The sequence below is a fragment of the Cibotium barometz genome, chromosome 11 (assembly GCF_041138505.1).
Source record: "Cibotium barometz isolate CiBa-2024 chromosome 11, ASM4113850v1, whole genome shotgun sequence".
NCBI classification, from domain to species: domain Eukaryota; kingdom Viridiplantae; phylum Streptophyta; class Polypodiopsida; order Cyatheales; family Cibotiaceae; genus Cibotium; species Cibotium barometz.
The window spans coordinates 45,379,763-45,451,851 of NC_141056.1; the positions used below are offsets into that span (position 1 = coordinate 45,379,763).

Here is a 72,089-nt window from a genome sequence, read left to right on the forward strand (position 1 = left end):
ATGAGTGAACACTTCACTCTTCTCCTTCATAAAGTACACCCACACTTTCCTCGTGTGGTCAATGAATGTTACATAGTACCTGCAACCACCCATAGACATAGTTTTTGCAAGACCCCAAACATTTGAATGCACAACATCTAGTACATTCCTACTCACATTTTTGTCATGTGGAAATACATGTTTTGTTTACTTTCCAAATTGACATGCTTCACAAAATTTATGCATACCTTCAACTTTAAACTTAGACAGCCCTGTCACAATTTTTTTAGTCTGCATAGACTTCATTCTTTGCACATTGACATGCCCAATTCTCTTGTGCCAAATGTCTGTATCTTCAACAACTCTTGAACCATTTGCAAACATTGAAACACTCACTTCACGCATATTTACATTCAATGTAAACATTCTGCCCACTCTGTTGCCTTTTGCAACCAACCTGCATTTATCTTTAAAGTCTTCTACATAACAGCCACCATAAGGGTTCAACTGAACATGCAAACCCTGCTCAATCATCTGGCCAACATAATCCAGATTCTTTGTAATGTTCAGAACATGAAGTACATCTGCAAAGTACTTTACCTTACCATCCTGCATAGACAATGGCACGTCCCCAACATGGGCAATTGGATGAGCAGTGTCATCTCCAGTTTCAACAAAACCTAGTCTTTCAAGACTCTTCATTTTCTTCAACCACTCACCATGACTTGTCATGTGGTTTGAAGCACCTAAATCAACATACCACACATCATCCTTACATGATGCTACATCATTTCCGAACACACCATTAACCACATGTTGCATAACAAAAAACCTCTCATTATCATTATTTCTTCTAGAGGATGCATAGTTGTTTTGCTGCACTTTCCCATTTCGTATATCACTCTTTTTCTTATATCAATCTATTTGCACATGCCTAGACTTACCACAATAAAAATAGCCTCGTGTAGCATTATGCTCCCTTTGCCAATTACCACGACCTTGTTGACTCCTCCTGTCTCTAAAGTGGCCTCTTCCACCTGTATGTTGTTGTTGTCAATCCTGGGAATGTTGCTGCTGCTGCTGCTGACCATAATTTTGATTACCTGTTTGGCCACCACCTTGGCCACATCCACGACCTCTACCTCATCCTCTACCTGCACTTATGTAGAAGTCCTGTTGCTCTGAACTGTTTCTGCTTTGTGAAGACTGTTGATCTTCACCGAGGTTCTTCTCTTTAATGATCAGCATTGACACCAAATCTGTGAAGTTGGGAATGTTTTCCCGAGTCTAAATAGATATCTTGAACGCCTTGTATTGTGGCCCGAGACCATGGAGACACACTTTCACCTTATCATCATCATCAACAGAAACACCAATTGATGCAAGGGATTCCACAATTCCCTTGATCTACAAAGCATAATCATTCATAGACATATTCTTCTTTTCCACAGTATGAAACTCATTCTTCTATTGAATTTTTCGTGCCTTGGTGTTGGTTTCATACAGCTTCACCAAGATGTCCCATGCCTCCCTAGATGACTTGGCATCCTGTATATGCCCAATCATAGTGTCCTGTATACTGATAGAAAGATAATACATGACTTTCCTTGCTCCTTGATTCCAATCCTTGAACACTTTTATATCTACACAGTAGTTAGATTAATCTCCACTATCTTTGGTGCCTCTTCATGTTCACCTTCAATGTAGTCCTAGTAACCTTTTCCCATTATGAAATTTATCAATCTAAACCTCTAAGCATGGAATTTGTTCTTGTTAAGCTTCTCTGCTACAATCTGGTTTATTCCATCATTTGACATGTTTTCTGTAACACGAATTTACCAACAACAACACTCGTGCTTGACCTGCACAAATTATTATATTCTTACAGCGGTACTATACTGCACCCAAACTGTCACAACCAGTGACCTTACTTTGCATACATACACACAATGGCAACTTTGAGACCTCTTTGCAACATACAACACAGTGTCTGCATAATCAATTCCCCTTCCTATAGTTCCAAAAACAAAGTTCTATAGAGAATCGAAACTTATCCGCAATACTTGTGAATGTCTGCGAATTGAAAAATGGAGGTCCAAAATCACCCAAAATGCGTTTTTGGCTAGGAAAAAATTATCCAAAGGACAAAAGGACAATATAGTTGCCCTGCAGCTCTCCTCTCTACAAAGAAAGCTCCTCAATTGGAATGCATTTGTCGGGCTCCCGAAGAGCTCCCGACAACAAGGGTGTAGTAGCCAGCACAAAGAGGAAAGAGTAGATGAAGCTCTTACCCTTGTACCTCTTCCTGTGCTTCTCTTGCTTTGCTACTCAGCCCTTAGCATGAACCAAGCTCTGATACAATGAAAAGATGTAGGGGAGAAGAGAGCTTGAGCTCTTGCAAGCACACACACACTCACAAAAACCCTAGAAGAGAACACACAAGTTGAGAGGCTAAAAATCCTTCTTCTTCTTCACACAACAAAAGAGGTGTACAAAGAAGATAAAGTGACTAACACACATAATAGAGTATATACAAGTGGTCCATAATGTGAACACGCTAAGAGGAGTGGGTAGATGTGGACTAGTCAGTGTAGTCCAGTTGTAGAATCTCTGACAAAGATATGTCAGTGCCAGCTACCAAACCTGCCAGTGATATAAATGTCGAACGGTCATGCAGACGCCTCATGAGTGTGAGCTCATGTTGAGCTTAACATCTCAACATGGAGTAAGTGAGACGATTGGTTGGGGGATAGTAGGTGTTGATCTGCATATGTGCATGGATATGGTTATGTAGGTGGATATGCAAGTTAGGAGCAAGATCATATGAACATGTGACATGCAACAAATATAATTTTAAAAAAATGAATAAGACCAGAGGGCTTACCTCTAAGATTAGTTGTCAAAGTTCATGCATCACAAAAACATAAAACCCAAATTAATCAGCTACATTTTAAAAGCACAAAATCAAAATAATACGAAGAGATAAAGGAGAGAAAAAGGGGCTTACCTCTGAGAGATTAGGGATAGATAGTAGAGATATACAACCTACAAAAAGAAAGCTTAAAAAAAAGATTAGAACACTATGCAAGTGTAAGAAAACATGAAAGCAAGAAAGATGGTGGTGTAGGAGAGTGCAGAGATGTAGGAGAGAGAGAGAGAGAGAGAGAGAGGACAACCAAAAGGTCATCGAGAGGAAGGGGGGTTTAAGATATGAAACCTCCAAAAAAAAACCCAAAAAAAAGAGTTCGGACATTAAATCTGTAAGAAATCGTGAAGGAACCAAGATGCTAGTGTAAGAGAGTGTAGGGATGTAGGAGAGAGACAGAGAGAAGACATGCAAATAGGGGGGGTGGGAGATTAACTTATCGTGCACAAAAGAAGAGAACCGAAAATGAGAAAAATAGAGTTCGTGTTCGGCTACGTAATTTTTTCCACTGTTGTCAGAATATAAGTCAGTGTGATCGTCAATAAAAGCATCCCTAAAAACGTTTATACAATTGTCGGTATATTAGTCCGAACGTGTGTCCAGAATATTATCGACACCCTTAAAAATGTTAGTTATGATGAGTTTTACGACATACTTTCCAACAACAAAAGATATTATATTATAAAAATGTATACAAGCTTTGAAATTTCCCGCCTCGACACCTTTCCCATTAGAATTCAAACTTTGGCCGACGAGACTATGGCCTAATATATAAAGATCCATTCCTCCCTTCGCAAAAAACATAAATTCACAATCATGGATGGTGTGAACACTACAAACACGTCAGGACACCCGAATGTAGAGGGGAAATGCTTGTGCCGTTGCAATCTGTGCATTGCAATCTGTGCAAGTACCAAATCTCTTGATGATGAAGAATTTGCAATGACCATGTAAAGAAAAATGGTATATTTCCAGTTGAGCACCTAAATGAATTACTTGGTGTTGTGAAAGTGTTTCCTTAAAATGAGCAATAGATTGATTACTTGGACCTTAAACCCGAGCAGAGTACTAGACAGATAACGACACAAGTAAGTACTAGTCATCCTTATGTTGAAGAAGAAACTATGGTGGACTCTCTGATATATTCGGAGCAAGACATGGATGACATGATAGACGCCCTATATGACACAAGGGATATTGAGCGAGAAATAACACAGGAGATGGGAGGTGTCCATCGAAGTATGGATTAGGCCTCCAACAGAAGAGAAAGAGTTGTGTAGGCTGGCTCGTATGCCTCTGTATCATGGTGCATGTATATCTATTTTGCGTACATGCCTCGCAATTCTAAACTTGCAATGAATCTTTGGATGGTCGGATACTAGTATATCAAAACTTTTTGCGTAAGTACGTATCACCGTTTCCATTTTAAATCTCTTTCTTTTACCTTTTTTAAATCAATATGACAGGTCATTGAGAGATCAAATATTGTCAGAAGGCAACCAGATGCCTCTGGACTTTACGTGTGCAAAATCCATATTACAATCCATTAGTGTGGGCTACAATTCCTACCACGCTTGTCCAAATGATTGTGTTCTTTATCAGCACAAGCATGCATGCATTGCCCAATGTCCACAGTGTGGAGAATCCAGATATAGGAAAGATGTCCAAGGAGAAAGGGTTCCTGCAAAAGTACTCAGGCATTTCCCTATCATTCCATGGATTCAAACCATGTTCAAGTGTAAATTCTATGATGTCTTGGCATCAAAACACTAGATCCACGTACAATGTTATGCGTGTGCTAGGCTGATTACCCTGCATAGAGACAAATTGAAGAGAAGTGGCCAGACTTTAATGAGGAACCTCATAATATTCGTCTCGGGCTAGCTATGGATGGTGTGAATCCATTTGGTCTTAAAATTTCAACATGGAGCACATGGCCAGTTTGTCTTGTGAACTGCAATCTTCCAGTGTGATTAGCAATAAAGAAGTGACATCTTTTTCTCTCATTAATAGTCCCTAGGAAGTACAAGGTAGCCAACATGGATGTGTACTTAGCCTCATTAATAGAGGAGCTACAAAGTTTTTGGGAAGGAATTGATGTTCATGACATGTCACAGAGGTTTGAACAAAGGGAGTTCTCATATTACGAAGAATACTAATGTGGACTATGCATGATTGGCCAAGCTACGGACTATTGATATATGTGTGGATAGTTGTGTAATATTATTTGTTTTAATAGAGGACTATCAATCTCTGGATACAATGCATGCCTTTTGTGTGGACTTAGACTAGATTATCCTCATTCAAGAGGCTTGAGAAAGATGGTGTATGAGGGTCACAAGAAGTATCTACCAGAGAACCATGAGCTACGTGAGGGCTATTTGGTGTAGCCTCCTCCTACACTAAAGGCAAGCGATTGGAAGAGAGCATGGGAGGACAACAAATGGTCTCCACCCCCTAGAATGAAGCGACTATCCATATTTTACTGACTACCATATTGGGAAGGTCTTCTAATTAACCATTTTCTTGACCCAATGTATATTTTTATAAATATAGCCATAGCGCTTTGGAAGACTATTAATGGGGTCACAGAGAGCGAGGGCCAAAGGGAGGATTTACAAATAAGTGATCATATGCGACACACATGGCCACAAACCAAAGGTGATGGTAAGTTGCTATTACCTAAAGCTCCTCGGTATTGACAAAAGAAGATAAAGATCAAGTCAAGAAGTGCACTTTGGAGTTTCATACTTTGATCGGATGTATGCACTGCCTAAAGGGGGCGTTTACAAAGGATAACAAGCTCTCTGACTTAAAATCACATGATTGGCACAAGTTCTTGCAATTTGTCTTGCCTGTGGTCATAAAAGGTTGTCTCACCGACAACATAAGGGATACAATATACAAGATTGGCACTGTGGTGCGTTGGATTTCATTGAAGGAGATAAGAAAAGACACTTTGGAATTAGCCCGCTTAAATGCCATAGAATCAATTGCATTGGTGGAGAAGTTTCTCCCAACCAGCATCTTAACCATAAAAATGCATATCCTAGTTCATGTTGTGGTGGATGAAGTGGGTGTGGCAGGGGTCGTCCATTCACGTTGGATGTTCTTTTTGTAGAGGTTCATAAAGATTCTAAAAGGGCTTGTTCGTCAAAAGAGCTCACCTAGAGGGAAGTATGGCAATGGGATGGCTTGTACAAGAATCCCTCATATACATCACAGAGTTTCTTAGTACCATAGACCTTGAAATGCCTAAACTATGGTCAACGGAAGAGGATGATAGGGGAGTTGGAGAACAGCCACAAGGATAAGGGATTGAGAGAAGCATGGATGTGGCCTTACGAGATAAGATCAATAAATTTTACATCTTAAATTCAAAGAGTATGCAAAAGTGGATCGAGCAGCATGGAGAGGCCAAGAACGAAAGGAATCAAGCTCATCAAGCTTTTCAAAGGAGTCGAACTACAACTCGCCAACCATACCCTTCATTGCTTGCTATACTTCTAGACTTTCCATCAAGTAGATGGCTCCAACAAACCTTACAAGACACAAAACTTTGTGATAAAGTTATTATGGAGGATGAGGAAGTTGCATACGGTTGTGACTACTCGCTGCGTGTAGGTGATTTCATTCATTCAAAGTCTTGATATGTTCACATGTTTTCCAAATATTATTTACAGCTTCTCCTTAATCTAACGATGTGTTATTTTCTTTTATTACCAAAAATTTGCAACACTGTGGTCACATGGATGCCATTTTCGAGTGCAGTGGATCGATAAGAAGAGAACAACATTCAATTGTGGTATTAAAGCAAATTTCTGCAGGAAAGAAGGACTAGTGCAAGTGATTCAAATACAGATGTGAACATGCTCGATTACTTTGGAACCATCCTAGATATCATCAAGGTTGGCTTTAGAAAGTTTCATATGTTTATCTTTGATGTTACGTGGTTCAAGGTAGTCACAACAAGAGCTCATGCAACCATATGAAGAGACAGATTTCCAGATTAGTTCAAGTGGACTCCACAAAGATATGGAAAGACCAAAAAGATAGATTTTTACTGCCAGAGAATTGTGAGCAAATAATATTTAAGGAGGACCCAAGAGATCTAAGATGGTGGTTTGTAATCCAAGTGGCACCACATAGTATACAAATATATGAAGACATGGAAATAGATGGAGATGAAGTAGATATTGGTGTGGGCTAACAAGATAAAGTTCCACTACATGTTGAAGTACAACAAGAGAAAGGGTTAGAAGAAGATACTATAGAGATCAAACAATTAGACACATGAGATGTTTCAGACACAGTAGACGGTGATCTTGACGAAGAGCCAACAACAAATGAGGAACCAGAGCTAGAGCTAGAAGATTTAGAGGCCTACATAGATGCATCATCTATTCTCACACGATTTTAAGATGGAGGGATTTTCCTTGCAATAGATCTCTTTGGGGCTAATGATCTTTCTCAAGATGAGAGAGTTGATAATAATCAATTATGATTTTGTAAACATGCAAATATTCTCACATGTTATGATTTGATGGAAATGTATTTATTGGTTTCATTTAGTTTTACAAGTATTTTTAAATACAAAGAGTGAAAAAGAAACATATATATTTGTAAGGATATAAATAAGGTTTTAAAAAAACAATTTTTGACTTTCATTGTGCCACATTTTTTAAGACGACAATTTCTTACGGACATTTTTACTGATGCTAATATAGAAAGCATTATAGACATATATTTGGATGCCACGACAATCATCAAAACATAGGCATCGTGTAGTAGTGAATCTCCCAAGGGCTGCAATTCTAAAGCCATGATGATTGCCTGTATGGTGGAGCACAACATTTTTGGCCTTAAATCGTTTAGGAGGAATAGTTATAAGGATTGGTTGTCTTGTATGGTGGGGTTAGGGGGGGTGTCTATAGTGGGGTGAGATGACCATTCTTTAAAAAAATCTTAAACCTTGTATAGTTTCAAATCACCCTAATGGTACGGTTCATGTAGTTTAGATCCATATTGGGGGTGAGAGGCTATGGGTGGTGAATGTGTATGGAGCTCACAACTATAAAGTAAGGTGTGGAACGTGGGAATGGATCTCCAACCTAGATATTCACGGCCCTTGCATCCTGATGGGGGACTTCAACATGGTTGAAAGGCATTCAAAGAGTTGTGGGGGAAACACTATACTGATGGGTCAATAAAAAAGGAACTGGGAAGAGTTGAGGGGAAAAATGGAGCTTGCTAATGGGTGGAGCATGGGCAACTAGGGATTTGACCCTGGCCACTGACCCTGGCAACACTTATTTCAGTCTATAATATTATGCCTCTTTCTCCAGAATTGAAAGAGTATTCTTTAGCCAGCAAGCTGTATGGGTTCCTCACACCCTAAAGGTTGAAATTGACCCTTGCACTACCTTATCTAACCACATGCCCTTAAAGTGGGAATGGTATGTGAAATACTAGGAGGAGGAGAAGCTGAACCAATTTCCTAAAAGGAAATTAAGGGTCAACAATCTTGTGCTCAAGGATGATTTGTTTACAGCCTACATTGAAGAATCCATTAGTAGATTAAGAGAGAGAGGGAACAAGGAAGGTTCATGTGGAGATCCTTTGCCAATGATATGCGGGAAACTATCAGAAGGGTTGGGAAATTGAGAGTCAATGAGAGAAGGTAGGAAAAGAGAAGATGGAGTGAACAACTAGAGGCTCTTCAAAGGAAAAGTCAGGTTGGGAAATTGATTGAGGAAGAGATAAGCCTTTATACTAGATCTCAAGAATGCTTTAAAAATGAAGATGACAAGCTTGCCAATGACGGCCTTGGAGGATAAAGAGGGAGAACGTGCAACACTAGGAAAAAACTTGATAGATACTTATTTAGACTAGTAGAAGTTAAAGGAAATATGTAACTGGTGGGACAGATCAGGGATGAAAAAGGGCGAAACTTGGGGGAGATTGACTAGGTAGCAAAGAGATGGGTGGAGTTCCTAGGTTTTACTTTAAGCTTGAAAGAAGATTGTTAAAAAAAAAGGTTCTAAGCTAAGAACAAACTTTTAGGATTGATCAACCAGAGGGTGGATGCAAAAAAGGCTAGATGGCTAGACAGAGAGGTGGAACTACATGATTGCTGGCTAGCCCTACTTAAGCTAGGGACAGTGAAGTCCCTAGGTTGGGATGGGCTATCTGTGGAATCCTTCATTGCCTTTTGGCCTTCATTAAAGGAATTGGTATGGAACATATGTAGAGAGGCATTCAATATTCGTATCCTAGATAAAGATCTAAAAGAGGGAGTGGTGAAACTTATCCCCAAACAGGCTCCAAGCAATAGGTTTAACCATTAGAGACCCATAACTTTAGTAACTATGATTTGCAAAATTCTTACCAAAGTCATTACCTTGAGGATCTCTCCTATTCTCCAAGAGATTGTGTCTACGAAACAATAAGGTTTCATTATGGGTAGATACATATATGATAACATATTTGCAGCTATGTTAGGGAGGGATGTGGCTCACAAGACTAATTAGAAATGCATTCTGCTTGAGCTTGGTTTGGAGAAATCATATGATTGGATCCATCGGTCTTTTGTGGTGGAAAGGGTAATGAAGAAAATGGTCTTTGGATTTAAGATGGTTTACTGTATTTATGCACTCACCCTTGGGGGACACTCTAAACTGCTTTTAAATAGAAGACTTATGTGAGGGTTTAAGGTCAGGAGGTCTGTGAGATGGGGATGCCCTCTTTCCCCCTTGTGCTGCTGTTTGCTATTACCTCTCATCCCCTCATTGTGGCCCTTGAAGATGCCTATGAAAAAGGGAGGGTGACTAGACTAAAGTTGCAAAGTGGTGAGCAACAGGTAATTCAATGTTTTGCTCATGAATCATTGCTCTTCCTGAGAGCAGAGTGATAATTTGAGGAAGCACTATCCATTATATAGGAATTTGCTGAAGGTTTTGGGTCTAGATGCAACATTCATAAATCCAAGATCATAAGTCTGACGGAAGACTGTTAACCCATGGCGGACATTGAGACGTACTATGTTTTACGTCATTAATTTAAATATTCTGAGTCATGGGCCGGGCTTGTCGGCACCATATGTTAAGGATAAAGGGATTGGGTGATCGCCGATGAGAGGCGCACCTTGGATATCAGTAGGATAAGGGTTAAGGTCGGCCGGCCATGTATGGGCGCCCAAGTGTGAACGGCCAAGTCACCTATATGAGTCGAATGTAACCCTAAAATCCTCATTCTCATGTGTTGTGAATAGAAGAGTGCTCTTGCCTTATCTCTTTGGTTTCCTTCTCCTGCGTGTGTGTGTGAGAGAGAGAGAGAGAGCGTGAGAGAGCGATCGAGCGCACTGTGTAGCGGCACGGCGGCGGCGGTGAGGCGGTAGAGCGGCGACGGCGGCTCCTCCTTCACGGTTGCGACGCGGGAATCCTTCAAGGCAGCGGTTGAGCGGTGAGTGACACACCCTTTGGCATTCTGTTAGAGCTTCCTTCCCTGGTTGTATGCTTGCAGCCATTCGTGGCTCGCATACGGTGTCCGGCAAGTCCCCAGCTACGACCTGTGCGGCAAAAGCGCACATTTTTGGCGCCGCTGCCGAGGAGTTGCCCTGCACCAAGCTCTAGTTTGCAGCTCGGCTACTGCGTGAAGTTTAATCTACACTGTAGGAAAGCAACTGTGTGTTTGTTGTTAAGGTGTTTCTGTGTTTTGCAATCTGTTTCTGCAATTTGTCTGTTGCATTTCTTTTTCTTTTGTTATATGTTCGCTCCGCGTGTGGGCGTGCATCTGTTATCTGGTTTCTGCGTGTGAGAGGGATTTCTGAATCCCCAGATCTGTGCTGTGTGTGCGAACTGCGCCGCGGCCAAGGTTGAACCCTAAGAAAACCCCTGTCTCAGGAATTCTGCACACTCCGGTTGCTTATGACAAGGGAACCATAATTCAAAGCTTTTTGGTTATGCCTGCTGGTACCATGGAAGGGACTGTAATCTTAGGGCGCAAATGGATGATGGCCACCAAGTGCAATATCGATTGGGCAACCAGACAAGTCACAACGCAAGAACCAACACTAGGTCTGATCGCTCAAAATCCCGCACCTAAGTCATCCACTCAAATATTAGATAACAAAAAATCACAAAGTCCAGTGGCAAAACCATCTTCGATTGTTGGCCACCCCTCTAACGCTTCAATGCCAAGAGTGGAAACAGGCAAGGTGGTCCCTAAAGCTTCGCTTACTATGCCAAAGAGTACATACAAATGGGTCCCCAAAGCTTCGTTAACAGCTACTTCCCCTGCTCAATCTCGTTCAACCACCAAGAAGCCTCATAAAAGGAAAGCAGCTACCCACCCGAGAAAGGGCAATGTAACATCGCGATGGATCCCTAAAAAATTATTAGTAGCCCAAGGGTACTACGAGGGGAATGACCAGATTTGGGTCCCTAAACATAAGGTGAATCCCTCCACATCTCCTATAAAACCTTGCAAACCAATTGTTGCCACCCCAATGACAATTCAAGACCGTGGTAAGGGAAAGGTAACAGAGTGCTCCGCACCACTTCCAGAGTTAGTTTGGATTCCCAAACGATATCGATCATTACCACCTAGCTCAGGAAGGGGGGAGCCACATGAAGCTTCTAGCTCCTCATGCCAGGCACACAATCATATAGAAGTTTCTACATGCTCTACACCTACTCTTGTCAACACCCAACAAAAAACCGATGAGTCTACGTCTCCCCTTGTAATAGTATCGTCGAAAACCATTTTCTCCATTCGTCAATGGGAGCGTACACTACCATCTCTACAATTGGATGTGGCCACAAGGGTCATAAAAAGCTATCTGCCCACATCACAACCTATGACCCGCTGGACAAATTGGTTCCAAGACGCTGCAACATCATTGCAAATAATATGATCTACCCAAGGAAAGGGGGAGCATGTACTCACGCTCGACATTCTAATGCTTCCTCCTTAACCTTCTCCCCTGACCATGTAATTGCCAAATTCAAGGGGATGTATATATATAGCTTCATACATAAACAAAACAAAGTAAACAAAATAAAAAAATAGTAAAAAGAGCAAGAGCACGTTAAGAGCAGAGATATCCGTATACAATCAAGAACTAGATTGACCTGTAACAAACCTACTGATGCTATATCTGTGTTTGCAGATATGGCAGATGCACGATCATCATACACTTCAACCACTCCTACCTTTGGTGAGAGGTATCATCTGTACCTTTCTCAGATATTCCACATGTGCTATCCTGTAATTGAAACTGAATGGGATCATATAGATGTACTAGCCAATGAGGAAAATGTTGAGGAACTAGAATGGCTAATTCGCCTATTGACCATGACTGACCCCTACTCCGTAGAGGACATATCCCCGATAGCCCAATGCTTTCCCTTTCCACAAGATGACTATCCTCGCATGGTTATATTCTTGATGAGTCTATGTGGATGGGAAAATGAAAAGGAAATATCTGATGATGATGAATGGACGGATGAAACTCATGGCACTACTGAGGTTGATTTTATTTATTTGGATGATGCGGATAGAGGCTTAGCCTTAGGGCTAGAGCCAGGACTCTACAACATCCTCTTACCGTATCCTCAGTAGTAGTGTGGTGACTGGTAGGTAGGTTAGTGTTTTCTAGTTTTTTCTAGTTTACATTCTTTAAACGAGTCTTTGATTTTCCACACTGATGTGCCTCTCGAGGTATAGTGCTTGTTAGTTGATTGTACAGGTTAAAAAGTTTGAGGTGGGTTCGCTTTCAAGTCCTGAGACTGCCGCAACGTTCATCAAAATATATCTACATCAAATTGCAAGCTGTCTCGTCAAATCAAGGAGATCTCCAATTCCAGGTGTAATTCTTCCATACCCACTCTCTTTCGTTTTTACTGTTCAATTAATTTCATAAACTATAAGGCATGACCACATGGAAATTGTCAATGTACTACTTAGTTTTTGAAGTTGCTTGCATGCTAGTGTAAATCATTAATGAGCTTAACTTTATTGGAAATATTCCTAGGCAGCATGACGTCTTTAGTTAACCTTGGAATACGATTGTCTTAGGTCTAAGGTCAAACCATCTTAATGTTTGAACACCTGGCTGTGTGTGTGTTGACCTCTAGGACATAGCTTTTACCCCTTGTCGAAAGGATGTAAGAACACATTTTAGTTCAGGAGCGAAGATCAAAAGAAACTTTATAAAAAAAAAAAAAAACAAGCCTACAATAAATGGCAATACAAGTCTATGATGTGCTTTAATGTTGGCCTATCGCCTTATTGATACTTGGTAGGCGAGGAGTATTCTACTCCAGACCGATGCCTTCGTTGGTAGGGGGTAGCCTTGCCTAAAGTGAGCTAATAGATTCCTAGATAATGCCAGGATCGATGTTAGTTTTGCCTTAGGAAGGTCGCCATTGTGTATAAAAATTGTCACGTGTGTGAAGAAATAAAGGCAAAAGGCTCCTATAACTCTGATGTTTCTTGTGTCCCTAGACGCGTGGTATTAACTTGTTCTTAGAGTAGACACAGTGTGGTCATCTGTTTCTTTATTAAGCTTGGTTATTTTCCTTGACTTAGGCCAGTTATATAAACCTTGATTAACCTTTGACACCTTGCTAACTCTTGAATTCCTTTCAATAATTTTAAACTCCTATTAATTTGCTACACTAGCTCATTCATGTGACCCTTAAACTAAGTTCTCATAAGCAATATCCATTGTGGTCTAACATGCTTGAATTTATACACTTTATATCTTTTGAATTCCAGCATACTTTCACTCTTTTCCCTGTTTTGCAGACGGTCAACCACAACAACCCTATCGAGCTTACCATACCATAGCTTCCGAGGACGGAATCTACATCAGGAAGGGGGGCATGTTAACCCATGGCGGACATTGAGACGTACTATGTTTTACGTCATTAATTTAAATATTCTGAGTCATGGGCCGGGCTTGTCGGCACCATATGTTAAGGATAAAGGGATTGGGTGATCGCCGATGAGAGGCGCACCTTGGATATCAGTAGGATAAGGGTTAAGGTCGGCCGGCCATGTATGGGCGCCCAAGTGTGAACGGCCAAGTCACCTATATGAGTCGAATGTAACCCTAAAATCCTCATTCTCATGTGTTGTGAATAGAAGAGTGCTCTTGCCTTATCTCTTTGGTTTCCTTCTCCTGCGTGTGTGTGTGAGAGAGAGAGAGAGAGCGTGAGAGAGCGATCGAGCGCACTGTGTAGCGGCACGGCGGCGGCGGTGAGGCGGTAGAGCGGCGACGGCGGCTCCTCCTTCACGGTTGCGACGCGGGAATCCTTCAAGGCAGCGGTTGAGCGGTGAGTGACACACCCTTTGGCATTCTGTTAGAGCTTCCTTCCCTGGTTGTATGCTTGCAGCCATTCGTGGCTCGCATACGGTGTCCGGCAAGTCCCCAGCTACGACCTGTGCGGCAAAAGCGCACAAAGACAATGACTTTGATTTGTACACTTGGGAATTCCTTTTGGAGTGGAGGTGAAAAACAAACAGCTAAGTGATTGGGCCCTAGAGAGATTCATCTAGAAGTTGAAGAGAGGGTGACCATTTGTAATGTTGTTTTAATTCCTTTTGGAGTGGAGTGGAGGTGAAAAACAAACAGCTAAGTGATTGGGCCCTAGAGAGATTCATCTAGAAGTTGAAGAGAGGGTGACCCTTTGTAATGTTGTTTTAAATGCCTACATCATGGTCCTGTGCCTAGTGCTTAACTTTGGTAAAAGTTAAGAAAATTATGGGGCCTGTAAGGGACTTTCTATGGAGTAATAGGAGTATTAGCATGAGAGTGGTAGCTTGGCTTTCCTGGGACAAACTGTGTATGCCAAAGAGTGAAAGAGGCATTGGTATCCTACATCTACCGTTAGGCGAAATATGGACTCTCATGTTTTCCCCTAAAGGATTTTCACACCTCCTCTCTCTAGAAAAATGGTCTCATGGTGAATTTTTTTCAAATCAAATCAAACATTGGTGGAGATTGCACATTTGGAATCCATTCATCGAGACCTTTCCAATGATATATATCATGATGGGAAATTTTTATTATTCAAGAAGTCCCCAAATTGGTGAAAACGTGGCATGTTACATGCCCGTTGTGAGGTGAAAAAAAGAAAGAAAACCCTGCCTCTATAGCCCTTCCACCTCGCAAACTTGGATACAACAAACACAACGGGGCACCACCAGCCCGGCTGGAACACTCTCTCACCATTCGCCACCCACCCACACCATAAAGACAACTCAAAACCACAAAAGACAGATGATAATTCAGCAAAACACACAGCACCATACACACTGTATAAACACAGCAAATACACCAAAGACCAGGACTCTGGCCAGGGTTTACTGCCAAGGGAATACACCCTTGCGTCTGACAACCAAGCCTCTGTCTCCCGGTCCCTGTAATCTCCAGAGGGCGCCCACACCAACTAACCCTTCTTCACTTCCTCTGTAGCCCGGCTACTCTCTGTCCCCAGCTGCTACCTGCCAGGTGTCATAAGGCGAGTCCCACTATCTCCAGCCCACACATCAGCACCTCTATTGCAGCCAACACGCACAAAAAACCAAGGCTCTCTCTCTGGTCAGTATCCACGCATTGCCTACAATCATCACCCACACAAGACCAGCTACTCCTCTTCAGAAGGCGCCCACACCAGCTAACCTTCAACTCAACAGCTCCCACTCTCTGTGTGTCGTCAGCAGCTTCACCAACCACCAGAGCCTTGCACAATCCTCAGCACCACAAACCACTGCTCAACGCAGCATCACCATCTGCATCCAGCCCAAGCCACATCTTCAGCCCTTGCTAACAGCCCGACTCTCTGCTTCCACAATTGGCACCTTCTTTCACTTATGTAGCCAACCGCTACACATCCAAAACCCCAAACCCTCCGTTGCGGCCAACGTTACCCCAGGGACCTCCCCTTGATCACATGACAGCCACCTGCGTTCTCTTTGAGGGCTCTCCTCTGCAATATCACCCCCAGCTCTCCACAAGGTGGCCAATTCTTCCTTCACCACCTCTCTTCGCAACCACTTCAGCGCTCTTTACACACTGTAACGCCAGCCCTCTTTTGTCTGTCTCGCCAGCTCTCCCACACACGCTGCAGCCACGCCTGCCTGCTCGACCACACTCTTCTTTCACACGGGAGGCCCCACCACCTATTGCAGCCCGTCAGTCGCTACTACCAGCTGCGCATCACCAAGGCACTTTCTTTCGCTGCAATTCAATCAGAGCCCCCTTCACACGATCACCTCCAGCCGGTCTCTGCTACCTGTCCTTGTTCACAGCTGCTGCAGACTTTCCTGCCCGGCCATCCTCTACTTTTGGACCCCGGTGGCGCTCTGTGTTTGCACCTGCGGCTCTCCCTCTTTGTATCTCACCACGCTTCTGCTCTCCCCTCAGCCCACACGTCGGCGTCTCCACCAGCAGCACTGCGGCGGCTTTAGCTCACCAGCCCGTCGCCCTCTCCTTGTGCCTGTGACTGCCCGCCGCCGCCGCTGACCACCAAACAAAGGCCCCTCAGCTCTCTACAAGGCCGCCTCCAAACACCGGAGCTACTCTGCAAAATGACGAGGCCCCCTTCTTCTGAACAAGGCGACAGCTTTTCTATCTCCCCAGCTGCGCCGAATCCCACGCTTCTGTGCTTCGCCAAGCTTCTGGACTGTGTGCGCTGGCAGCCATTCAAAGCTCCACGCCACGTTTCCCAGCCCACACGTCATTGTTTATTATTTTTTGTAAGGCCTAATGGATGGCCACCCTCACGCCTTCATTTCACACCAATGTCCAAGGCAATACTGCCTTCATTCACCTTTAAATTGCCCATGCCCTCTATACACTTCTTTCAAATGCAACCTTTAATTGCCCACTTATACTTGGGGACGCGTACACAACCAAGCTGCCGCGAACAGCTGAAACCATCTGCAGTTGATAACATTCCGGACAGGCCTACACGAGCCTCAAAATGAAAACCGTCCATGCTGTACACCTGGCAACGCCCTCAAAAGCAAAACCTTCACACACGCCACGCATCCATATATACACGAGCCCAAAATACCTCTCAGAAAAACGCATGACACCGTCATCACAATGTCTACAGTTTTGTGTCTTTTATTGAGAAGCCCCTGAAAATGAGACTAGTTGTGAAGATCTAGTCAAGTGGAGAGGTCGTGGAGAAGCAATCTCCCAAGGGCTATAGTTCTGAAGCCATGATGATTGTCTGTATGCAACTAGGATATCACATTTCATGTCACGGGACCCTTTTGTACTTCTTGAAGAAAATAATTTAAAAGAACTCACAAATTAAATCATAACTAAAACAAAGACTTGAATTAATTTGAAAAACCAAATAACATAGCATAACACAAGGCAAGAGAAATAAAATAACATCACCATTAAGAGTAAAAGGAGTAAAGGATAGAGAATACAACACAAAAGACAAGATTGGGTGTAATCCCCCCCTCAAGTGTGTAGCTCCACTTCCACGACTTGAGTATTTAGAGAATTTTACTCATAAAAATAGCCCAAGGAGCTTAGAATAGATGTGCGTACAAATTGGGCTTGCTTTTCCCCACTTTTGGGTATTGCTTTACATATTATTAACCATATGAAGTCTCCCTAAGGTTTGTACATAATAAAACCTTTGCCCAAATATAAATTGCTAATGGGTCTTGTTACATAAAATATGTTTATGCACATTTGCACATATAATAATCTTGTGCACATTTACACATTCCATTAAGCTGAATCCTACACAAATTAAATTAAGCATATTTTTATATGATTATTAATTCATAAAAATTATGATAAAATATATACCTATAATAGTGTGTGTGTGTGTGTGTGTGTATATATATATATATATATATATATATATATATATATATATATATATATATATATATATATATATATATATATCCATTGTCAATTGTAGGTCGATGGCCATGAATGCATGAATATGGAGTGGCACAGGTTTTTAAAATTAAAGGTAAATGTTTAGGAGGACTCTATGTCTCTTACATGCTAGCCTTTAGTGGTTTTACCTCGAAACTAAAATTCAAGCTTTTAATAGCTTTAATAATCTTTCTAAAAAGCTTGAATTCAAACTAAATGTTTAGGAGGACTCTATGTCTCTTACATGCTAGCCTTTAGTGGTTTTACCTCGAAACTAAAATTCAAGATTTTAATAGCTTTAATAATCTTTCTAAAAAGCTTAGATAAAACCTAGGAAAAACTTATTACTATAAGCTTCAAAAATCCACAATTTAAATTTGTATAACACCAAAGATTTTCATAGACCCAAAGAGAAAGGAAAAGAAAAGTCTTGTAAAATGACCATTGTAGGGTTAGGCAAGTAGTCTAGTGAAGCCTACATTAAACTATCCAATTTATCACTCTCACAAAAGAAAACATTTATAAACTTATCCTCAAGATCCCTCAACTCACCTCATCCCTAATTTAATTATACTGACTACTCATATGTTTTATTCTTTCTTCATCTTAACAATTTTTCAGTGCCTTCTCACTATGTTTAATAGTAAAGCATAGCATATAAATAGGGGTAGTTTAAAATTATGCTTTTTGTTCAATTGTTAAATTTTTTTCTTGATTGAATGTTTAAGAGACGCTTACCTAAAAATTTAGATAAAATACATTTACTTACAAGCTTCTTTGTCTTGTAAAGTTCAACTATTTTGGGCTTAAAATCAATATCGGTAAAATGGCTGGACAAGACCACTTTTATTGGTCCTCAGAGAGACTTCTGGACCACATATCTATCTTCTAGTATAGAAACTCACCGACCATGAACCTCCCCCATGGCCCTTCTGTGAGGGATGGACTTCTATCACTCTATGGGTGCGAGGAATCGTTAGGGACTCAACAACAAAAGTCATGGATTTGGACATCACCGTAGTTACCCACAATACCTTTCTTGATGCCTTACCTAAGCTGTACATTCTATACTTTTTTGACATGGTTTCTAAAATTTGTATCCACGTACCCAACTATTTGGCAGCATTCTCCATACTAGCTATTACAAACCTCATGAATACTTTTCCCCTGCATCTTTTTAGATTGTTTGAGTAGGACTCCTGGAATCCTTAGTCCTAGACAAAGGATGTAATTAAATTTATTTTGTCTTGAAATTGTGTTCCTTTCTTTCGTCTTTTTTTCAATCTAGATTGTTAAAATTGCTATTAGTTTTTCATTGTATTTAAATCATAATAGTGCATAACCTTAAGACTCTCTCACTAAAACCAAAATTAATTACACAACATCGCACCAACTACACTCAACAAGTCCTCATGACAATTTGTTTTTTTGACTATAGCATTATGACTTGATCATCATCTCATGATCCTCATACATCTTTGGAGCTCATGCGACTCATGACACAATGCACCCATTTAGCATATATATCTGAATGAAATCATACTATTTTTCAATAGCTACTATGGATATTCGACAACCGGCAACAAGATGAATGGTCAAAGATCTAGGTGCATGATTATGAAGAATGTTTTGTTTTCATAGCCATTGGAAACACCATAGTTTTTACTCCAAACATACGCTTTTGTCATCTTCTAAAGCGGATTGACATCATACGTGGATATTCTATAGAAGATGATTCATCTCGATAAACAGATGAAGAGTTTATTAATCGACTCCATTACCTTAGAACCAAATTAACCCCTGAGAAAATGATAATAGCTGACCATACCTAAATCATTAGAAGAATGTAAATATTGTTCGACTTCTTGTATTCATTTCTCTTGTTATTTTATAACTTTTTTTTGAAGTTGGTCTCTCTTTATCTTTATCACCTTAGCAAATTGTTTCTCTATTTTCCATAATTTTAATCTTCATAAAAAAATATGCTTGTAGTATTTGTGTCCTTTTTAATAATGTATCTTAGCAGAACTAGTCGACACCTACATTATAACCTAGTAAATAATTCTTCCAATATTTCTATGTAAGTTTTTTCTTTCTGACAGTGATTCAAACTCCTTCCAAGTAAGTTTCTCATTTCTATCCTTACAATAATGATCACGCTTAAATATTTATGCATAGAATTTCAAACCATATTACTATAAGTTTTATTTCTTATAAATTCATAATTTAATATAACCCTAGTTACATTTGGAAGAATAATTATATTTCGATCCATTTGCATTGCTTTCTCATTTTTTTCAATATAGAACATCATGGCAATCGAATATATGTAAGGTACGATCCTCTTACACCTAACTCAACTTTATGATGGCTAAATTCATATTTATTATTCAAGTTTATTTTAACTTCAAACGAAAATTAAGCTTTCATCATCTAGACTTGTTTAATTAATCAAGATTGTTAGAATTGTTACTAGTCATTCATATTTAATTTTTGCTTAAGCTCTTGAGAAATCAAATCTATCCGCTCTTCATTTATAATTTCACATGATTTCAAACAACTTTTTAACTCAAGGTTAGTATTTCCTATCCATAATCAATTTATCTGTTATAATGTTAAGCTTCTCGTGAATTTTGTTTAAAAACTCGGAGCTCTTTGAGTATCAAAATTATTTTGATAGATAATTTCAATGACACCAATGATGGAGGTATGTATATATTCACTTCCTTTTATACAAATTTTTCATAAGTATTTCTATAATATTTTTCCAACCTAAAAACCTAATCAATAAACCATAGATTCAACATTAAGATTAGTTCAAGTTCATTAAATTAAATAAAATTTTTAGATAGAGAAAATTTATGTCAAAATTTAAGTCTCAGAGGGAGCTTGCCACTCCACCTAAAACTTCTATTCTGAAGGAAGTGATGTATGGAATTAATCTGGTGGTATGGGACATTAGATTGGTTTCATATACTTACTCTAGACACATTTATATATTCTATCGTTTACCATCCTATGCGTGTATGTGCAACGTGCCTATGTGGTATGTGACACTTAGACTCGTTTTACATACATTCATTTGATTGGTTCATTGCATATGCATTATGTGTAGATCTAGTCTTCCATGCCAGTCATCATGAAGCCATCCTCTCATGCGTTTATGCAACTGTATATCGGAGATGCCCGTATATGGCATGCTTGTGGGCCTCCACTGTTTCTTTCAATTGGTTTGTATATGGAGGCGTGATTCTCGGGCTACTTACGCCTAGCAAACATGTGTGTGGTTGTTATTTAAATACTTGTGGGTTGTCTATATCTCAAGATGAAGTTGGGATTAATTGATGTGTTCAATTAATTGTTTAACTAATGTGGACAGTGTCTGAGTATAGCCAATGAAAAGTGAAAGTGTATCGATTGAGGTGTCCCACTGCACGAGATGTGTGAGGGTATTGAGGTGTCACACTATATGAGAGTACCAATTGAGGTGTCGTATGGCTAGTGAATTGAGCGATGGTGTGAAGATGATGATCATTTTTGTTTTGTGAATCATGTATTAGACTTTTTATGCATGTTATTTTTTATTTGATAATCAGTGAGATGATCACCAATTTAGGTATCGCACGAGTTTTCTTGTTGGTATCCCATGTCCATAAGAACCTCTAAGCCATGCCTTTGTGCCTCTGAGCCATGTTCAGACCTCTGAGTTTACCTTTCAAGTTATGACATCAATACCTATAGCATAATCTTATTCTCTCGATAATTTTCTTACACAACCGAGGATAGTTGCTTCCCCAAATGGGAGGACTGTTTACAGGTATATATTTTATCATATTTTTGATTAATTAATAATCATCCAAAAATATACTTAATTTAATTTGTGCAGGATTCAGCTTAATGGAATGTGCAAATGTGCATAAGATTATTATATGTGCAAATGTGCACAAAGTTATTTTATGTAACAAGGCCCATTAGCAATTATATTTGGGTAAAGGTTTTTATATGTACAAACCTTAGGGAGACTTCATATGGTTAATAATATGTAAAGCAATACCCAAAATTGGGGAAAAGAAAGCCCAATTTGTACGCACATCTATTCTTAGCTCCTTGGGCTATTTTTATGAATAAAATTCTCTAAATACTCAAGTCGTGGAAGTGGAGCTACACATTTGAGAGGGAAGATTGCATGTAATCTTTTCTTCTGTGTGGTATTCACTATCCTTTACTCCTTTTACTCTTGATGGTGATGTTATTTTATTTCTCTTGCCTTGTGTTATGCTATGTTATCTGGTTTTTTAAATTAATTCAAGTCTTTGTTTTAATTATGATATAATTTGTGAGTTTTTTTTTAATTAATTTCTTCAAGAAGTACAAAAGGGTCTCGTGACATTTCATGGGGACAATGTTCTTTTGTTTGGGAAGATGAAAGGTGGGACATCATATGTAGATTACTTCATTGTAAATTGGAGGATGTTATATGGTTGAGGATTTTGGTGGCTTTAAAATCTAATGTATCTAAGAGAAGGGTTGTAAGTGATTGGACCCTAGAGAGATTCATCTAGAACTTAAAGAAATGGGAGGGGGTTAGGGTTCCCTTTCATGAAAGGGTGACCATTTGTAAAGTTGTTTTTAATGCCTACATCATGTTCCTATGCCTAGTGCTTAACTTTGGCAAAACTCAAGAAAAGTATGGGGCCTGTAATAAGGGACTTTCTATGGAGAAATAGGTGTAGTAGAGCAGGAGAGTGGTAGCTTTGCTTACGTGGGACAAAGTGAGTATGCCACAGAGTGAAGGAGGCATTGGTATCCTATATCTACCATTAGGTAAAATTTGGACTCTCATTTTTGTCCCTTAAGGATTTTCACACCTCCTCTCTCTAGAAAAATGGGCCCATGGTGAATTTTTTGCAAATCAAATGAATAGTTGGCGTTTATTGCACATTTGGAATGTATTCATCGAGACCTTTCCAATGATATATATCATGATGGAAAATTTTGATTATTCAAGAAGTCCCCAAATTGGTGATCATGTTACATGCCACATCATCACATTGTCTAGACTTTTGTGGCTTTTATTATGAACCCCCTGGGAACTAAACCAGTTCGGAAGATCTAGTCAAGTGGAGAGGTCCTGGAGAAGCAATCTCCTAAGGGTTGCAATTCTGAAGCCATGATGATTGCCTGTATGCAGCTAAGATATCACTTTTAATGGGGACAATGTTCTTTTGTTTGGGAAGATGAAAGGTGGGACCTCATGTGCAAATTACCTAATTGTGAATTGGAGGATCTTTATATGGTTGATGATTCTGCTGGCTTTAAAATCTAATGTCTCTATTGGCATTTGTTCTAAGTGTAGGTCATCACTTGTGTTTTGGGAATGCCCAGCAATTAGGGGTACTTGGTCCAAAATGTCTAAATGGATAGAGAAGAGCTTGGGTATGCAAACATGTTGGGGGGACTGGATCTTGGGTAAATGGTCAGTTAGTAATGAATATATTGGTCTAGTTTTTAATATCATCAGAGCTTGCATCTTGATGGAAATCTGGTCTAGCAAGAATGTAATTGTATTTAGGAAGGCAGTATGTACAGGCTTGCAAGAGTCAGACTTGATGCATAAGTGTGTTACATGTGCTCGTCGGTGTGTAATGTGAATAAAATAAGATGTTCTGAGCTGGATATGGTGATTCAGAACCTGCAAACGAATATGATCTGAATTTTGCCTCAGAGTTTGGTGAGCTTCAAACATACTAGGAATAAACCCCTAACTTTGGTCTATATGGTGCAGGTGAGATTTTGGGAAGGGAAGAAAAGGCCTCCCAAGTTTGGACCAAAAACTCTAAGGTGGTACCGTAAAGAAAAACAAGTTGATCGTACATTTGTCGCCCTCGTAGAAAACCAGGTGTGAACCAGACCCACTATTAAAGTTTGGTCCAAGAAAGGGGGAATGCTGGAAAAACAGTCCCCTGGAGGATGCACTACAGAAGCTATGATGGAGCCCAGAATACTTTTGGAGCATCAAGAAGAGAGATGGGAATTTTTGTGTAAAATTCTGAATGAAGTTGAGAAGGAGTAGTAAATATGGACACTGTAGCCCTGATTTGGTTGTATTTGCAGTTTTTGAACAGTTTCAGTTAATATATATAACTATTATTGATCTTAAAAAAGGGAAAAAACTAAGAGAAGGATTGTAAGAGAACTTTTTGTAAAGGGCTGTCTTTATTAATATTAATATATATAATTACTTGTTCCCAAGAAAAAGAAAGAAAGAAACTAGTATTTAATAAAATTATTTACAAACAACTAGGTCAAATTAAGGAGACGTCTTGGCATTGGCCTGTCTTCTAGTCATTCAAGAATCCACACATCAATGTTTGTTGTCCTTTTTTCAACAACAAAAAAGTTTCAACCGCAATCAAAATAAGCTAGGAGCGTATTTTTTCAATGTCGCCGGCCACCTCGCCTTCTCCGATGGGCGCCGCATGCTTCACTGCTCCCTGCTGGTTTTACACAATCAGCAATCTATAAAAATGCATTAGATCTCCTCTGAATTTCGCAAGCCTTCTCTGCTTGAGCGTCGATTAGCACTTAATTACGTCGTTAATTACCATGACCACCATCTTCTCCAGCCAACGTCTAGCTGTGCCGGAGAGTGCACAGAAGATGACGGATCACGAGAAACGCCATCTTGTGCAGAAATTATCCCAGATGGCCGTGCCGGAGGTGCCCCAGGAGTTCTTGGTCCCCCATGAGCAGCGGCCTCATCCCGCCCAAAGAAACACGGGCCTCCTTCCCTTCGTGGATATGGCCGGCCTTCATGGAGACTCGGAAGCGGACACCCTGAAAGAGATCGCCAAAGCCTGCGAGGAGTGGGGCTTCTTCCAAGTAGGTTAATTACATTAACGTGCCTGCGCTAGCTAGCTTTTAAGATTAGATAATAATGAAGAGGAGATAAAAGCGTATAGCTGATGTGGTCTGTACTGTTTGCTGCTGTGCTGCAGGTGGTTAACCATGGCATACCCGCGAGCGTTATTGAAGGGACCAGACAGGCAGCCAGGCAGTTCTTTGAGCTCCCCATGGACGACAAGGAAGGTTACTCTGTGAAGGATCAGAGCACTGAAGGCTTGCTCGGATATGGCCACACTAACTTCTTCCAAGGAGCCGCAAATGACTGGATGGACTCCTTCTTTGGCTACCTGGCTCCCCCCTCATTGAAGAAACTCGACATGTGGCCTTCCCAACCCGAAGGATTAAGGTCCAACCCCTTTCTCTCTCTCTCTCTCTCTCTCACTCACTCACTCACTCACTCACTCTCTCTCACACACACACACAGACACGGTCTCTCTCTCAGAGACAGTACACACATACACCCCCCCCCCCCCCCTTACACACGGACACACACACACTTTTTTTTCCATTATATCACATGGCCCAACACCACTTTGTGATGTGACCACTCTAGGGGCATGGTGGATTCCTACGGCACCGAGCTACAGAACCTTTTCAAAAGTTTGCTCGCCGCATTGTCCAAAAGCCTTGGTATGAAGGATGACCATCTAGAGAAGGGTTTTCAACATTACAACTTGTTCTTCCGAGCAAACTACTACCCTCCTTGCCCTCAACCTGACCTTGTTCTTGGGACACATGGACACAAGGACCATGGATGCATGACAGTTCTACTACAAGACAAAGATATGGATGGACTTCAAGTGTGCAAGGATGGCCAATGGTTCTCAGTGGATCCCATACCCAACGCATTAGTCATCAATATTGGTGATCAATTACAGGTAAAGTCCTCCAGCCCTAAGTTAACCAGTTTGTAAGAGCCACATCATTAACACACTTAACACCACCAAACTTGTGCCATATTGTTGTCTTAAAAAAAAGGTTTTATACCCAAAGATCATGTCTAATAGATGTAGCTAGTAGGGGGTCCTCATCCTACAAGGTGAATTCCTTGCTACACTCTAGTGAACAACTTTTGCCATGCTTCTCTTTTCTAAAAGATGAATTCCTTTTACTACTAGGCTACACACTAGTGAACACCTTGTGCCATGCTTCTCTTTTGTAAAACTGTAAATTTAGGATATCATCTTGATATATATATTGACTCTTTTTTATTTTTTGATTATAGATGCTAACCAATGGCAAGTACAAAAGCGCATTACACCGTGGTGTGGTGAGCAATAATCAAACTATAATGACCCTTGTTGCACACTTGGATCCTCTAGAGAAGGTTGTAACAACACACTAATTGGCACATTATAGTCAAATATCATATTTAGCTAGAGATTGAGACACTTTCATTTGAAGCATAATTGTCCTTAGACATATATCGCATGGATCACCCCCCTAAAGAAGGTGGTAGCAACCCTTAGACGTATAATCAAATATCATATATAGATAGAGACTTGAGACACTTTAATATGTTCTTGGACATATATCTCACACTTCATGCTTAATGATATTGATATTTTATGTGCATGTCACTAATAGCATGAATAGCTTTTCTACTTAAGGAGAAAAGCTCGTAAAAGAGAATTAATGGTAAGAGCTTTAATAGTGGCCATAATTTGATTAACTATGTCATAAACGTATGATCTTGTATGAATGGATTTGATGGATTAAGGATATGTACATGCTTTCATCTTGCACTCTTTATTACAAATATATACAAATAGGGACTCTTGCACCTCACGAGATTGAATAACTTTTCCTCTCTTCTTTGAAACCAAAATCGATTACGATTTGTGCCCCCTCAAACCAAAAAATCAATTTAGGATACAATATGCATGGGATATTGTGCCTACTACTACTAGTACGATCATGACAATTTTTTCACAAAAAACATGAAGCATAGATAACATGTTTCAACTTTCCATAACTATATGTTTTTTTTACAAGACATTGTCAATTGTTCTAGTTTGCTTTTTTCATTCTCTAAATCTACTTTGTTTCACCTATATGTAGATGTGAGAAATACATAAATAATTGTTTGGTCTCCACCATAGTGACATACACCATTTAGGATCATCTAATGCTTATGACATTACTTCCTTCTTCTAGAGTTGATTTTTGTAGAAGGAATGCTCGAATAGATTTTGTAGAAGGAACACTCTAGTGGTTTTACTTAAACAGTATAAATGAAAATATAAAAATTAATATTTGAATATCTATTAAGCTAGTTTTACTGATCTAATATTAAGAGTCAACATTTTCATGATGGTTCTTTGTTCCTTTTAATAGGTGCACATGTAAAGCCCACCTATTCCTCACTAAATTCGACCCCTTATATCTAGTCTACCATTTCTATTATTATAATGTTAGTATGATCCTTGAAGGGAAAGCCCCTATCTTTATGCTTTTCAAGATGATAATTTAAGTTTAGGCATCTTTTGAAAGTGAGTGAATACAATAGTAGCACCCCCCTCCTCTCTTTATCTCTCTCTCTCTCTCTCTCTCTCTCTCTCTCTTAATATCACAATAATTTCATATTGGGTGGATTTATATATTAGAAATTAGCACTAGTCTTGTAGAAAAAAACCACTTTTGTGGCTTTAAGAAATTTTTGTTTAAGAAAATATTTTCTTTTTGTTTCAAAGAAATTTATATTAGGAAAATAATATCAAAACAAGATATTCATTGAGAGATCATAATAAGTGCCAAAAACATTTTAAACATATTCTTCCATAGTCATGATTTCGGTAAATAAATTAGATACTTTTTCAACACCTACAACTGTACGATTAAAAACTATTCTACATGTGCATAGGATATTGGCATGTCCAATATATCACTTAATAAACAAACACTTTTTCATATAGGTATCCTTGAAGTAAGGCTATTGCAATATTTTTATGTTATTTTTAGCAATTTTAAAATAAGAAAGTACTAGATATATAATTTTCTTTTTCCAAACACTTCCACCATAGGTAGAGGCATTCTAACCAATTATTCTTAAATAGTGTCATGAAATTTTACGTTGGTTGACATTTTCATTTCTTCAAAATTGCAAGACTTGTCTTTTATGTTGATAAGCACGTGAGCTCTCTCTCTCTCTCTCTCTCTCTCTCTCTCTCTCTCTCTCTCTCTCTCTCTCATAAAAACTTTATATTGTGTGAATTTATGTAAAAAACATTAACCCCCTTTTGTTAGAAAGAAAGCCACCTTGTGGCTTTAAGAAACGCTTGAAAAAAAAATATTTTTTAGTATATTTATTTTGAAGAAATTTTTAATATAGAAGATATTCATTGAGAGAGAATATCTAGTGCCTAAAAAGTTTTCAAAACATAGTCTTTTTTTATGGTCATGATTTAGGCACCTTTTGTTTAAAAAAATCTACCTTGTTATTTTTACATTAAAAAACGTTTTTATTTTTAGGTGGTCCTAAACTACTTTTTATTGGTTTTGAACTATTTTAAAGTGGTCCTCAAATACTATTTAGTGGTCCTGAACTTCTAATGAGTGGTCTAACAATATTGTTAAGTGGTCAAAAGTACTATCAAGTGATGCAAAAGTACTATTAAGTGGTACATGAGTACTTTAAGCTTTAAAAACATCATGTGCATTCATAGAGACCTTGTTATAGGACCACTTAGAAGTACTCTAGGATCATTTTCAATTACTTATAAGTTTTTTTATATTAAAAACACTTTAGGACCACCTGAAAGTGCTTTAGAGCTCTTAAAAGTACTTCATGGACTTTGCGAACGACTTTATAAACTTGTATAAGTACTTATACATGGTCCTAAAGTAATTTACATAGGCCCTAAAATACTTTAGTAGCTGTAAAGAACTTTTAGGTGGTTCTATAGAGCTTTCAATGGCACAAAAGAATGTATTTTAAAGTGATACTGAAGGGCTTCCAAGCACAAAAGAACTTGTTAGTACCACTTGGAAAGTTTCAATAACACAAGTTATTTTGTAATATTGAAAGTTCTATAGGACCACCTAAAAGTGCTTCAAATCTGTTAAAAATGTTTTAGGGCCACTGTATAAAGTACTTTAACTCTACTTCATACTAGTCTGGGAGTGTCTTAAGGTGCTCTAGGAGTGTTTTAAATTTGACTTTGATAAAAGTAGGGTACAAAACTAAGGCTCGTCGTAAATGTATAGGATGCTTTACAATAGCACATCTCCCTATCGACTTGCTACACACATCTCTTTTGTTGGGGGAGACTCGTGTCTCTAATCTCCAAAATTCAAAAAAAAAATCTTTAACTTTATGTGTCATGATGCTACTTTGAGGTTTCTATCTTTGGCATGTTTGCAGGGGAAAGACTTCATCCTCTTCTATTTATAGGCAAGGATTAGGCAGCAAGGATTCTCTTGTGAATAACTAGAACCTTTGGTGCCTTTGGTAAGCTGATAGATTTTCTATTGCCACCATGTCCATTGAAATCATAAACATTAAATTCTATCATTAGAGATGACCTCTTCAAGAAAAGCTCATCTTTTGATCAGGGCACTTTGACTAGTGAAAGTGTTACGAATGTTGGCCAGCACAACTCTTTCGCAACCCATTTCTTCAAGTTGAGCTTTCTTGCAATTGGGATGGAGGAGGAATTCTTCAAATATTTTCTTGTGGGGTAGCTTTGTCGAGGCCCTTCATCTTCTCGTACCAAGAGTTAGCTACAACTCTACAAATCTTCTTTCTTTCCTTCTCGTCATCAAGATGGAACTATTCACTTTAGCCCTTTACTTCTCCTTGGCTTTTTTTCAAATCTCCCTTTGCTTTACAACCCAATAATGTTTTATTTTCTCAATGCCTTCCTAACCAAGAATAAACCTACCTCCATTTTCTCGCACCTCTACATTGTGTAAAAATTCATCTTGTCCCATTGCATGCCCATCAATATTCATCCTGAAATGAGGTGAAAATATTGTATGAGAATATTCTAGCCCTAACCAACCATACTCTACAAGTTTCTTTGACCTTAAAAGATTATTCATAAAATAGGTATTCAGGTTCAATGGGTGTGGCAGTGTGTTTTAGAGAGAGATAGGGAGAGAGAGAGAGAGAGAGAGAGAGAAAGAGAGAGAGAGAGAGATTGAATGTAGTACATCTCCTTGTTGCAGGCATCTAGCTATCTTAGGAGGAAAGACCATAAGGAGAGAAGTGGAGGGAAATACACTTTGTGTGTGTGTGTGTGTGTGTGTGTGTGTGTAGCATAAAGATAGAAAGAGCTCATGAATGTAGCACAACTCTTGTGAGCCACAGGGACATAGATGAAGAAGCTGAGCACAAGAGAAATAAGAGTCTGCCATGCTAGAATAATTCGTCTCGAGAGATCATGAAGATTTGGGAAGAGAAAACTAGAAATAGATAGATTTTATGTGTAGCATGTTCTCTTGTCATCTCCCTAGATATGTTAAGACAAGCATATGAGGAGAAAGAAAGAGAGAGCTCTATTGTATTAAGATAATCATATGAGAAGAGAGAGAGAGAGAGAGAGAGAGAGAGAAAGAGAGAGAGCATGACACATGCATGATCATGCTCCAAAATTTCCTAACACACACGAGCATGCTCCCATGAGTGCGTGAACTTTCCATGATAGCATGAATTCTAAATATTATTTTCATGGTAACTATTCAGTCTTAAATTTTGAGTATTTATTTTTACAATTCTTAATATTCTTTCTTACTAGTTTGTTATTACCTTTAACCTCTCCTTGTAGCACTTAACAAAGGAATGTCAATGACACCACTTTTTGAACCACCTAACTCTTGCTTTGACCCTATATGGCTTGAAGCATGCACCTAGAGTATGGTCAAATAAGATATGATAGCATCTTGTTACTATGGATTTTAGATATCTATAGATTTTTCACTTCACTCACAAGGGCATTATGCTAGTAGTCATATATGTTAATAACTTGATTGTCACAAGGGACATTGATGTTTACATTTATGAGGTGAATATGCTCCTCAAGAAGAAGTTTGAGTAAAATATTCAGGTGAGCCATGATTCTTCCATACTTTCTAGGTGGTATAGAGGTGATTAGATCATGTGATGCGATTTGACTTTTACAAAGGCAGTATGCTTTAGACATGTTATCAAAGGTTTAAATAATAGGTTGTAATATAATCTTAGTGCCATTAGAGAAAAGAGCATAAAATTTTGCTACATATATAGGTAATCTTTTGGAGGACCCTACATTGTGCATGCACATTGTAAGGAGTTTGATTTACATGACTATCAATAGGCCAGATTTGAGCTATGCTATTAGATTAGTGAGTCAGCATATGTAGGCCTCGAAGAAGCTCTACTTCTGTGTGACTAGGAGGATAAGGTACACAAAGTCCATAGTACAAGGTGTGAGAGAGAGTTAGCAAGGTGTGAGAGAGATGGGAAAGAGGTGAAAGAGTGTTGGAAATATTAGAGAGAGAGAGAGAGAGAGAGAGAGAGGCAAGAGCCTTTTGGGGTGTTTTGTTTTTTTGAGAGAAAGAGGCATGAGACTTTTGGGTTTTTTGAGTTCCAAACAAAAACAACTCACAAAACATATCCTGTTTCTTAATTCTTTGTCATCAGTGTAAATGTTGATGCTAATTTTTTTACAATGTCAGTATACTTGTCGGTATTAAGGGTTGGTATTATTGTCAACAACTTTGGATGCCCTTATGTCAATTGTTAAAACGATGCCGTAAGTTATGAAATAAATGGATAAAAATTAACAAATTTGACTCATAGCTCATGCTCCTACTTAAAAGAGACCCACATTTTCATATCCCCATAACATTTCTCTTTATCTCTCTTAGAAATGCCCTTGATCTCTCTTGATCCCCCCCCTAACATTTTCTTAATATCTCCTCCTTTTGTCAATGGAGCATGTAAACAATTTTATGTCTTCAAGGAAGAACCAGCCTCTCATAGTGGGATCATTTTAATAGAATGTATATTGATGTATGGACTAAATGTGAGTTCAACATGTGTCGGATGAGGCCATACAATTGTTTTTTAAAATGGATGTGAGCCACAAGGTATGTAATATTATTCACATATAGAGGATAACAATGATAACATTGAGAAGAATTGGTGGTTGATGATATGGAGCCACACATGCAAGAGGATATGGGGACACATGTATAAGAATATTTTGTGGGTTAGCTAATTGAAGCAATGTTTAAAGTAATAGACAGGATTGTCAAGGCACAATGTCCAAAGAGTTACATCTTCAAACTCTTGGATCAGTTTCTTAGAATTATTCAAGTAATCTCTATTTCCTCTTTCTCTTTCCTAATCTCATCCTCTTCAAAAATAAACTAGCTAACAACACATCATGCATCATAATTATGTAAGGTTGTTGAGATGTATGATATTAAACTCCATGCCTAAGTCACGAGATGATGGAAAGAATATTCTAAGTTCCAATAGCATGGATTACATGTGTATACATGTAGGATCCAATGATTATTTCCTCTTCCATGTGGGGATGCTGGTGAATGCTTACTAACATGTCCAAAATGTGTGTAAAATCTGGTGCTCATAGTGATATGACAAGATTTCCAAGGTGGAACTATTATTCTAAGGTATTTTCTAATCATTCTAAGAATCCAACACATGTTCAAGTGCAAGTCGCTAATGACTTAGTATGCTAAAAAACTCGATCCATTGATGGCATCTTATACAAACCTTGTTGCATATGGAGACACATTAAGGATACATGGCCTAAGTTTAAAGAAGAGCCTCATATGCCTAGATTTGGCAATGGATGGTGTTAACTGTTATGTGGACTGCACACTACAAGACCGCACACCGCAAGTACGGACTGCAAGTGTAATGCCACATGCGTACCTTAAATGAATAGTCATTACGAGATCTCAAGGGGTGTAAATGGGAGGTTGTGTGCCTGTCTGAATCCCATGACCATGTAGCTGTTTTAAAGGCTGTATACATGTGTATTCAAGGGCAATCAATGAGTCAATCAATCATCCTTTCATGCAAAAATTTAGCAGTCTTCTGTGTTAATGAAGCATTAATCATGTCGCACTGTGTATAATCAGTTATGTATTCATTTATCAGTATAGGTTACCTTTTCAATTAATGATGTATGCTAAGAGGGTAATCATTCCCGTATTATTGTACTAGTGCTTAAGAACATAATACACTTGGAAACCATGATGTTCTCTTGATGATGTGGTTGCATGCGCACGCGTTCTCAGGGACCTTCTGATTTGGTGGTTCCTACTACGGGCGGCCGCGGCGTCGTCGTTCGAAGGATGATTGGCGATAATGCGGCGAATGATTCTCCTTCTTTTTCTTCACAGTTTTTAGGGTGGGATGCAACTCCCAGAGTCAATCACTAGGAGCGTAGCCGTTCCTTCCCCCCTCCCCATGTTCCATGGGTAGAGAGGCGGTCGCTAATTTCACTGATCTCACCTACTACGGACCGACACAGCCAGTAGTGGTAGTTCCCTCAGCACAACAGACGGCCCAGCTACATGGACAAATTAAGTATGCAAAGTTTTGTGAGAAATCTTTTGAGGATCCGAATGCTCACATCCGACAGTTTCAGAAGATATACAATCTTAATGTGCCACCCCCACTGGATCAATTACGTATGGAATTTGTGTTCGAGTCCACTCTGAGTGGGAAGGCTTCTCGATGGTTGCCAAAATACCCCGTGGATCATTTTTGGACTTTTGATGTGGTGAGGACGGCGTTCTTGTTGTGCTTTCGCGTAGAAAAGACCATCACTCAGAATTTGGAAAAGCTGCGTATGCTTAAGCAAGGCAAGCGCATAGTGGAGGATTATGCAGCTCGATTTCAGGTCATGTTGCAGTGGGTTCCTCAAAACCAACATCCAACACACATAGGAGGTGCTCAATGACTATTTTCTCAAAGTCTTGTCTAAGGATCTCCGTACAGCCTTAGCGATTGTGAATAAGGTTGCCACAATGCTGCGGCAGATGTGATTGCATGGGCAATCTTGGCTGGAGAATCCTTGGAGGACGAAGACACGCCCCATAGGCAAAAATCCAAAAAGAAGTCAGGGAAAAGTTCATCTCATGGAAAGAATCACAATAGCTCTGAAGATTCGGATGAGGAGAGCCCAGATGAAGATTCTTCTGACAGTAGTAGCAAAGATTCGGATGCCGAACCAGTGAAAGTTACCAGGAAGACCCACAAGGGTGGGAAGGTTAGCATGACAGTGTCTGGGGAAGGTTAGCATGACAGTGTCTGGGGAATTCTCAGCTGCTGCTAAGTCGTTTGAAAGACGTCTGGTGCTCGACGTCTGGTGCTCGACGTGCTGCAATACATGTCATCCTACTATGGAGTGTGCACTAAATGAGAAATGGTGTGCCATCTGTACTTCTAATTCACATAATACTAGTGATTGCTATTTTGGAGGGGCCAATGGGCTAGAGGCCCCATTCAATGGAAGGATAAAGCAGAAAAAGATCTTGCGGTGGCATTTGCTAAAACAGCGGGAGGTTTGGATAATGCTCATGGCTACTACAGTGGAGGCCGCAGTCGAGGAGGTGGCCATGGTCATGGTCGAGGGTGGCGGAGGTGGCGATCAACTGCGCATCTGTTTGTTCTACATAGAGGAAGGGCATTGGCGATCGGAGTGCCCAAAGGCGCAGGAGTATGACTACAGAGGAAGGCAGAGAGACAAGAAAAGGCAACAATGAAGCAACCAAGTGTGTCTATGGTTCAAATTGATTCCCTTGCTAAGAAGGGAGATCTAGAAGTTTGCATGGTCACTGGCTCTGGAAAGAAGAGTCGACCTCAAATTAAAGCAGAAGAATAGGCTAGCATTGATTGGCCAGCACAGGAAGAAGTGTGGCATCAAGTTACATATTGGGTAAAGGAGCAAGTACCTAAAACTAAAGTTGAGAAAACCCCAAATGGGGTTCATTTTTGAAAAAATGTCACAGTGATTGCAGATTATTCCACGTCGTCCAGAAGCAATCCGTAGGTGCCGAAAGGATCTACACTGCCTCAGCAGCACAGCAGCAAACAATCAGAAGGAAATGACTAGGATGAACTCTTGCAAGCACCACTTCAGATTAAGTTGGGACAATTACTAAAGCTAGTTCCAAATTTTCACTAGTCCCTGTTGGCAATAGCTAATCTCGATATGGTGTCCCCCATAATGGCTCTGGTTAACCTCAGGAAGAACCAGTCCCTGACATTCCAGTGACAGACACATGCATTCCGGAGATTTCGGTGGTTCATCATGGGACTCACTTTAGTAACTATGATTTGCAAAATTCTTACCAAAGTCATTACCTTGAGGATCTCTCCTATTCTCCAAGAGATTGTGTCTACGAAACAATAAGGTTTCATTATGGGTAGATACATATATGATAACATATTTGCAGCTATGTTAGGGAGGGATGTGGCTCACAAGACTAATTAGAAATGCATTCTGCTTCAGTTTGGTTTGGAGAAATCATATGATGCATCTATGAGGGAAGCATCTATGTCTTCTTGTTAAATTCATGATTATAACTTCATGTCTTACAAGATTTTTCTTTGATTATGTGTTGTCTACATGATTTTATAGCTTAACTTGTTGTAATTAGAGTTGTTTCTTAATCGCGTCCTTAAAACCAAAACGTAGATTGTATTGTGCTGGTGAATCGTATCAAAAAAGTTTGTCAAACGGAGTTGTGAGTCAAAAGTTATGACAGTTCAGGCAAACTGCATCTGTAAAACAGCAAAACAGGTTCTTTGTGTGAGCACACAGGTTTCTTCTTCATCAAGTGTCTTTGTGAGCACACAGGTTTCGTCTTCGTCAAGCGTTTTTAGCAACCCGCCCAAATCTAGCTTCTTCGTCAAGCGTTTTTAGCAAACCGCCAAATCTAGCTTTTTCGTCAAGCGTCTACCAATGAATCTTGCGTCCCACGTCTCAGATTTTGCTATTTTTAGCAAAGCGACCAATCTAGTTTTTTCATCCAGCGTCTACCAATGAATCTTGCGTCCCACGTCTCGCTATTTTGAGGACTCTTTTCTTATTGACGTCTCTTATCTCTTGCAGTCGTCCTTGTCTATGGTGTGCAAATTTTGTGATTTTATCTTATACGTCTTCTCACAGATAGATATGGCTATGAGTGTTCTCGTCAATGGTTTTCCTTCTGGCCAACGTTCTATTCCTTCTTTTCAAGGCCAAGGGTTTCCCGGTTGGAAAGCAAAGATGCTGTTAATTCTTGAAGGCGATGAGCTCTCAGATGTTGTTATTGGCAATTCTCTATGTCCGTCTCAGCCTATTATTCCAAATTCTGACAACGTTCTTATCACAGAAGGCCCTGTTTTTGATGCATGGCGTCTTGCTTATATGGATTGGCAGAGGCGTGATAAAGCAGCTCGTCGGTATATTCTTTCTGCTCTTAGTGATTCTCTCATGCTTGATGTGTATGACTTTCCTACTTCCCATGACGTATGGGAGTATCTTATAGCAAATTTTCAGAAAAAATCTGTTACAAAAACACTTTATTTGAGAGGTTTGCTTTCAAAGTTACAGTATGAAGTTGGTACTGCTATGACGGGACATATTGATTCTTTCAAATCTATTATTAATCAACTTACTGCTGCGGGTGATCCTGTTCCACGAAAGCAACTTATTACAATTCTTCTTGATACAATAAAGGATCCGTCTTATGACAACATTGTTACCATTCTTTCTAACAAGGACGGTCTTGATTTTGACCAAACTTGCATATCTTTGATTGAGTATTCTCAACATCAACAACGACGTAGTGTTGGTCATGATGCAGTTATGTTTTCACAACAAGAGGAGCTTGAGTCACAACAGTAAGAACGGGCCTTTAATGTGCGAAGGCGTTCTTTTCAACGAGGCAACCGTAGAGGTGGTCATCGTGGTGGTAGTTTCTCTCGTCTCAAATTTCCTAACAAGCATTGTTCTTACTGCAATAGGAATGGTCATACTGAAGATGACTGTTGGGCACGTCAATATGATGAAGAACACAACATTACCACAAAACAACCACGTTTATCTAGAGATTCTTCTTCTTGTGATTATTGTGGAAAATCTGATCATCCCTCTTCCATGTGCTTTAAGCATCGATTTGATGTAGATCGAAATCGAGCATATGCAGTCGAGCATCATGATAATGTTATGCCTGAAACAAGTTGTGTTTTATGTTCAGTTCCCCCAGAGAGAATACTTCATGTACGTGATGGTTCACTTTTCATTATTGATTCTGGTGCTACAGGAAATATGACATATGAATCTAAGTGGCTACATAACTATCATTCTTTACCTGTTAAGCGTGTTGTTTATCTTGCTGATGATACAACTTGCCAAGTCAAGGGCATTGGAGATTTATATCTTGGCACCTTATCTTCTTCAACTCGAGTTTTACGAGGGGTTCTACATGTCCCAGAACTTCAACGTAATCTTCTTTCAGTTGCAAGACTTGTTGATCTTGGTCTGTTTGTTGGATTCGACCACACCAAATGCCGCATTGAGAAAGATGGACAGATTATTGCAACTGCTTCTCGTAATGGCAATTTGTTTGAGCTCTCTCTTAATGATGCTGTAGCAAATGTTGTCACTGCTCCAGGGGATCATGATTGCAAGATATGGCATCATCGCTTTGTTCATGCTGATTTCTCAAAGCTTCTTAATCTTCATCGTCAAGGTCTTGTACGCGGAATGGATCTTAAAGCTCATCCTCATATGGGAATCTGTGAGTTTTGTGCTCTTGGCAAACACAATCGTAAACCCTTTCCTCTCTCGAATTCAGTTCATTCTCATGATTTGTTGGATCTTGTTCATACCGACATTTGTGGACCTTTGCCTCCATCGAGAACACAACATCGTTATTTCATTACGTTTATTGATGATTACTCACGGTATACAGTTGTTTTCTTGCTTCAACAAAAATCTGAGGCGTTACCTATTTTTAAGAAATTTCACAAGGCTGCCGAACTTCAAACTGGACGTCGCCTCAAGAAACTTCGCAGCGATAATGGTGGAGAATATGTGTCTCGTGAGTTTGAGAGTTATTGTACGGACCATGGTATTCATCATGAACATACAATTCCATATTCACCTCAACAGAACGGTGTTGCTGAACGTAAGAATCGCACTATTATCAATGCTATACGATGTATGCTGATTCATTCTGGGTTATCTCGTGTCTTCTGGAGTGAAGCTCTCTTGACAGTAGTCTTTGTTCAGAATCATCTTCCTACTACTGCTCCTTCTGGTAAGATACCCATCACAGCATGGACAGGTGAAATTCCTTCTGTATCTCATTTCCGAACCTTTGGATGTATTGCTTACATTCATGTTCCTAAAGAAACACGAGCAAATCTTGATGCTCCTAGCCTTAAAGTTATTTTTATTGGGTATTCTGGCACTTCCAAAGGCTACAAATTCTATGACCCGTCCTCCAAGAAAGTGCTTGTGAATCGTGATGCTATTTTCAATGAACAGCTTATGGGCGGTACATGGTCCATGGATGATTCTGATGATACTAAATCTTTGCTTCAAGCTTTTCCATTCTTGTGTGATGATGAATCTTCTTCTATAGAGCAAATTTCCTCTTCACAACCATCTAAAGAGCAACTTTCCTCTTCACAACCATTGATTCCGAATGCTGTCATTGATGATGTTGACATTTTTATTGATCTGCCTATTGATTTTGAGCATGGTTCTTGTCATGTTTATGATGAAGATTTTGAGGCTAATGTTTTCTCTACTTCTGAAGATCCAGCCACGTACAGTGATGCTATATGTTCTCCACAAAAGGATCAATGGCAAGAGGCTATGGAAGCAGAGTATGATTCTCTTATCTCTAAAGGTATATGGATACTCACTGAGCTACCTCCTGGCCGTGGTATATAAGACAAAATTTAAAGCAGATGGATCCTTTGACAAATTCAAGGCACGTTTAGTTGCCAAAGGTTATTCTCAAGTTGCTGGCGTTGATTATCACGAAACCTTTTCACCAGTTATTCGCATTACTAGTATTCGGGTTTTATTGGCATTTGCTGTTCAATTTGACTTAGAAATTCATCAGATGGACGTGCGCACAGCTTTCTTGAATGGAGATTTGAATGAAGAAATTTACATGGAGCAGCCAGAAGGATTTGTTATTGCAGGGAAGGAAGATCTTGTTGCTCGTCTTCATAGGGATTTATATGGTCTTAAACAAGCTTCACGGGCCTGGTACATCAAGTTTGATCTTTTTCTTACCTCCCATGGTTTTCTCTCTTGCTCTTCTGATCCCAACTTATTTACCAAACACCAAAATGGTAGTTTTGTAATCCTTGCCCTTTATGTGGATGATACAATCCTTGTTTCCAATAATTTGGGATTTCTACACCAAAGTAAGCAGTTGTTATCTTCGGCATTTGATATGGTGGATCTTGGAGAGCTTCACTCGTGTCTTGGCATTCAGATTCAAAGGGACCGCAGTAAAGGTATTTTATTACTTCGACAGTCAAAGTTTATTGAAGATACTATTAAGAAGTTTGGTTTGGAATCTGCACATTCAGCAACTACTCCTTGTCTTGCGAGTTCCATGAAAAACACTTCTGATGGTGGTGGCCAGCTTGTTACAAATCAACCATATGCTAATTTGGTTGGATGTCTTCAAGTTGTTGGTTTGAACACTCGTCCTGACATTTTGTTTATTGCTAACTATCTCGGGCAACACCTTGCATGTCCTTCTCTTAAGCATTGGTCTTCAGCAAAGCGCGTGTTGAAATACTTGAAAGGCACTATAGATTATGGTTTGGTTTATCAACGACAATTCACATCCGACTCCATTCCATCTCTTTCTCTTTTGGGTTACACAGATGCAGATTGGGCCAGCTCACATCCATCTGCAGTTGATAACATTCCGGACACGCCTGCACGAGCCTCAAAATGAAAACCGTCCATGCTGTACACCTGGCAACGCCCTCAAAAGCAAAACCTTTACACACGCCACGCATCCATATATACACAAGCCCAAAATACCTCTCAGAAAAACGCCTGACACCGTCATCACAATGTCTACAGTTTTGTGTCTCTTATTGAGAAGCCCCTGGAAACGAGACTAGTTGTGAAGATCTAGTCAAGTGGAGAGGTCGTGGAGAAGCAATCTCCCAAGGGCTATAGTTCTGAAGCCATGATGATTGTCTGTATGCAGCTAGGATATCACATTTCATGTCACGAGACCCTTTTGTAATTCTTGAAGAAAATAATTTAAAAGAACTCACAAATTAAATCATAACTAAAACAAAGACTTGAATTAATTTGAAAAACCAAATAACATAGCATAACACAAGGCAAGAGAAATAAAATAACATCACCATTAAGAGTAAAAGGAGTAAAGGATAGAGAATACAACACAAAAGACAAGATTGGGTGCAATCCCCCCCTCAAGTGTGTAGCTCCACTTCCACGACTTGAGTATTTAGAGAATTTTACTCATAAAAATAGCCCAAGGAGCTTAGAATAGATGTGCGTACAAATTGGGCTTGCTTTTCCCCACTTTTGGGTATTGCTTTACATATTATTAACCATATGAAGTCTCCCTAAGGTTTGTACATAATAAAACCTTTGCCCAAATATAATTGCTAATGGGTCTTGTTACATAAAATATGTTTATGCACATTTGCACATATAATAATCTTGTGCACATTTACACATTCCATTAAGCTGAATCCTACACAAATTAAATTAAGCATATTTTTGTATGATTATTAATTCATAAAAATTATGATAAAATATATACCTATAATAGTGTGTGTGTGTGTGTGTGTGTGTGTGTGTGTATATATATATATCCATTGTCAATTGTAGGTCAATGGCCATGAATGCATGAATATGGAGTGGCACAGGTTTTTAAAATTAAAGGTAAATGTTTAGGAGGACTCTATGTCTCTTACATGCTAGCCTTTAGTGGTTTTACCTCGAAACTAAAATTCAAGCTTTTAATAGCTTTAATAATCTTTCTAAAAAGCTTGAATTCAAACTAAATGTTTAGGAGGACTCTATGTCTCTTACATGCTAGCCTTTAGTGGTTTTACCTCGAAACTAAAATTCAAGCTTTTAATAGCTTTAATAATCTTTCTAAAAAGCTTAGATAAAACCTAGGAAAAACTTATTACTATAAGCTTCAAAAATCCACAATTTAAATTTGTATAACACCAAAGATTTTCATAGACCCAAAGAGAAAGGAAAAGAAAAGTCTTGTAAAATGACCATTGTAGGGTTAGGCAAGTAGTCTAGTGAAGCCTACATTAAACTATCCAATTTATCACTCTCACAAAAGAAAACATTTATAAACTTGTCCTCAAGATCCCTCAACTCACCTCATCCCTAATTTAATTATACTGACTACTCATATGTTTTATTCTTTCTTCATCTTAACAATTTTTCAGTGCCTTCTCACTATGTTTAATAGTAAAGCATAGCATATAAATAGGGGTAGTTTAAAATTATGCTTTTTGTTCAATTGTTAATTTTTTTTTTCTTGATTGAATGTTTAAGAGACGCTTACCTAAAAATTTAGATAAAATACATTTACTTACAAGCTTCTTTGTCTTGTAAAGTTCAACTATTTTGGGCTTAAAATCAATATCGGTAAAATGGCTGGACAAGACCACTTTTATTGGTCCTCAGAGAGACTTCTGGACCACATATCTATCTTCTAGTATAGAAACTCACCGACCATGAACCTCCCCCATGGCCCTTCTGTGAGGGATGGACTTCTATCACTCTATGGGTGCGAGGAATCGTTAGGGACTCAACAACAAAAGTCATGGATTTGGACATCACCGTAGTTACCCACAATACCTTTCTTGATGCCTTACCTAAGCTGTACATTCTATACTTTTTTGACATGGTTTCTAAAATTTGTATCCACGTACCCAACTATTTGGCAGCATTCTCCATACTAGCTATTACAAACCTCATGAATACTTTTCCCCTGCATCTTTTTAGATTGTTTGAGTAGGACTCCTGGAATCCTTAGTCCTAGACAAAGGATGTAATTAAATTTATTTTGTCTTGAAATTGTGTTCCTTTCTTTCATCTTTTTTTCAATCTAGATTGTTAAAATTGCTATTAGTTTTTCATTGTATTTAAATCATAATAGTGCATAACCTTAAGACTCTCTCACTAAAACCAAAATTAATTACACAACATCGCACCAACTACACTCAACAAGTCATCATGACAATTTGTTTTTTTGACTATAGCATTATGACTTGATCATCATCTCATGATCCTCATACATCTTTGGAGCTCATGCGACTCATGACACAATGCACCCATTTAGCATATATATCTGAATGAAATCATGCTATTTTTCAATAGCTACTATGGATATTCGACAACCGGCAACAAGATGAATGGTCAAAGATCTAGACGCATGATGATGAAGAATGTTTTGTTTTCATAGCCATTGGAAACACCATAGTTTTTACTCCAAACATACGCTTTTGTCATCTTCTAAAGCGGATTGACATCATACATGGATATTCTATAGAAGATGATTCATCTCGATAAACAGATGAAGAGTTTGTTAATCGACTCCATTACCTTAGAACCAGATTAACCCCTGAGAAAATGATAATAGCTGACCATACCTAAATCATTAGAAGAATGTAAATATTGTTCGACTTCTTGTATTCATTTCTCCTGTTATTTTATAACTTTTTTTTGAAGTTGGTCTCTCTTTATCTTTATCACCTTAGCAAATTGTTTCTCCATTTTCCATAATTTTAATCTTCATAAAAAAATATGCTTGTAGTATTTGTGTCCTTTTTAATAATGTATCTTAGCAGAACTAGTCGACACCTACATTATAACCTAGTAAATAATTCTTCCAATATTTCTATGTAAGTTTTTTCTTTCTGACAGTGATTCAAACACCTTCCAAGTAAGTTTCTCATTTCTATCCTTACAATAATGATCACGCTTAAATATTTATGCATAGAATTTCAAACCATATTACTATAAGTTTTATTTCTTATAAATTCATAATTTAATATAACCCTAGTTACATTTGGAAGAATAATTATATTTCGATCCATTTGCATTGCTTTCTCATTTTTTTCAATATAGAACATCATGGCAATTGAATATATGTAAGGTACGATCCTCTTACACCTAACTCAACCTTATGATGGCTAAATTCATATTTATTATTCAAGTTTATTTTAACTTCAAACGAAAATTAAGCTTTCATCATCTAGACTTGTTTAATTAATCAAGATTGTTAGAATTGTTACTAGTCATTCATATTTAATTTTTGCTTAAGCTCTTGAGAAATCAAATTTATCCGCTCTTCATTTATAATTTCACATGATTTCAAACAACTTTTCAACTCAAGGTTAGTATTTCCTATCCATAATCAATTTATCTGTTATAATGTTAAGCTTCTCGTGAATTTTGTTTAAAAACTCAGAGCTCTTTGAGTATCAAAATTATTTTGATAGATAATTTCAATGACACCAATGATGGAGGTATGTATATATTCACTTCCTTTTATACAAATTTTTCATAAGTATTTCTATAATATTTTTCCAACCTAAAAACCTAATCAATAAACCATAGATTCAACATTAAGATTAGTTCAAGTTCATTAAATTAAATTAAATTTTTAGATAGAGAAAATTTATGTCAGAATTTAAGTCTCAGAGGGAGCTTGCCACTCCGCCTAAAACTTCTATTCTGAAGGAAGTGATGTATGGAATTAATCTGGTGGTATGGGACATTAGATTGGTTTCATATACTTACTCTAGACACATTTATGTATTCTATCGTTTACCATCCTATGCGTGTATGTGCAACGTGCCTATGTGGTATGTGACACTTAGACTCGTTTTACATACATTCATTTGATTGGTTCATTGCATATGCATTATGTGTAGATCTAGTCTTCCATGCCAGTCATCATGAAGCCATCCTCTCATGCGTTTATGCAACTGTATATCGGAGATGCCCGTATATGGCATGCTTGTGGGCCTCCACTGTTTCTTTCAATTGGTTTGTATATGGAGGGGTGATTCTCGGGCTACTTACGCCTAGCAAACATGTGTGTGGTTGTTATTTAAATACTTGTGGGTTGTCTATATCTCAAGATGAAGTTGGGATTAATTGATGTGTTCAATTAATTGTTTAACTAATGTGGACAATGTCTGAGTATAGCCAATGAAAAGTGAAAGTGTATCGATTGAGGTGTCCCACTGCACGAGATGTGTGAGGGTATTGAGGTGTCACACTATATGAGAGTACCAATTGAGGTGTCGTATGGCTAGTGGATTGAGCGGTGGTGTGAAGATGATGATCATTTTTGTTTTATGAATCATGTATTAGACTTTTTATGCATGTTATTTTTTATTTGATAATCAGTGAGATGATCACCAATTTAGGTATCGCACGAGTTTTCTTGTTGGTATCCCATGTCCATAAGAACCTCTGAGCCATGCCTTTGTGCCTCTGAGCCATGTTCAGACCTCTGAGTTTACCTTTCAAGTTATGACATCAATACCTATAGCATAATCTTATTCTCTCGATAATTTTCTTACACAACCGAGGATAGTTGCTTCCCCAAATGGGAGGACTGTTTACAGGTATATATTTTATCATATTTTTGATGAATTAATAATCATCCAAAAATATACTTAATTTAATTTGTGCAGGATTCAGCTTAATGGAATGTGCAAATGTGCATAAGATTATTATATGTGCAAATGTGCACAAAGTTATTTTATGTAACAAGGCCCATTAGCAATTATATTTGGGTAAAGGTTTTTATATGTACAAACCTTAGGGAGACTTCATATGGTTAATAATATGTAAAGCAATACCCAAAATTGGGGAAAAGAAAGCCCAATTTGTACGCACATCTATTCTTAGCTCCTTGGGCTATTTTTATGAATAAAATTCTCTAAATACTCAAGTCGTGGAAGTGGAGCTACACATTTGAGAGGGAAGATTGCATGCAATCTTTTCTTCTGTGTGGTATTCACTATCCTTTACTCCTTTTACTCTTGATGGTGATGTTATTTTATTTCTCTTGCCTTGTGTTATGCTATGTTATCTGGTTTTTTAAATTAATTCAAGTCTTTGTTTTAATTATGATATAATTTGTGAGTTTTTTTTAATTAATTTCTTCAAGAAGTACAAAAGGGTCTCGTGACATTTCATGGGGACAATGTTCTTTTGTTTGGGAAGATGAAAGGTGGGACATCATATGTAGATTACTTCATTGTAAATTGGAGGATGTTATATGGTTGAGGATTTTGGTGGCTTTAAAATCTAATGTATCTAAGAGAAGGGTTGTAAGTGATTGGACCCTAGAGAGATTCATCTAGAACTTAAAGAAATGGGAGGGGGTTAGGGTTCCCTTTCATGAAAGGGTGACCATTTGTAAAGTTGTTTTTAATGCCTACATCATGTTCCTATGCCTAGTGCTTAACTTTGGCAAAACTCAAGAAAAGTATGGGGCCTGTAATAAGGGACTTTCTATGGAGAAATAGGTGTAGTAGAGCAGGAGAGTGGTAGCTTTGCTTATGTGGGACAAAGTGAGTATGCCACAGAGTGAAGGAGGCATTGGTATCCTATATCTACCATTAGGTAAAATTTGGACTCTCATTTTTGTCCCTTAAGGATTTTCACACCTCCTCTCTCTAGAAAAATGGGCCCATGGCGAATTTTTTGCAAATCAAATGAATAGTTGGCGTTTATTGCACATTTGGAATCTATTCATCGAGACCTTTCCAATGATATATATCATGATGGAAAATTTTGATTATTCAAGAAGTCCCCAAATTGGTGTTCATGTTACATGCCACATCATCACATTTGTCTAGACTTTTGTGGCTTTTATTATGAACCCCCTGGGAACTAAACCAGTTCGGAAGATCTAGTCAAGTGGAGAGGTCCTGGAGAAGCAATCTCCTAAGGGTTGCAATTCTGAAGCCATGATGATTGCCTGTATGCAGCTAAGATATCACTTTTAATGGGGACAATGTTCTTTTGTTTGGGAAGATGAAAGGTGGGACCTCATGTGCAAATTACCTAATTGTGAATTGGAGGATCTTTATATGGTTGATGATTCTGCTGGCTTTAAAATCTAATGTATCTATTGGCATTTGTTCTAAGTGTAGGTCATCACTTGTGTTTTGGGAATGCCCAGCAATTAGGGGTACTTGGTCCAAAATGTCTAAATGGATAGAGAAGAGCTTGGGTATGCAAACATGTTGGGGGGACTGGATCTTGGGTAAATGGTCAGTTAGTAATGAATATATTGGTCTAGTTTTTAATATCATCAGAGCTTGCATCTTGATGGAAATCTGGTCTAGCAAGAATGCAATTGTATTTAGGAAGGCAGTATGTACAGGCTTGCAAGAGTCAGACTTGATGCATAAGTGTGTTACATGTGCTCGTCGGTGTGTAATGTGAATAAAATAAGATGTTCTGAGTTGGATATGGTGATTCAGAACCTGCAAACGAATATGATCTGAATTTTGCCTCAGAGTTTGGTGAGCTTCAAACATACTAGGAATAAACCCCTAACTTTGGTCTGTATGGTGCAGGTGAGATTTTGGGAAGGGAAGAAAAGGCCTCCCAAGTTTGGACCAAAAACTCTAAGGTGGTACCGTAAAGAAAAACAAGTTGATCGTACATTTGTCGCCCTCGTAGAAAACCAGGTGCGAACCAGACCCACTATTAAAGTTTGGTCCAAGAAAGGGGGAATGCTGGAAAAACAGTCCCCTGGAGGATGCACTACAGAAGCTATGATGGAGCCCATAATACTTTTGGAGCATCAAGAAGAGAGATGGGATTTTTTGAGTAAAATTCTGAATGAAGTTGAGAAGGAGTAGTAAATATGGACACTGTAGGCCTGATTTGGTTGTATTTGCAGTTTTTGAACAGTTTCAGTTAATATATATAACTATTATTGATCTTAAAAAAGGGAAAAAACTAAGAGAAGGATTGTAAGAGAACTTTTTGTAAAGGGCTATCTTTATTAATATTAATATATATAATTACTTGTTCCCAAGAAAAAGAAAGAAAGAAACTAGTATTTAATAAAATTATTTACAAACAACTAGGTCAAATTAAGGAGACGTCTTGGCATTGGCCTGTCTTCTGGTCATTCAAGAATCCACACATCAATGTTTGTTGTCCTTTTTTCAACAACAAAAAAGTTTCAACCGCAATCAAAATAAGCTAGGAGCGTATTTTTTCAATGTCGCCGGCCACCTCGCCTTCTCCGATGGGCGCCGCATGCTTCACTGCTCCCTGCTGGTTTTACACAATCAGCAATCTATATAAATGCATTAGATCTCCTCTGAATTTCGCAAGCCTTCTCTGCTTGAGCGTCGATTAGCACTTAATTACGTCGTTAATTACCATGACCACCATCTTCTCCAGCCAACGTCTAGCTGTGCCGGAGAGTGCACAGAAGATGACGGATCACGAGAAACGCCATCTTGTGCAGAAATTATCCCAGATGGCCGTGCCGGAGGTGCCCCAGGAGTTCTTGGTCCCCCATGAGCAGCGGCCTCATCCCGCCCAAAGAAACACGGGCCTCCTTCCCTTCGTGGATATGGCCGGCCTTCATGGAGACTCGGAAGCGGACACCCTGAAAGAGATCGCCAAAGCCTGCGGGGAGTGGGGCTTCTTCCAAGTAGGTTAATTACATTAACGTGCCTGCGCTAGCTAGCTTTTAAGATTAGATAATAATGAAGAGGAGATAAAAGCATATAGCTGATGTGGTCTGTACTGTTTGCTGCTGTGCTGCAGGTGGTTAACCATGGCATACCCGCAAGCGTTATTGAAGGGACCAGACAGGCAGCCAGGCAGTTCTTTGAGCTCCCCATGGACGACAAGGAAGGTTACTCTGTGAAGGATCAGAGCACTGAAGGCTTGCTCGGATATGGCCACACAAACTTCTTCCAAGGAGCCGCAAATGACTGGATGGACTCCCTCTTTGGCTACCTGGCTCCCCCCTCATTCAAGAAACTCGACATGTGGCCTTCCCAACCCGAAGGATTAAGGTCCAACCCCTTTCTCTCTCTCTCTCTCTCTCTCTCACTCACTCACTCACTCACCCACTCACTCTCTCACTCACTCACTCACTCTCTCACACACACACTCTCTCTCTCTCACACACACACACACAGTCTCTCTCTCAGAGACAGTACACACATACACCCCCCCTTACACACGGACACACACACACTTTTTTTTCCATTATATCACATGGCCCAACACCACTTTGTGATGTGACCACTCTAGGGGCATGGTGGATTCCTACGGCACCGAGCTACAGAACCTTTTCAAAAGTTTGCTCGCCGCATTGTCCAAAAGCCTTGGTATGAAGGATGACCATCTAGAGAAGGCTTTTCAACATTACAACTTGTTCTTCCGAGCAAACTACTACCCTCCTTGCCCTCAACCTGACCTTGTTCTTGGGACACATGGACACAAGGACCATGGATGCATGACAGTTCTACTACAAGACAAAGATATGGATGGACTTCAAGTGTGCAAGGATGGCCAATGGTTCTCAGTGGATCCCATGCCCAACGCATTAGTCATCAATATTGGTGATCAATTACAGGTAAAGTCCTCCAGCCCTAAGTTAACCAGTTTGTAAGAGCCACATCATTAACACACTTAACACCACCAAACTTGTGCCATATTGTTGTCTTAAAAAAAAAAGGTTTTATAAATATTTAGTGATACCCAAAGATCATGTCTAATAGATGTAGCTAGTAGGGGTCCTCATCCTACAAGGTTAATTCCTTGCTACACTCTAATAGATGTAGCTAGTAGGGGGTCCTCATCCTACAAGGTGAATTCCTTGCTACACTCTAGTGAACAACTTTTGCCATGCTTCTCTTTTCTAAAAGATGAATTCCTTTTACTACTAGGCTACACACTAGTGAACACCTTGTGCCATGCTTCTCTTTTGTAAAACTGTAAATTTAGGATATCATCTTGATATATATATTGACTCTTTTTTATTTTTTGATTATAGATGCTAACCAATGGCAAGTACAAAAGCGCATTACACCGTGGTGTGGTGAGCAATAATCAAACTATAATGACCCTTGTTGCACACTTGGATCCTCCAGAGAAGGTTGTAACAACACACTAATTGGCACATTATAGTCAAATATCATATTTAGCTAGAGATTGAGACACTTTAATTTGAAGCATAATGGTCCTTAGACATATATCGCATGGATCACCCCCCTAAAGAAGGTGGTAGCAACCCTTAGACGTATAATCAAATATCATATATAGATAGAGACTTGAGACACTTTAATATGTTCTTGGACATATATATCACACTTCATGCTTAATGATATTGATATTTTATGTGCATGTCACTAATAGCATGAATAGCTTTTCTACTTAAGGAGAAAAGCTCGTAAAAGAGAATTAATGGTAAGAGCTTTAATAGTGGCCATAATTTGATTAACTATGTCATAAATGTATGATCTTGTATGAATGGATTTGATGGATTAAGGATATGTACATGCTTTCATCTTGCACTCTTTATTACGAATATATACAAATAGGGACTCTTGCACCTCACGAGATTGAATAACTTTTCCTCTCTTCTTTGAAACCAAAATCAATTTCGATTTGTGCCCCCTCAAACCAAAAAATCAATTTAGGATACAATATGCATGGGATATTGTGCCTACTACTACTAGTACGATCATGACAATTTTTCACAAAAAACATGAAGCATAGATAACATGTTTCAACTTTCCATAACTATATATTTTTTTTACAAGACATTGTCAATTGTTCTAGTTTGCTTTTTTCATTCTCTAAATCTACTTTGTTTCACCTATATGTAGATGTGAGAAATACATAAATAATTGTTTGGTCTCCACCATAGTGACATACACCATTTAGGATCATCTAATGCTTATGACACTACTTCCTTCTTCTAGAGTTGATTTTTGTAGAAGGAATGCTCGAATAGATTTTGTAGAAGGAACACTGTAGTGGTTTTACTTAAACAGTATAAATGAAAATATAAAAATTAATATTTGAATATCTATTAAGCTAGTTTTACTGATCTAATATTAAGAGTCAACATTTTCATGATGGTTCTTTGTTCCTTTTAATAGGTGCACATGTAAAGCCCACCTATTCCTCACTAAATTCGACCCCTTATATCTAGTCTACCATTTCTATTATTATAATGTTAGTATGATCCTTGAAGGGAAAGCCCCTATCTTCATGCTTTTCAAGATGATAATTTAAGTTTAGGCATCTTTTGAAAGTGAGTGAATACAATAGTAGCACCCCCCCTCCTCTCTTTCTCTCTCTCTCTCTCTCTCTCTCTCTCTCTCTCTCTCTCTCTTAATATCACAATAATTTCATATTGGGTGGATTTATATATTAGAAATTAGCACTAGTCTTGTAGAAAAAAACCACTTTTGTGGCTTTAAGAAATTTTTGTTTAAGAATTTTTTTTTTTTGTTTCAAAGAATTTTATATTAGGAAAATAATATCAAAACAAGATATTCATTGAGAGATCATAATAAGTGCCAAAAACATTTTAAACATATTCTTCCATAGTCATGATTTCGGTAAATAAATTAGATACGTTTTCAACACCTACAACTTTACGATTTAAAACTATTCTACATGTGCATAGGATATTGGCATGTCTAATATATCACTTACTAAACAAACACTTTTTCATATAGGTATCCTTGAAGTAAGGCTATTGCAATATTTTTATGTTATTTTTAGCAATTTTAAAATAAGAAAGTACTAGTTATATAATTTTCTTTTTCCAAACACTTCCACCATAGGTAGAGGCATTCTAACCAATTATTCTTAAATAGTGTCATGAAATTTTATGTTGGTTGACATTTTCATTTCTTCAAAATTGCAAGACTTGTCTTTTATGTTGATAAGCATGTGAGCTCTCTCTCTCTCTCTCTCTCTCTCTCTCTCTCTCTCTCTCTCTCTCTCTCTCTATCATAAAAACTTTATATTGTGTGAATTTATGTAAAAAACATTAACCCCCTTTTGTTAGAAAGAAAGCCACCTTGTGGCTTTAAGAAACGCTTGAAAAAAAAATATTTTTTAGTATATTTATTTTGAAGAAATTTTTAATATACAAGATATTCATTGAGAGAGAATATCTTCTATATTTAGTGGTCCTGAACTTCTAATGAGTGGTCTAACAATATTGTTAAGTGGTCAAAAGTACTATCAAAGTGATGCAAAAGTACTATTAAGTGGTACATGAGTACTTTAAGCTTTAAAAACATCATGTGCATTAATAGAGACCTTGTTATAGGACCACTTAGAAGTACTCTAGGATCACTTTCAATTACTTATAAGTTTTTTTATATTAAAAACACTTTAGGACCACCTGAAAGTGCTTTAGAGCTCTTAAAAGTACTTCATGGACTTTGCGAACGACTTTATAAACTTGTATAAGTACTTATACATGGTCCTAAAGTAATTTACATAGGCCCTAAAATACTTTTAGTAGCTGTAAAGAACTTTTAGGTGGTTCTATAGAGCTTTCAATGGCACAAAAGAATGTATTTTAAAGTGATACTGATGGGCTTCTAATGAGTGGTCTAACAATATTGTTAAGTGGTCAAAAGTACTATCAAAGTGATGCAAAAGTACTATTAAGTGGTACATGAGTACTTCCAAGTGGTACTAACAAGTTCTTTTGTGCTTGGAAGCCTTTCAATATCACTTTAAAATACTTGCACCAAGTGCTTTTGTGCCATTGAAAATTATGTAGGACCACCTAAAAGTGCTTTACATCTATTAAAGATATTTTAGGGCCAGTGTAAAGTAATTTAGGACCATGATGTATAATTACTTTAGGACCATTTGGAAGTGTTTCACTATCACTTTAAAATACTTACAAGTTATTTTGTAATATTGAAAGTTCTATAGGACCACCTAAAAGTGCTTCAAATCTGTTAAAAATGTTTTAGGGCCACTGTATAAAGTACTTTCACTCTACTTCATACTAGTCTGAGAGTGTCTTAAGGTGCTCTAGGAGTGTTTTAAATTTGACTTTGATAAAAGTAGGGTACAAAACTAAGGCTCGTCGTAAATGTATAGGATGCTTTACAATAGCACATCTCCCTATCGACTTGCTACACACATCTCTTTTGTTGGGGGAGACTCATGTCTCTAATCTCCAAAATTCAAAAAAAAAATCTTTAACTTTTTGTGTCATGATGCTACTTTGAGGTTTCTATCTTTGGCATGTTTGCAGGGGAAAGACTTCATCCTCTTCTATTTATAGGCAAGGATTAGGCAGCAAGGATTCTCTTGTGAATAACTAGAACCTTTGGTGCCTTTGGTAAGCTGATAGATTTTCTATTGCCACCATGTCCATTGAAATCATAAACATTAAGTTCTATCATTAGAGATGACCTCTTCAAGAAAAGCTCATCTTTTGATCAGGGCACTTTGACTAGTGAAAGTGTTACGAATGTTGGCCAGCACAACTCTTTCGCAACCCATTTTTTCAAGTTGAGCTTTCTTGCAATTGGGATGGAGGAGGAATTCTTCAAATATTTTCTTGTGGGGTAGCTTTGTCGAGGCCCTTCATCTTCTCGTACCAAGAGTTAGCTACAACTCTACAAATCTTCTTTCTTTCCTTCTCGTCATCAAGATGGAACTATTCACTTTAGCCCTTTACTTCTCCTTGGCTTTTTATCAAATCTCCCTTTGCTTTACAACCCAATAATGTTTTATTTTCTCAATGCCTTCTCCTGACCAAGAATAAACCTACCTCCATTTTCTCGCACCTCTACATTGTGTAAAAATTCATCTTGTCCCATTGCATGCCCATCAATATTCATCCTGAAATGAGGTGAAAATATTGTATTAGAATATTCTAGCCCTAACCAACCATACTCTACAAGTTTCTTTGACCTTAAAAGATTATTCATAAAATAGGTATTCAGGTTAATGGGTGTGGCGGTGTGTTTTAGAGAGAGATAGGGAGAGAGAGAGAGAGAGAGAGAGAGAGAGAGAGAGATTGAATGTAGTACATCTCCTTGTTGCAGCCATCTAGCTATCTTAGGAGGAAAGACCATAGGGAGAGAAGTGGAGGCAGATACACTTTGTGTGTGTGTGTGTGTGTGTGTGTGTGTGTGTGTGTGTAGCATAAAGATAGAAAGAGCTCATGAATGTAGCACAACTCTTGTGAGCCACAGGGACATAGATGAAGAAGCTGAGCACAAGAGAAATAAGAGTCTGCCATGCTAGAATAATTCGTCTCGAGAGATCATGAAGATTTGGGAAGAGAAAACTAGAAATAGATAGATTTTATGTGTAGCATGTTCTCTTGTCATCTCCCTAGATATGTTAAGACAAGCATATGAGGAGAAAGAAAGAGAGAGCTCTATTGTATTAAGATAATCATATGAGAAGAGAGAGAGAGAGAGAGAGAGAGAAAGAGAGAGAGCATGACACATGCATGATCATGCTCCAAAATTTCCTAACACACACGAGCATGCTCCCATGAGTGCGTGAACTTTCCATGATAGCATGAATTCTAAATATTCTTTTCATGGTAACTATTCAGTCTTAAATTTTGAGTATTTATTTTTACAATTCTTAATATTCTTTCTTACTAGTTTGTTATTACCTTTAACCTTTCCTTGTTAGTACTTAACAAAGGAATGTCAATGACACCACTTTTTGAACCACCTAACTCTTGCTTTGACCCTATATGGCTTGAAGCATGCACCTAGAGTATGGTCAAATAAGATATGATAGCATCTTGTTACTATGGATTTTAGATATCTATAGATTTTTCACTTCACTCACAAGGGCATTATGCTAGTAGTCATATATGTTAATAACTTGATTGTCACAAGGGACATTGATGTTTACATTTATGAGGTGAATATGCTCCTCAAGAAGAAGTTTGAGTAAAATATTCAGGTGAGCCATGATTCTTCCATACTTTCTAGGTGGTATAGAGGTGATTAGATCATGTGATGCGATTTGACTTTTACAAAGGCAGTATGCTTTAGACATATGTTATCAAAGGTTTAAATAATAGGTTGTAATATAATCTTAGTGCCATTAGAGAAAAGAGCATAAAATTTTGCTACATATATAGGTAATCTTTTGGAGGACCCTACATTGTGCATGCACATTGTAAGGAGTTTGATTTACATGACTATCAATAGGCGAGATTTGAGCTATGCTATTAGATTAGTGAGTCAGCATATGTAGGCCTCGAAGAAGCTCTACTTCTGTGTGACTAGGAGGATAAGGTACACAAAGTCCATAGTACAAGGTGTGTGAGAGAGTTAGCAAGGTGTGAGAGAGATGGGAAAGAGGTTAAAGAGTGTTGGAAATATTAGAGAGAGAGAGAGAGAGAGAAAGAGAGAGAGAGAGAGAGAGGCAAGAGCCTTTTGGGGTGTTTTGTTTTTTTTGAGAGAAAGAGCAATGAGACTTTTGGGTTTTTTGAGTTCCAAACAAAAACAACTCACAAAACATATCCTGTTTCTTAATTCTTTGTCATCAGTGTAAATGTTGATGCTAATTTTTTTACAATGTCAGTATACTTGTCGGTATTAAGGGTTGGTATTATTGTCAACAACTATGGATGCCCTTATGTCAATGGTTAAAATGATGCCGTAAGTTATGAAATAAATGGATAAAAATTAACAAATTTGACTCATAGCTCATGCTCCTACTTAAAAGAGACCCACATTTTCATATCCCCATAACATTTCTCTTCATCTCTCTTAGAAATTCCCTTGATCTCTCTTCATCCCCCCCCTAACATTTTCTTAATATCTCCTCCTTTTGTCAATGGAGCATGTAAACAATTTTATGTCTTCAAGGAAGAACCTGCCTCTCATAGTGGGATCATTTTAATAGAATGTATATTGATGTATGGACTAAATGTGAGTTCAACATGTGTCGGATGAGGCCATACAATTGTTTTTTAAAATGGATGTGAGCCACAAGGTATGTAATATTATTCACATATAGAGGATAACAATGATAACATTGAGAAGAATTGGTGGTTGATGATATGGAGCCACACATGCAAGAGGATATGGGGACACATGTATAAGAATATTTTGTGGGTTAGCTAATTGAAGCAATGTTTAAAGTAATAGACAGGATTGTCAAGGCACAATGTCCAAAGAGTTACATCTTCAAACTCTTGGATCAGTTTCTTAGAATTATTCAAGTAATCTCTATTTCCTCTTTCTCTTTCCTAATCTCATCCTCTTCAAAAATAAACTAGCTAACAACACATCATGCATCATAATTATGTAAGATTGTTGAGATGTATGATATTAAACTCCATGCCTAAGTCACGAGATGATGGAAAGAATATTCTAAGCTCCAATAGCATGGATTACATGTGTATACATGTAGGATCCAATGATTATTTCCTCTTCCATGTGGGGATGCTGGTGAATGCTCACTAACATGTCCAAAATGTGTGTAAAATCTGGTGCTCATAGTGATATGACAAGATTTCCAAGGTGGAACTATTATTCTAAGGCATTTTCTAATCATTCTAAGAATCCAACACATGTTCAAGTGCAAGTCGCTAATGACTTAGTATGCTAAAAAACTCGATCCATTGATGGCATCTTATACAAACCTTGTTGCATATGGAGACACATTAAGGATACATGGCCTAAGTTTAAAGAAGAGCCTCATATGCCTAGGTTTGGCAATGGATGGTGTTAACTGTTATGTGGACTGCACACTACAAGACCGCACACCGCAAGTACGGACTGCAAGTGTAATGCCACATGCGTACCTTAAATGAATAGTCATTACGAGATCTCAAGGGGTGTAAATGGGAGGTTGTGTGCCTGTCTGAATCCCATGACCATGTAGCTGTTTTAAAGGCTGTATACATGTGTATTCAAGGGCAATCAATGAGTCAATCAATCATCCTTTCATGCAAAAATTTAGCAGTCTTCTGTGTTAATGAAGCATTAATCATGTCGCACTGTGTATAATCAGTTATGTATTCATTTATCAGTATAGGTTACCTTTTCAATTAATGATGTATGCTAAGAGGGTAATCATTCCCGTATTATTGTACTAGTTCTTAAGAACATAATACACTTGGCAACCATGATGTTCTCTTGATGATGTGGTTGCATGCGCACGCGTTCTCAGGGACCTCTTGATTTGGTGGTTCCTACTACGGGCGGCCGCGGCGTCGTCGTTCAAAGGATGATTGGCGATAATGCGGCGAATGATTCTCCTTCTTTTTCTTCACAGTTTTTAGGGTGGGATGCAACTCCCAGAGTCAATCACTAGGAGCGTAGCCGTTCCTTCCCCCCTCCCCATGTTCCATGGGTAGAGAGGCGGTCGCTAATTTCACTGATCTCACCTACTACGGACCGATACAGCCAGTAGTGGTAGTTCCCTCAGCACAATAGATGGCCCAACTACATGGACAAATTAAGTATGCAAAGTTTTGGGAGAAATCTTTTGAGGATCCGAATGCTCACATCCGACAGTTTGAGAAGATATACAATCTTAATGTGCCACCCCCACTGGATCAATTACGTATGGAATTTGTGTTCAAGTCCACTCTGAGTGAGAAGGCTTCTCGATGGTTGCCAAAATACCCCGTGGATCATTTTTGGACTTTTGATGTGGTGAGGACGGCGTTCTTGTTGTGCTGTTGCGTAGAAAAGACCGTCACTTAGAATTTGGAAAAGCTGCGTATGCTTAAGCAGGGCAAGCGCATAGTGGAGGATTATGCAGCTCGATTTTGGGTCATGCTGCAGTGGGTTCCTCAAAACCAACATCCAGCACACATAGGAGGTGCTCAATGACTATTTTCTCAAAGTCTTGTCCAAGGATCTCCGTATAGCCTTAGCGATTGTGAATAAGGTTGCCACAACGCTGCGGCAGATGTGATTGCATGGGCAATCTTGGCTGGAGAATCCTTGGAGGACAAGGACACGCCCCATAGGAAAAAATCCAAAAAGAAGTCAGGGAAAAGCTCATCTCATGGAAAGAATCACAATAGCTCTGAAGATTCGGATGAGGAGAGCCCAGATGAAGATTCTTCTGACAGTAGTAGCAAAGATTCGGATGCCGAACAAGTGAAAGTTACCAGGAAGACCCACAAGGGTGGGAAGGTTAGCATGACAGTGTCTGGGGAATTCTCAGCTGCTAAGTCGTTTGAAAGACGTCTGGTGCTCAACGTGCTACAATACAGGTCATCCTACTATGGAGTGTGCACTAAATGAGAAATGGTGTGCCATCTGTACTTCTAATTCACATAATACTAGTGATTGCTATTTTGGAGGGGCCAATGGGCTAGAGGCCCCATTCAATGGAAGGATAAAGCAGAAAAAGATCTTGCGGTGGCATTTGCTAAAACAGCGGGAGGTTTGGATAATGCTCATGGCTACTCCAGTGGAGGCCGCAGTCGAGGAGGTGGCCATGGTCATGGTCGAGGGTGGCGGAGGTGGCGATCAACTGCGCATCTATTTGTTCTACATAGAGGAAGGGCATTGGCGATCGGAGTGCCCAAAGGCGTAGGAGTATGACTATAGAGGAAGGCAGAGAGACAAGAAAAGGCAACAATGAAGCAACCAAGTGTGTCTATGGTTCAAATTGATTCGCTTGCTAAGAAGGGAGATCTAGAAGTTTGCATGGTCACTGGCTTTGGAAAGAAGAGTCGACCTCAAATTAAAGCAAAAGAATAGGCTAGCATTGATTGGCCAGCACAGGAAGAAGTGTGGCATCAAGTTACCAATTGGGTAAAGGAGCAAGTACCTAAAACTAAAGTTGAGAAAACCCCAAATGGGGTTCATTTTTGAAAAAATGTCACAGTGATTGCAGATTATTCCACGTCATCCAGAAGCAATCCGTAGGTGCCGAAAGGATCTACACTGCGCCTCAGCATAGCAGGAAACAATCAGAAGGAAATGACTAGGATGAACTCTTGCAAGCACCACTTCAGATTAAGTTGGGACAATTACTAAAGCTAGTTCCAAATTTTCACTAGTCCCTGTTGGCAATAGCTAATCTCGGTATGGTGTCCCCCATAATGGCTCCGGTTAACCTCAGGAAGAACCAGTCCCTGACATTCCAGTGACAGACACATGCATTCGGGAGATTTCGGTGGTTCATCATGGGACTCACATTGATCAAGTTCTGATTGATGGTGGTGTAGGTGTCAATATTGCGATGCAGTTGGCTTGTGAGAATATGGGATGGTTGGAATGGGAACCGGTCCCATTTTTGGTGTGGATGGCTGACCAACACGTCGAGTTCATCCTCTTGGCATTTTGAAGGGAATAGTGATTGAACTTGCGGGAATTCCATTTGTGATGTATTTTGTGGCTCTTAATATGGAAGATTCCAATCACAAATACAATCTTTTGTTGGGTCGTCCATGGTTGTGGCAAGCCAAGGTGCGGCACAATTCGGAACACAATCAAATGCCAGTTCAGTGGGGTAAAAAAAAAGTGAAGTTCTCATTACGGGAGCGCCGTCAGCACAGCTGAGCAATGTAGTCTGGCCAGTGGTTGCGGAAACAGTAAACATGGCTGAAGGCTTGGATGAAGATGAAGAGGAGAAATTTTTGTGGGCTAATGCGGATTTGATCCCACTCTCTGTGGTGGATGTAGCATGCATTTCCACAAAATATGCCACGCTGCGGATGATGGCTCCTATGTCGGAGAAGATCCCCGGGGAGCTGTTTCTTGGTGAGGATGCTAATTCCCTAGATGGTGAGCTGAAAGATATTTTGAAACAAGAAAGAGCTTTTGAGGCGCAAATGAGCCACTACAAGAGAATCATTATTTTTTGACGCTTAGTTTCCACACATGGTCGCATCGACATGTGCGTCGAAATAGGCGTCAAAATATGTGTGGAAATAAGCGTCAAAATATGCGTCGAAATAATCGTCGAAAATTTATTTTTTAAAAATTTAAATTTATATATAATATTTGTTAGTTCCCACCTTGGGGTGTGTTTTAGGCTTCTCTTTCTACCTCTTTGCAAGCATATGTGTCTATGAGAGAGAGAGAGAGAGAGAGAGATCAGAGAGAAAGAGAGATAAATAGAGAGAGAGAGAGGGGGGGCAAGGGAGAGAGGAAGGTAGAACTTCCATCGCGCTCTTTGAAGGAGAACAAATGCTAGCTCCTCCTCCTCATCACTAAGGTGCAATTAAGAAAGTGCCCTAAATTAAAGTTCATCATCAACTTGCTCGTCCTCAAACGAGATCCATGGCTCCAAATAAATCTATTTCTAGAAATACTCCATCATTGTTGTTAATTGGTGGAACAGATTGTCTTGTAGTAGTAGAAGGTAATTCATCCATGTCATCATCCTTTTCTAGCTCTAGCATGAGAGTTGTCGATGCATCATGATCAAACTCAGCTTGAATCTCTTCTTCTTCTGGATTATCTCTAGTGTCTATTTCTCGTTCAAGATGTATTTGCTCAATGAGTACATCTTCATCCGATCCTAATCCAGTGTGAGCCTCACCTACTTCCTCAACTATTATGTCTTCTTCTTGTTCTTCTTGTTCTTCTTATTGTTCAATAGGTGCTAGTGGTGTATGCTCAACCATCACATGATTTGGGGGGGAGTTCCTCAGCATCTGGTAAACAATCAACTTCTATTTTCACCTCTTCAAATATTTGTTTTCCACGTGGATTTATTTGGATCACAAAAAACCCTTTATGATATGTCTCGGGTCTTCCACAAAGATGACTTGCTCACAGTGCTCTGGTAGCACAAATGTGTCCCTTTGGTCAGTCCATATCTTTGTGCAGTCTACTTGAAGAAATCCACATTTGTCTTTGCGTACAGTTACTTGCACCCCTTGAGTTACCAACTTGAACCATTTTGCATCAAAAATGAACATATTCAACTTTCTTAATCCAACCTTGATAATATCTTGGATTGTTCCACAATAATCTAGCATGCTTACTTCAGTATTGCCATCGCTTGCACTTGAACGACTTTCTTGCATAAGATTAACCTTCACACCATAATCAAATGTTCTTCTCTTTTTATCTTTTCCTTCTACTCAAAAGTGACTTTGGTGTGACCAAATTTTCCCAAACTTACGATACTGCAAGCACAATAAATAAGTACTTTTATTGTATAAATTCACAAAATCACAACATAAAAGATAATGCGTAGATATCTCAAACTCACATACATGGAAATCACAATCATATGCAAGCTCCTCCTCCTCATCACTTATTGGTTCACCACTGCATTTAGCTTGCAGTATGGTTTGCTCGAGCCATTTATTAGAAGGAAAGTCTAGAAGAAGTGCAAGTTCTGTTGGGTATGATAGTGTGTGGGTTGTTAGACTCCTAAAACTCAAACAAGCTTGGTCCCTTTCAGCCTTCACCAAGTTATATCTCTTGATCCTTTTCTCCATAGCATGTGAGTTTAAGATGCAAAATTTATTGATCTTCTCATGCAATGCTACATCCATTATTCTCACAAGGCCTTTCCCTTGTGGCTCTTCCCCAACTAGTCGATCATCTTCTAATTGTATCCATAATCTTGGCATATCGCGATCAGACATAATGAGAAGTTCAATTATATATACAAGTGATTCTTGAACAAGCCATCCCGCTGGCATACTACCTTTAGGATGAGCTCTTTGACAAAAAAATTCTTTAAGTGTCTTCATAAATCTCTCCAAGAAAAACATCCATCGGCTCTATGGACAACCCTAACCACAGCAACTTCATCAACCATAGCAACTTCATCAACCACATAAACTAGCAAGTGTAATTGAATGGTTAAAATACTTGTTGGAAAGTATTTCTCAGCCATTGTAGCGGCCTCAATGGAGTTTAACAGTGTTACTTCCAATGTGTCTCTACTAATCTCTTTCCTTGATATCCAATGCACCACTATACCAATTTTGTAAATTGTTGCTTTAATGTCATCGTTGAGGTAATCCTTGATGGCTATAGGAAGCACAAATTGCAAGAATTTGTGCCAATCATGACACTTCAAACCACTAAGCTCATCGTCCTTTGTAAATTCTCCCTTCAAGAAATGCATGCATCCTGTAGGGGTATGAAACTCACAAATGCACTTCTTTACACGCCCTTGCTCTTCCTTTGTCCATGACCCAAGGTGCTTTTGGTAGCTTCACCTTCCCATCTGGTCTATTTTGGGCCCATAAGTGTTGCATGCATTGAACCTCTTGTAAATCATCTCGTTGTGCCTTGTTCTCCTTTGCTCCTGTAATGGTTTTCCAAAGCACCTCGGCTATATTCTTGAAAATGTGCATTGGGTCAAGAAGATGGTTCACTAGCAGATCATTCCACTATGGAAGTTGATGGAAAATGGATAAACGATTCATTCTTGGAGGTGTGCAGGTTGGATCTAGCTCCCATAAGGTCCTCCAATCATTGCTCTTCCATATGAAAGTAGACCTCCCTAGAAATCCCACGCAAAGGATGGTCCACTGGGAGATACTTCTTGTGGCCCTCCTATACTATATTCTTCATAGACTGTGACTATCGAGCCTCAAGTTGCAGTCCAAATAATGGACATCCATTATACCCTGACACTGAAAGCCCTGTAGAACATCAAAAACGATTGTAGTAGAGGTAAGTTTGGATGACAATCATAATTTAACATAATATGTTAACAAGCTACAGTATTACCTGAGCACTCTCCATAGCTAGGCCAATCATGCATAGTCCACATAAGTATTCCTCTCAATGTTAGCGCATGTTGTCCAAACCTCTTAGAAATATCATGAACTTCAATGCCCTCCCATAAAACAGGAAGCTCCACAACTAAAGGGGATAAATACACATCCATGTTCTTCACCTTTTACTTTCCAAGAACTATCAAAAGACAATAAAAGATACCCTTTTTTATCTCTAGCCATGGTGGAAGATTAAAGTTAACTAGATAAACAGGCCCATGTGCTCCATGATAAACTTCGTAGACCGAATGGATTCACTCCATCCATCGCTAGTCCGAGTCGAATATCTCCGCACACGCATAACACCATCCGTGGACCTCATGTTATGGTGCCAAGTCATCAATCCTGCAATGGATTTGCACTTGAACATTGTTTTAATTAATGGTCTGCCAGGTGCCAGAGTGCTTTTGATAAGATGAAGACCGCCTTGGTAACCAATTCCATTCTAAAGCTGCTAGATTTCTCTCTACCCTTTGAGGTAGTAACTGATGCCAGTGGTTTTTGCCCTGGGAGGTGCACTCATGCAGGACGGTCATGCAGTGGCCTATGAATCCCAAAAACTCCAAACGTATGAGAGGAATGATGCTGTCCACCACGACCTGGAACTACTTTCAGTAGTATATGCCCTGAAGTTGTGGAGACTAATATTACCTACTAGGACAAAGATTCACTTTGATGACATATCATCAGAGCTTAAAGTGGATCTTCACTCAGAAGGATCTCAACATGCGCACAAAAGAAGGTGGATGCAGACCCTACAGGAATTTGATTTTGAAATCAAGTACCGCCCAGGAAAAGAAAATATGGTAGTATATGCCCTCAACAACAGAAAAGCCTCCTTGCTTGCAATTACTGTAGTGTCAAATCCTTTGATTTGAAGCAAGAGAGAAGATCATGCAAGATAGATTCTTTGGCCCTATTGCTACCCTACTTATGCAAGAAAGAAAAACTCCATAGGAGTTGAATCGAGTTCAAGGGTACATCCTGCATGATGGAATTATGTATTATAATTGCAGGTTATGCATTCCCAAATGATGAGGAAACTAAGGGTCAAATTCTGAATGAAGCCCATAACAGCCTTATTGCAAGACATCCAGGTTTCATAAAAACCTACATATCTCTGAAGAAAAGCTTCTTTTGGCCTAGTCTAAAAAAGGATGTGCTTAATCATGTACGTCAATGTATGACCTATGAGAAAGTCAAGGCCAAGAGAGTAAAAATGCCTGGGAAGTTACATCCATTAGACATCCCCCAGATGAAGTGGGAATGCATCAGTATGGATTCTATTACTCGATTGCCTTCAGTGCAATCAATTTACAACTTCATCTTTGTGGTAGTTGATAGACTAACCAAAGTTGCCTATCTGATTCCAGTAAAAGAAACCTACACTGCAGTGGATGTGGCCAGTGTGCCCTTAAAGAAATCTTCAGATTGCATGGCCTACCCAGAAGAAAAGTAAGTGATTGAGATCCCAAATTCATGTCAAGATTCTGGACTGCATTTTTCGAAGCAGTAGGAACTTTCTAAGATCTCAGCACAGCTTACCACCCCGAGACCGATGGTCAAACTGAAAGGGTGAACTAAGTAATCGAAGATATACTTCGGTCATGCTGTGGGGCAGGGAACCCAAGAGAAGCGGCTAAGTTATCTGCACCTAGTCAAGTTTGCCTACAATGCTTCTTATCACCGAAGTATTGGGATAAGCCCTTTCAAAGCTCTGTATGGACAAGATTGCTTAACTCCAATTACCCATTGATTAGGGTTGAGATGTCCAGACAGATGCTTGATGACATGGAGCAGTAGATGCAGTCAATTTGCAAAGATATAAAAGCTGTCCAAAATAGACAGAAACAGTATACAGATAAGAAGAGGACAGACAGAAAATTCAAAGAAGCAGATATGGTCTTCATTCGAGTACACCCCAAAAGAAGTTCTCTATCTCTTTGGAAGTATAAGAATTTATCCCCCAGATATTGTGGGCCATATCTGATTACAAAGAAAGTAGGTGACTTAGCCTACCAGCTTCTTCTACCTCCTCATCTCAAAGTACATAATGTATTTCATGTCAGCCTTCTTAAAAAGTATATACCAAGCCCGAATTATGTGCTTGATGATGAAATCTTAACTTCCTCAACCCAAGGACAGATGGAACTCTAACTTGAAGAAATCCTTGATGTTCGAGAAAAGGTTCTCAGGAATAGAATTCTGAGAGAATTATTGGTTAAATGGAAGTTATATCCTTTTAAAGATGCCAAATGGGAGAAAGAAGCCAAACTGTTGCGGGATTACCCGCAGTTTGCGAGATGAGGACAACTCACGTTTTTCAAGTGTAAGAGAATGTAAGATTCCTGCCCAGCCCCTCAAGATGTCCAGTATTTCCCCCTTATAATCAATCCCATCTTCAGAATAATAAAAGATCTTGTTTCTACCTATTTTGGCTTAGAGAGAGAAAATATTCTAGAGAGAGATTATTCAAATTTTAGATATTTTTGGATGGAAAAATATCTCTTCTTATTAAAATAAACTCCCCCAAATCAGAAGTTCAAAAAGATTTTCAGAAGGTGCATTAGAAATAAATTATAATCTGTTCCAAAAGGCCTTCTCCTAAGGGTCCATATTTTTTAAAAATTTTAAATTAAGATTCTGAGGGGCCAATCAGATTAGAAAGTTCTAGATGACTTAAAGGAATATTATCAGGCAGGGGTTGTCTCCATCCTCGATCCAAACGGAAAATTGCTCTGGTGAACTCACTGAATCTGAAGGGAACCTTCAGAAGAGTATCACCAAGAGAGCCGCCATTATAGTACGGGAAAATAGTGATCCAAGGAGCTTCTTTTGTAAAGGCAATACACCTGACAATCGATGGGTGTAGAACTTGCATGCCCTGCTCCCTGGAAGCTCTCGAACTTGGCGCTGCCTTCTCCTTTGTAGTGCTTTCCGCAAAAAGTAATGTGCTCCGATAAAAATGATATACCTTTAACTGTATACTCTTTTACTGTGCCAAAAACACGAGAGCCTATTGTTCGCCCTTCGAACAGAGCCTCGTGCGGTCTGAGCCATGTTCAGACCTCTGAGTTTACCTTTCAGGTTATGACATCAATACCTATAGCATAATCTTATTCTCTCGATAATTTTCTTACACAACCGAGGATAGTTGCTTCCCCAAATGGGAGGACTGTTTACAGGTATATATTTTATCATATTTTTGATGAATTAATAATCATCCAAAAATATACTTAATTTAATTTGTGCAGGATTCAGCTTAATGGAATGTGCAAATGTGCATAAGATTATTATATGTGCAAATGTGCACAAAGTTATTTTATGTAACAAGGCCCATTAGCAATTATATTTGGGTAAAGGTTTTTATATGTACAAACCTTAGGGAGACTTCATATGGTTAATAATATATAAAGCAATACCCAAAATTGGGGAAAAGAAAGCCCAATTTGTACGCACATCTATTCTTAGCTCCTTGGGCTATTTTTATGAATAGAATTCTCTAAATACTCAAGTCGTGGAAGTGGAGCTACACATTTGAGGGGGAAGATTGCATGCAATCTTTTCTTCTGTGTGGTATTCACTATCCTTTACGCCTTTTACTCTTGATGGTGATGTTATTTTATTTCTCTTGCCTTGTGTTATGCTATGTTATTTGGTTATTTAAATTAATTCAAGTCTTTGTTTTAATTATGATATAATTTGTGAGTTTTTTTTAATTAATTTCTTCAAGAAGTACAAAAGGGTCTCGTGACATTTCATGGGGACAATGTTCTTTTGTTTGGGAAGATGAAAGGTGGGACATCATATGTAGATTACTTCATTGTAAATTGGAGGATGTTATATGGTTGAGGATTTTGGTGGCTTTAAAATCTAATGTATCTAAGAGAAGGGTTGTAAGTGATTGGACCCTAGAGAGATTCATCTAGAACTTAAAGAAATGGGAGGGGGTTAGGGTTCCCTTTCATGAAAGGGTGACCATTTGTAAAGTTGTTTTTAATGCCTACATCATGTTCCTATGCCTAGTGCTTAACTTTGGCAAAACTCAAGAAAAGTATGGGGCCTATAATAAGGGACTTTCTATGGAGAAATAGGTGTAGTAGTAGGAGAGTGGTAGCTTTGCTTACGTGGGACAAAGTGAGTATGCCAAAGAGTGAAGGAGGCATTGGTATCCTATATCTACCATTAGGTAAAATTTGGACTCTCATTTTTGTCCCTTAAGGATTTTCACACCTCCTCTCTCTAGAAAAATGGGCCCATGGTGAATTTTTTGCAAATCAAATGAATAGTTGGCGTTTATTGCACATTTAGAATCTATTCATCGAGACCTTTCCAATGATATATATCATGATGGAAAATTTTGATTATTCAAGAAGTCCCCAAATTGGTGATCATGTTACATGCCACATCATCACATTGTCTAGACTTTTGTGGCTTTTATTATGAACCCCCTGGGAACTAAACCAGTTCGGAAGATCTAGTCAAGTGGAGAGGTCCTGGAGAAGCAATCTCCTAAGGGTTGCAATTTTGAAGCCATGACGATTGCCTGTATGCAGCTAAGATATCACTTTTAATGGGGACAATGTTCTTTTGTTTGGGAAGATGAAAGGTGGGACCTCATGTGCAAATTACCTAATTGTGAATTGGAGGATCTTTATATGGTTGATGATTCTGCTGGCTTTAAAATCTAATGTATCTATTGGCATTTGTCCCAGGTGTAGGTCATCACTTGTGTTTTGGGAATGCCTAGCAATTAGGGGTACTTGGTCCAAAATGTGTAAATGGATAGAGAAGAGCTTTTGGGTATGCGAACATGTTGGGGGGACTGGAGCTTGGGTAAATGGTCAATTAGTAATGAATATATTGGTCTAGTTTTTAATATCATCAGAGCTTGCATCTTGATGGAAATCTGGTCTAGCAAGAATGCAATTGTATTTAGGAAGGCAGTATGTACAGGCTTGCAAGAGTCAAACTTGATGCATAAGTGTGTTACATGTGCTCGTCGGTGTGTAATGTGAATAAAATAAGATGTTCTGAGCTGGATATGGTGATTCTTCAGAACCTGCAAACGAATATGATCTGAATTTTGCCTCAGAGTTTGGTGAGCTTCAAACATACTAGGAATAAACCCCTAACTTTGGTCTGTATGGTGCAGGTGAGATTTTGGGAAGGGAAGAAAAGGCCTCCCAAGTTTGGACCAAAAACTCTAAGGTGGTACCGTAAAGAAAAACAAGTTGATCGTACATTTGTCGCCCTCGTAGAAAACCAGGTGCGAACCAGACCCACTATTAAAGTTTGGTCCAAGAAAGAGGGAATGCTGGAAAAACAGTCCCCTGGAGGATGCACTACAGAAGCTATGATGGAGCCCAGAGTACTTTTGGAGCATCAAAAGAGAGATGAGAATTTTTGTGTAAAATTTTGAATGAAGTTGAGGAGGAGTAGATATGGACACTGTAGCCCTGATTTGGTTGTATTTGCAGTTTTTGAACAGTTTCAGTTAATATATATAACTATTATTGATCTTAAAAAAGGAAAAAAACTAAGAGAAGGATTGTAAGAGAACTTTTTGTAAAGGGTTGTCTTTATTAATATTAATATATATAATTACTTGTTCCCAAGAAAAAGAAAGAAAGAAACTAGTATTTAATAAAATTATTTACAAACAACTAGGTCAAATTAAGGAGACGTCTTGGCATTGGCCTGTCTTCTAGTCATTCAAGAATCCACACATCAATGTTTGTTGTCCTTTTTTTAACAACAAAAAAGTTTCAACCAATGAGCGCTAGTTTAACTGTTAGAGTGTTGGACTCTAATCCCCAAGGTCGTGAGTTCGAATCTTGAGGGGGCCTCATGTGGTATCATCTCCCTTGGGAGATTTATAAGTCCAAAGTTGATATGTGGACGGCCTCGGCCCCGGCTTGTGCCATACCCGAGGGGGGTGCCTTCCACCATACGGGGGTTGGGGGTGTGTGTGAGTATTTCTACAAAATTTCCTGTACGTGCTATAAAAAAAAAAAAAAAAAGTTTCAACCGCAATCAAAATAAGCTAGGAGCGTATTTTTTCAATGTCGCCGGCCACCTCGCCTTCTCCGATGGGCGCCGCATGCTTCACTGCTCCCTGCTGGTTTTACACAATCAGCAATCTATATAAATGCATTAGATCTCCTCTGAATTTCGCAAGCCTTCTCTGCTTGAGCGTCGATTAGCACTTAATTACGTCGTTAATTACCATGACCACCATCTTCTCCAGCCAACGTCTAGCTGTGCCGGAGAGTGCACAGAAGATGACGGATCACGAGAAACGCCATCTTGTGCAGAAATTATCCCAGATGGCCGTGCCGGAGGTGCCCCAGGAGTTCTTGGTCCCCCATGAGCAGCGGCCTCATCCCGCCCAAAGAAACACGGGCCTCCTTCCCTTCGTGGATATGGCCGGCCTTCATGGAGACTCGGAAGCGGACACCCTGAAAGAGATCGCCAAAGCCTGCGAGGAGTGGGGCTTCTTCCAAGTAGGTTAATTACATTAACGTGCCTGCGCTAGCTAGCTTTTAAGATTAGATAATAAATGAAGAGGAGATAAAAGCGTATAGCTGATGTGGTCTGTACTGTTTGCTGCTGTGCTGCAGGTGGTTTACCATGGCATACCCGCGAGCGTTATTGAAGGGACCAGACAGGCAGCCAGGCAGTTCTTTGAGCTCCCCATGGACGACAAGGAAGGTTACTCTGTGAAGGATCAGAGCACTGAAGGCTTGCTCGGATATGGCCACACTAACTTCTTCCAAGGAGCCGCAAATGACTGGATGGACTCCCTCTTTGGCTACCTGGCTCCCCCCTCATTGAAGAAACTCGACATGTGGCCTTCCCAACCCGAAGGATTAAGGTCCAACCCCTTTCTCTCTCTCTCTCTCTCTCACTCACTCACTCACTCACTCTCTCACTCACTCACTCACTCTCTCACACACACACTCTCTCTCTCTCACACACACACACAGTCTCTCTCTCAGAGACAGTACACACATACACCCCCCCCTTACACACGGACACACACACACTTTTTTTTCCATTATATCACATGGCCCAACACCACTTTGTGATGTGACCACTCTAGGGGCATGGTGGATTCCTACGGCACCGAGCTACAGAACCTTTTCAAAAGTTTGCTCGCCGCATTGTCCAAAAGCCTTGGTATGAAGGATGACCATCTAGAGAAGGCTTTTCAACATTACAACTTGTTCTTCGGAGCAAACTACTACCCTCCTTGCCCTCAACCTGACCTTGTTCTTGGGACACATGGACACAAGGACCGTGGATGCATGACGGTTCTACTACAAGACAAAGATATGGATGGACTTCAAGTGTGCAAGGATGGCCAATGGTTCTCAGTGGATCCCATACCCAACGCATTAGTCATCAATATTGGTGATCAATTACAGGTAAAGTCCTCCAGCCCTAAGTTAACCAGTTTGTAAGAGCCACATCATTAACACACTTAACACCACCAAACTTGTGCCATATTGTTGTCTTTAAAAAAAAGGTTTTATAAATATTTAGTGATACCCAAAGATCATGTCTAATAGATGTAGCTAGTAGGGGGTCCTCATCCTACAAGGTTAATTCCTTGCTACACTCTAATAGATGTAGCTAGTAGGGGGTCCTCATCCTACAAGGTGAATTCCTTGCTACACTCTAGTGAACAACTTTTGCCATGCTTCTCTTTTCTAAAAGATGAATTCCTTTTACTACTAGGCTACACACTAGTGAACACCTTGTGCCATGCTTCTCTTTTGTAAAACTGTAAATTTAGGATATCATCTTGATATATATATTGACTCTTTTTTATTTTTTGATTATAGATGCTAACCAATGGCAAGTACAAAAGCGCATTACACCGTGGTGTGGTGAGCAATAATCAAACTATAATGACCCTTGTTGCACACTTGGATCCTCCAGAGAAGGTTGTAACAACACACTAATTGGCACATTATGGTCAAATATCATATTTAGCTAGAGATTGAGACACTTTAATTTGAAGCATAATTGTCCTTAGACATATATTGCATGGATCACCCGCCTAAAGAAGGTGGTAGCAACCCTTAGACGTATAATCAAATATCATATATAGATAGAGACTCGAGACACTTTAATATGTTCTTGGACATATATATCACACTTCATGCTTAATGATATTGATATTTTCTGTGCATGTCACTAATAGCATGAATAGCTTTTCTACTTAAGGAGAAAAGCTCGTAAAAGAGAATTAATGGTAAGAGCTTTAATAGTGGCCATAATTTGATTAACTATGTCATAAACGTATGATCTTGTATGAATGGATTTGATGGATTAAGGATAATATGTACATGCTTTCATCTTGCACTCTTTATTACGAATATATACAAATAGGGACTCTTGCACCTCACGAGATTGAATAACTTTTCCTCTCTTCTTTGAATTCAAAATCGATCTCGATTTGTGCCCCCTCAAACCAAAAAATCAATTTAGGATACAATATGCATGGGATATTGTGCCTACTACTACTAGTACGATCATGACAATTTTTTCACAAAAAAACATGAAGCATAGATAACATGTTTCAACTTTCCATAACTATATATTTTTTTTACAAGACATTGTCAATTGCTCTAGTTTGCTTTTTTCATTCTCTAAATCTACTTTGTTTCACCTATATGTAGATGTGAGAAATACATAAATAATTGTTTGGTCTCCACCATAGTGACATACACCATTTAGGATCATCTAATGCTTATGACATTACTTCCTTCTTCTAGAGTTGATTTTTGTAGAAGGAATGCTCGAATAGATTTTGTAGAAGGAACACTCTAGTGGTTTTACTTAAACAATATAAATGAAAATATAAAAATTAATATTTGAATATCTATTACCCTAGTTTTACTGATCTAATATTAAGAGTCAACATTTTCATGATGGTTCTTTGTTCCTTTTAATAGGTGCACATGTAAAGCCCACCTATTCCTCACTAAATTCGACCCCTTATATCTAGTCTACCATTTCTATTATTATAATGTTAGTATGATCCTTGAAGGGAAAGCCCCTATCTTTATGCTTTTCAAGATGATAATTTAAGTTTAGGCATCTTTTGAAAGTGAGTGAATACAATAGTAGCACCCCCCTCCTCTCTTTCTCTCTCTCTCTCTCTCTCTCTCTCTCTCTTAATATCACAATATATATTAGAAATTAGCACTAGTCTTGTAGAAAAAAACCACTTTTGTGGCTTTAAGAAATTTTTGTTTAAGAAAATATTTTCTTTTTGTTTCAAAGAAATTTATATTAGGAAAATAATATCAAAACAAGATATTCATTGAGAGATCATAATAAGTGCCAAAAACATTTTAAACATATTCTTCCATAGTCATGATTTCGGTAAATAAATTAGATACTTTTTCAACACCTACAACTGTACGATTAAAAACTATTCTACATGTGCATAGGATATTGGCATGTCCAATATATCACTTAATAAACAAACACTTTTTCATATAGGTATCCTTGAAGTAAGGCTATTGCAATATTTTTATGTTATTTTTAGCAATTTTAAAATAAGAAAGTACTAGATATATAATTTTCTTTTTCCAAACACTTCCACCATAGGTAGAGGCATTCTAACCAATTATTCTTAAATAGTGTCATGAAATTTTACGTTGGTTGACATTTTCATTTCTTCAAAATTGCAAGACTTGTCTTTTATGTTGATAAGCACATGAGCTCTCTCTCTCTCTCTCTCTCTCTCTCTCTCTCTCTCTCTCTCTCTCTCTCTCTCTATCATAAAAACTTTATATTGTGTGAATTTATGTAAAAAACATTAACCCCCTTTTGTTAGAAAGAAAGCCACCTTGTGGCTTTAAGAAACGCTTGAAAAAAAAATATTTTTTAGTATATTTATTTTGAAGAAATTTTTAATATAGAAGATATTCATTGAGAGAGAATATCTAGTGCCTAAAAAGTTTTGAAAACATAGTCTTTTTTTATGGTCATGATTTAGGCACCTTTTGTTAAAAAAAATCTACCTTGTTATTTTACATTAAAAAAGCCTTTTTATTTTTAGGTGGTCCTAAACTACTTTTTATTGGTTTTGAACTATTTTAAAGTGGTCCTCAAATACTATTTAGTGGTCCTGAACTTCTAATGAGTGGCCTAACAATATTGTTAAGTGGTCAAAAGTACTATCAAGTGATGCAAAAGTACTATTAAGTGGTACATGAGTACTTTAAGCTTTAAAAACATCATGTGCATTAATAGAGACCTTGTTATAGGACCACTTAGAAGTACTCTAGGATTACTTTCAATTACTTATAAGTTTTTTTATATTAAAAACACTTTAGGACCACCTGAAAGTGCTTTAGAGCTCTTAAAAGTACTTCATGGACTTTGCGAACGACTTTATAAACTTGTATAAGTACTTATACATGGTCCTAAAGTAATTTACATAGGCCCTAAAATACTTTTAGTAGCTGTAAAGAACTTTTAGGTGGTTCTATAGAGCTTTCAATGGCACAAAAGAATGTATTTTAAAGTGATACTGAAGGGCTTCCAAGCACAAAAGAACTTGTTAGTACCACTTGG

The 72,089-nt window shown here is 38.8% G+C and overlaps 3 protein-coding genes across 3 annotated transcripts; all 3 read left to right on the plus strand.

The window, feature by feature from the left end:
- Positions 1-24,434: 24,434 nt before the first annotated feature.
- On the plus strand, positions 24,435-33,131 carry LOC147634227 (jasmonate-induced oxygenase 4-like). Its single transcript, XM_086805647.1, has 5 exons — positions 24,435-24,710; positions 24,827-25,080; positions 25,288-25,612; positions 25,960-26,061; positions 32,988-33,131. The coding sequence occupies exons 1-5, from the start codon at positions 24,435-24,437 to the stop codon at positions 33,129-33,131; spliced, it is 1,101 nt and encodes a 366-aa protein (XP_086661773.1).
- A 14,031-nt stretch (positions 33,132-47,162) lies between these two features.
- On the plus strand, positions 47,163-57,328 carry LOC147634228 (jasmonate-induced oxygenase 4-like). Its single transcript, XM_086805648.1, has 7 exons — positions 47,163-47,438; positions 47,555-47,808; positions 48,050-48,374; positions 48,795-48,896; positions 56,515-56,602; positions 56,693-57,018; positions 57,170-57,328. Exons 1-7 carry the CDS (start codon positions 47,163-47,165, stop codon positions 57,326-57,328), a joined length of 1,530 nt encoding a protein of 509 aa, XP_086661774.1.
- A 10,392-nt stretch (positions 57,329-67,720) lies between these two features.
- LOC147634229 (jasmonate-induced oxygenase 4-like) lies at positions 67,721-69,460 on the plus strand. The gene is made up of 4 exons (XM_086805649.1): positions 67,721-67,996; positions 68,114-68,367; positions 68,596-68,920; positions 69,341-69,460. The coding sequence occupies exons 1-4, from the start codon at positions 67,721-67,723 to the stop codon at positions 69,458-69,460; spliced, it is 975 nt and encodes a 324-aa protein (XP_086661775.1).
- The last annotated feature ends 2,629 nt before the right edge of the window (positions 69,461-72,089 follow it).

Bases quoted from the DNA above. Each gene is read 5' to 3' on its own strand.
- LOC147634227 (XM_086805647.1), top strand. From the start codon at position 24,435: ATGACCACCATCTTCTCCAGCCAACGTCTAGCTGTGCCGGAGAGTGCA. The intron at 24,711-24,826 runs GTAGGTTAATTA...GCTGTGCTGCAG, and splicing joins AGGAGTGGGGCTTCTTCCAA to GTGGTTAACCATGGCATACC. The intron at 25,613-25,959 runs GTAAAGTCCTCC...TTTTGATTATAG, and splicing joins ATATTGGTGATCAATTACAG to ATGCTAACCAATGGCAAGTA.
- LOC147634228 (XM_086805648.1), top strand. From the start codon at position 47,163: ATGACCACCATCTTCTCCAGCCAACGTCTAGCTGTGCCGGAGAGTGCA. The intron at 47,809-48,049 runs GTCCAACCCCTT...TGACCACTCTAG, and splicing joins TCCCAACCCGAAGGATTAAG to GGGCATGGTGGATTCCTACG. The intron at 48,375-48,794 runs GTAAAGTCCTCC...TTTTGATTATAG, and splicing joins ATATTGGTGATCAATTACAG to ATGCTAACCAATGGCAAGTA.
- LOC147634229 (XM_086805649.1), top strand. From the start codon at position 67,721: ATGACCACCATCTTCTCCAGCCAACGTCTAGCTGTGCCGGAGAGTGCA. The intron at 68,368-68,595 runs GTCCAACCCCTT...TGACCACTCTAG, and splicing joins TCCCAACCCGAAGGATTAAG to GGGCATGGTGGATTCCTACG. The intron at 68,921-69,340 runs GTAAAGTCCTCC...TTTTGATTATAG, and splicing joins ATATTGGTGATCAATTACAG to ATGCTAACCAATGGCAAGTA.